The sequence below is a fragment of the Cervus canadensis genome, chromosome 23 (assembly GCF_019320065.1).
Source record: "Cervus canadensis isolate Bull #8, Minnesota chromosome 23, ASM1932006v1, whole genome shotgun sequence".
NCBI classification, from domain to species: Eukaryota; Metazoa; Chordata; class Mammalia; order Artiodactyla; family Cervidae; genus Cervus; species Cervus canadensis.
In genome coordinates, this window is record NC_057408.1 from 16,728,570 (window position 1) to 16,789,517 (window position 60,948).

At 43.8% G+C, this 60,948-nt stretch overlaps 2 protein-coding genes and 1 non-coding gene across 4 annotated transcripts in view; 1 reads left to right on the top strand and 2 right to left on the bottom strand.

The window, feature by feature from the left end:
- Window positions 1-8,351, bottom strand: part of KDSR (3-ketodihydrosphingosine reductase) — a 38,253-nt gene extending 29,902 nt beyond the window's left edge. Inside the window, exons 1-3 of one of the 2 annotated variants that reach the window (XM_043443914.1) lie at window positions 8,146-8,351; window positions 2,221-2,310; window positions 36-92 (exon numbers count right to left, since the gene is read on the bottom strand). In XM_043443914.1, coding sequence (XP_043299849.1) covers window positions 36-92; window positions 2,221-2,310; window positions 8,146-8,253 — 255 coding nt within the window. In that variant the 5' untranslated portion in view covers window positions 8,254-8,351. The remainder of the gene's footprint in view (window positions 1-35; window positions 93-2,220; window positions 2,311-8,145) is intronic. The other variant, XM_043443915.1, reaches the window with a different exon arrangement.
- Window positions 8,352-22,531: 14,180 nt separating this feature from the next.
- Window positions 22,532-22,746, top strand: LOC122425937. The gene has a single exon (XR_006265081.1). It is a non-coding gene; the product is annotated as a small nucleolar RNA U3 (small nucleolar RNA).
- Window positions 22,747-23,165: 419 nt separating this feature from the next.
- On the bottom strand, window positions 23,166-52,482 carry VPS4B (vacuolar protein sorting 4 homolog B). Its single transcript, XM_043444139.1, has 11 exons — window positions 52,203-52,482; window positions 42,104-42,215; window positions 40,734-40,890; window positions 38,087-38,154; window positions 33,387-33,506; window positions 30,881-31,037; window positions 30,206-30,354; window positions 29,743-29,824; window positions 29,158-29,377; window positions 26,639-26,779; window positions 23,166-24,685 (listed from the first exon to the last, which is right to left on the bottom strand). The coding sequence occupies exons 1-11, from the start codon at window positions 52,227-52,229 to the stop codon at window positions 24,584-24,586; spliced, it is 1,335 nt and encodes a 444-aa protein (XP_043300074.1). The 5' UTR covers window positions 52,230-52,482; the 3' UTR covers window positions 23,166-24,583.
- Between the last annotated feature and the right edge of the window lie 8,466 nt (window positions 52,483-60,948).

A 60,948-nucleotide genomic window follows, 5' to 3' on the forward strand; every position in this document is an offset into this window, starting at 1 on the left:
AGACAGAAAATGCATCATGAGCACAGGAACTTTACCTGTTTATCATTAATAGAGTGTTTTTCGATTTCTTTCTTTGCCTGTAACAGCTTGTCCTGAAAGCAACAGAGAACAATTAGTTCTGGTGGTGATCTATTTGTCCATTTGTTTGTTTAAAAGGAGAGAAAAAGCAGTTTTTGTACAAGGACTTATTAAATGCCAGAAAGCAGACGGGACAGCACCTGCATGTGCAGAGCTGTGGGGCACATCGCTGCGAGGTAGGCTAAGCTGTGACTAAGGGATCGTGAGGGTTTAACTTCACTGCAGAGAAAGATAATAAAAAAAACCAATGAAACTCAAAGTCCCAATCATCAGTATTAATTGCTAACAGTCTCCCACCAATTCTAATAAATGTTTTCATTTGACATTACGGAGTTATGAAACATCTTCCCAAACTGAAGAGTATGTGTGATTTCATGACATAATGATTTCCTACAAGATCATCTAAAGAGTCCCTCCTCCACCAAAAAAGCAAATAAAGTAAAAATCACTTGTGAGATGGACGAGGTAAACCTATGCTTGGCTACTTCCAAAAATACTCTGAGGACAAGCAAAACTATCCAGTAATTGAGTAATTCTCCCAAGATCTCAATTGTGCTTGTTTTAGTCACTTTCAAGAAGATGGAGATCAGTTTACAGTGCCTCAATTTGCTATAAATGCTAGAATTTAAATACAGCATGACAGCAGAAAAGAACAAAAGGACACGGGAGTCCTTCCAAAAGACGTGCAGGTTTTCTAAACAAGAATGTGCCCGTAATAAAATCATATTATTCTATTAATACAGAGGAACACCACCTGACTTTGCCAGAGCCAGAGTATAAAATCACACTAGACAGTAAAGGCCTTCTTGGTGCCAGAAGGCTCGTTCACCCCCAGCAGCGCCAGGAGCCACGGAAGCCACGGAGGACCCGACAGGCTACCCTGCCTCCTGTTTCCCGTGTCTCCTGTCAAACCTCGGCACTGGACAAACCTCACACGATGCCGTTTCACCACAGCCGGGTTTTCAGTCAGGAAGGTGGCTTCGATGCCAAAGCAGATGCGCTGGTAGAGGAGTCCGGGTACAAATAAAAGGGAGCTAGTTCTGCCTTTCTTCATGTTTTAAAGAGATGATGGCTGCCCGAGCCTAATTCTGTGTTACTATCTGCACGGTTCCCCCGGGGCCCCCGTGGTCTGCCATCCACCTGGGCACTTTCACTGCCCAGCTGTGCGCCTCGCCCCACCCCGCCCCAGGGCAGCCAGCACCCCGCCACCCTCCCTGTTCACCGGTGCATCAAACCCCATCAACAACGCTGCGCTGCATCTGCCCCTCGGTCCATCGCCCTCCCTTCACTTCTGCAGCCAACAGAGACGTCCCGAGCGAGTGCCCACTATGACCCGAGCTCCCTGCCAAGCCCAGAAGGCCCGCTGTGGTCCCTGCCCCTCCCCACGCCCCAGGGAGCAGGACGCGGGACCTGTCGGGCAGAACGGAGCGCAGCGCCCTGGGCTCGGGCAAGGAAAACAGACACTGAACAGAAAAGGGAAACAGATCTTGTGCTGACTTGGCACAGAAAAGCACGTGTTTTGTGGAACTGCTGGGGAGGAGGGAGATTTCCCCTGCAGTCTGGGTCTCTCCAGAGATGGAGATGACGTCAGAAGCAAATTACAGAGAAATGCCTACAGTAATCCTTCAGGACTCAGATTGGCCCTAGGATGCCACTGTCTGCGGCTCTGGGCAGGGGGCGGCCTCCCTGGCTGCCTGTGGCCAGGGGTGCACCTAAGTCTCTGCCTCTCCCAGGTCTGCAGTCTCTGCAGTGTGGCCTCAGAGTTCCTGGCCCTGAATAAAATATCTGTGGAGCTAACCTGACTTCAACCAGGAAGTTTTTGCCTGGAACACAAGAAATAACCAGTCAGATGGTAAAGAATCCGCCTGCAATGCGGGAGACCTGGGTTCGATCCCTGGGTCGGGAAGATCCCCTGGAGGAGGGCATGGCAACCCACTCCAGTATTCCTGCCTGGAGAATCCCACGGACAGAGGAGCCTGGCGGGCTACAGTCCACGGGATCGCAAGGAGTCGGACACGACTGAGCACAGCACAGGAGTCACAGCTCCAAGCAGAGACAGGCGTGAACACTGCGAGCCTCGCACGGCCTCTGGGACTCACATCATGCTGACTCAGTACCTAAGAACATAGCTGGAAGACTTACCTCATTCCGTGCAACCAGAGTTATAAAGGCTCCTTGTTTATAGCACTCGATAGCAATGCACTTTCCGATGCCACTAGAGCCTCCTGTAACCTAAAAGCAGAAATAAAGAAATCTTAGCACTTGAAATTTCCCTTCTGTGGGAAACTAAAAAAAAAATATGACAGGGGGCTTCCCTGGTGGTCCGGGGTGAAGAACCCGTCATGTGTGAAATAGATAGCCAATGGGAGTTTGCTGTCTGACGCAGGGAACTCAAGCTCTGGAACAACCGAGAGGGGGCGGGGACTTGGGTTCCCTAGCTGATTTACGCTGATGTTTGGCAGAAGCCAACACAATACTGTAAAGCAATTACCCTTCAGTTAAAAATAAATAAATAATAACAATAAAAAAAGAATCTGCCTTGCAAGGCAGGGTAGGCAGGGGAACTAAGATCCTAAACACCCCGGGATGACGAAGCCTGCGCCTCCCAACTAAGACCCAACGCGAATAAATTAAACAACTATGATGAGCTCCAAAATCCAACCTACAGGAACTAAATCTTCAACTACCGTAGCATCGTCATCCCAGACCCAATGAATGGAGTTTGAGAACAAACTGTCAGCAGGGCGTGTGGTTCTGACTGTTTCCAGTACTGAACCATCCACTGCACACCTATATTCTGAGTCCACTGGGGGGGCAAGAGCCCTCTACATCGAGCTAATAAATAATATACTAGTCTGATAATTCGAAAAGACACGTGCGCCCCTATGTTCACAGCAGCACTGTTCACAACAGCCAAGACACGCAAACCACCTCAAGGTCCACGAATGGATACAGAAGATGTGTGGACACACTGTACGGATGCGTGCACATATGGAATGGAGTGGGATAGCACTCGGCTTTAAGAAAGAAAGAAAGAATGCTGTTTGCAGCAACACAGATGGGCCCAGAGATTATCGTACTAAGTGAAGTAAGTGATACAGAGAAAGACAAATACTAGTATCACATGATATTGCTATATGCAGAATCTGATATATGACACAAATGAACCTATCTATGAAACAGACCCACAGACAAAGAGAACAGGCTTGCGGTTCCAGGGTGGGGGAGGAATGGACTCGGAGCTTGGGTTTAGCAGATGGAAACTATTATATACAAAATGAATAAACAAGAAGGCCCTACTCTACAGCACAGGGAATTACACTCAACCTGCAGTAAACCATTATGAAAAAGAATGTATATGTATATATTATATATAATACATAACTGAATCACTTTGCTATACTGCAGAAATTAACACATTGTAAATCAACCATACTTCAATGAATTAAAAAATAAATACATTAGTTTGGCTTTGAGTCCAAATCCAAATGAACATTGTTTTTCTATCTATCTTCTATGAATGACCAGTTCTACAGGAGATGAAAAGAATAATCACCAGCATATATCTTATGATCTTTTAAACAAGTGCTTATTATAAAGTGATACATGACCACGTGGAAACACTAAACAGCAAAGCTTTTCTTCTGGCACTGTTCCCATCTTCACTGTCCAAGGCTCAGCCATACCAGCTGGCTCCCAGGCATGACTTCTCCAGCCACGGGACCTTTGCACATTCTATTCTCCCTGCCAGAAATGCTCTCCTCCCCTTTTCATCTAATTGGCATCTATTCACCCAATAAAAAGCTCAAATGATCACGGCCTCAGGAAAGCCTCACAGGCTGCCCTCGGCCCCGCCTCAGCCCGCTTTTCAGCACTGCAGCCTTTTTCCCCTTGCGTTTACATCACTCCATAACCAAAGAGCCGTGCATTTACCTGTGTGACTATTTGATTTACAATCATCTCTCCCATTACCACTCCACAGACTCCCTAAAAACACCAATTCTATTTGGGCACCCCACTACATTCTGGACTTCCTGGTGGCTCAGATGGTAAAGACTGCCTGCAGTGCAGGAGACCTGGGGTTGATCCCTGGGTCAGGAAAATCCCCTGGAGAAGGAAATGGCTACCCACGCCAGTATTCTTGCCGGGAGAATCCCACGGACAGAGGAGCCTGGAGGGTTACAGTCCACCGGGTCGCAAAGGGTTGGACACGATTGAGCAACTAACACACACACTATATTCCCAGCCCTTCGTATAATGCCTGGCATATAGAAAGGGCTCAAAATGTATTTAACTTAATGATACAAACGTAACATTATCTTTCTATTCATTTTTCCTATGCACATTATATAACACAGGCCAGGGGAGCAGGTGAGGGAGGAAGACAAGAGTCAGAGAGGCATCTGCCCTTGCACACTTTTGTATTCTACCTTAAAAAAAAAAAAGTATAGTCGAAAAACTAAAAGGACACACAATATTGCGTTAGATAGCTATATCAAAACTTAGTTAACCATTCCCCTACAGTGAGCATCTAGACTGCTTTGAATATTTTATTGTTAGATATAAATCTTGCTGTAAAGAATATCTCTGATTCCATCTCATGACTTTTTTTTTTTTTTTTCCCCATCTCGTGACTTTAAAGATCAAGATTCCTTCCTACACAATGTACCTATCTCCATGGAACTCCTAGGTTTCTCCTGAACCTCAGCTTCTCACTAATGAAGGGATTTCTTTGGGATAATTAACCAATTATCTACCATTTACTATTAAGATACATCTGCTATCCCACCTAACAGTCACCTCTGAAGAGCTCTTTACTATTGAAATATTTTATGGGGGACTTCCCTAGTGGTCCAGTAGCTAAGACTCCCAATGCAGGGGGCCTGGGTTCTATCCCTGGTCAGAGAACTGGACCCTGCATGCTGCAACTAAGTGTTCACATGCCACAATGAAAGAATGGGGTTGCCACAATTAAGATCCAGGCTATCCATATAAATAAATGTTGTGGTTCGGTTGCTCAGTCATGTCCGACTTCTTTGTGATCCAATGGACTGCAGCACGCCAGGCTTCCCTGTCCTTCACCATCTCCCTGAGTTTGCTTAAACTCATGTCCACTGAGTCACTGTAGATAAATATTAAAAATATATATATTTCATAGGTGGTTTTGGCTTATTACTTTTTATCAGACATTTCAATTAGCAAGATCATTAAGAATGTCACTGGCTATTTCTGCTGCCTACAGGTCCCTTCACCCAACATCTCCCACACACCTGCATTTCCAAATCCCATGGAACCTGTAGAGGCCGGTCCCAACATCTCCTCCTCCAAGAAGCCTTCCCGGACTCTGTCCCTCTGTCCTGCCTGTCACTTTTGCACCTTCTGCAATTCCTTCTGTGCCTGCCTGAGCTTCCGGGTCAGACTCTAAGTTCGCTGAGGACGAGTATCAAGTCTGAGCTCCACGCTCATTCCTAGCACAGCACTCCGCATAAACAGTTGCTAAATAAATACTTGCCTACCATTAATTTGCAAAGTGGTGTACCATGCCATTTCCCTGGAAAAAAAAAAAAAGCCAAAAAAGCTTGTAAGTAAAAATCCTGTTATTCAAGGAATACATGGAAGTGGAAGTGATGAGGTGGTTGAGAAAATGTATATGCTCTCAGGTGCTCTGTGGATATTATGATTGTTACTGTCCTTTTTCTAGACTGAAACAGGTAAGCAAGCTGTGTCAAATTACTGCACAACAAAGAACAGGGTGTAATCTTATAAGATTTATCCATAAAAACAAGAGTAAGACTTCAACTTCTGAGTCACGGTTCATGGGAAACTGACCTTCCAGTCCAAGCCAGCTAATTCATAGAAGGTATCTAAGAACATACCTAAGCCAATTCAGGCTACGTTACCCTTGGGTGGTATAAGAAAACATAAGAGATTTTCCTAATGGCTGAGAAAACAGTAAACATGGACTGAGTTGCCTGACCATTGGTGACATGAGACCCCAAAGATAACAGTTTAATGCCTTTCTTTATCACTCGTTCTGACTGTTCTTTGCCACTACTGTTTTAAATGTTAATATGTCTTCAATTCTACCACACACCTCTTATCGAGGGCAAGAGAGGGCGCTTTGCTGTCAGAACAGCTTCTCCATCCATCTCCCCAAAAGGGCAGGCTTGATTTTCTAGCTTTCACCAAATCAGTTTAACAGCTTTGTTTAAAAAACAGCTGATTTAAATAAGTATATACTGTGTAAGAGGGCTTCCCTGGTGGCTCAGATGGTAAAGAATCTGCCTGCGATGCAGGACATATGGGCTCCATCTCTGGGTCGGGAAGATCACCTGGAGAAGGAAATGGCAACCCCCTCCAGTGTTCTTGCCTGGGAAATCCCATGGACAGAGGAGGTTGGTGGGCTACATACAGTCCATGGGGTCACAAAGAGTCGGACACAACTGAGTGACTAAGCGTGTGCACACGCGTGTGTACACACACACACACTGTGTAAGGCTTGCTGCACAGCTTTACCAGTGTAATTAGAGAGATAATACTCATCAATCAGAATTGTTTTAAAAACAAAAGAATAACTAGTTCTGACCTAAGCCTGCTCATGCTTCCCCATCAGCAAGACATTCTGAACACTGGCCCCCTTCCTGACACGACTGGGTCTAGTCCTAACAAATCTCAAGAAAAACAATTACACTTTTACTCTTTTTATGTCATTAAAAAAAGAAGACAGATGGTGACATCATGTGAATTATTCATGTCGTCCTCACGTCATTTACAGTGGCACAGCCAAATGAGATGGTGAAAGTAAGAAATTCTGTGGGATCTACCCCAGCAGATGTGTTCATTATCTTATCCAGGGCCTACAGAAGCATGATGGGGTTGGTAGGACCAGAGTCGCCGTTAAGTGAGAGTCCCTTATAAACACTACGAGGTGTGCTCTGCAAACATCACTGCTAAAAAACCCAAGTTTTAAAGCCACAGTTTTTGAGGCCTAAGTTCTCTTGCAGATGTGACCCTTTCAGAAGGCAACATGATTGTAAAATTTTGCTCCTCTCTCCCTAGCTAATGAACTAACAACTCACCTCCTTATCTATCTTCTGCATCAGGAATGGCTGGAGCTGGAAGTACACTATTGGTTTGACGAGAGAAATTAAACAAAATATATGTTCCCATTCAGAAACTCTCGGCGGGACGTCAGACACGCTAAAAGCAACGACCATCATCCCATCTCATCCCAGCGATGCTCGGATCTTAGCCAGGACACCCATATGTCACCTCCCACACCAGGAGGATTTGTGCTAACTGCTTAGTAACTAACTTTTCTTATTCATAACCTCCCGCCTCTACGTGCCTCGGGCTTGTAAAAAAAAATCAAGTAAGAAACGGCCCAGAAAGCCACAGCAAATGGTGGCATGCCGGGCGCAGAAAGCAGGCTTTCTGTTTAAGTGAGGTGGTCCACCTGCAGAGGAGGGATCGTCGCAGACAGGAGTTTCTGATAAGAAACACACCCACCAACCGACGTCCCCTTCATCACAAACGCACAAGCCAGGTCCTCTGGCTCAGCCGTCTGACTCTGCAAGGGGGCGGCACCGGCCGACCCCAGGCGGAGTCCAGCAGGGACAGGCCGTGCAGACGGGGCAGATGGCCCCAACGCTGCTCGCGAGGACTGCCGCTCCGCCGGAGAGACTCACTTCCCGGACCGCTCTGCCCGCTGTCACTCGCGCAAGGCGCCTTCCGGGGGCCGCCCCGGCCGAGCCCCGGACCCGGCCTGGGCCGCGCGCCGCGCCCGGGTCGCCAGCGACCGCGGGGTCCCGGCGGAGTCCCGCGGCCCCTCCGCCCGCTCGGCGGACTCATTGGGGAGCCGAAGCACAGAAACCCCTGCGCCCCGGAGACGCCCCGGGCGCGGACGCGCGCCCCCCGAGCCCGCGCCGGCCCCAGGGGAGCCGAGGCAGCGGAGAAGACGGCGCGGGGCGGCGGGGCGGCGGGGCGGCGGGCCTGCCCGCCGGGGAGCGGCCGGCCTGGGGCCCGCGCTCCGGGGACGGCGCCGCCGCGGCCTCGGGGGCCACTCACCACCACGTGCGCCCCGGGCAGGGCGAGGGGCTTGGGGCTGATGAGCGGGGACACCATGTAGAGCAGCAGCACGAAGGCCACGAGGGACGCGGCGGCCAGCAGCAGCATCGCGCGACCGGCGGCCCGGGCGCAGCTCGGCGCAGGCTCGGCGGTCAAGCGCGGCGGGGCGGGCAGGGCGGGCGGGGTGGGGCTCGGCGGCGCGCGGGGCGGGACTGGAGGCGGGGACGGAGGGCGTGGCCGGGGCGGTGCGTGGCCGGGGGGTTCGGCGACGCGCGGGCGGTGCGTGCGGGCGGTGCGTGCGGGCGGGGCGGGGACGGGGACCGGGCCGGGGCCGGGGTTCGGCGGCGCGCGGCGGGGGCGGGGCAGGGGCGGGGCCTGGGTGGGTCGGCGACGCGCGGGGCTGGGCGGGGCCGAGGCCTGGGGGCGGGGCCGGGGTCGGGGCCGGGGAGGGACCTAAGCCGGTGTTTGGCGCGGGGCGCGGCCAGCGGCGGAGAGGGGCGGGGGCGCGGGGCGCGGAGGCGGGGGCGCCCGGGGGCTGCCTCACGTCCCCAGCTCCAGGACGGGACCAGCACCTTACGCCGGGGAGGCGGGGGCTCCTTAGGGATGCGGGGCCGCGCGCCGAGCCTCCCCGGGTCGGAGGCGGCGGCCGGGGGCTGTCTACGCGCCGGTCCGAACCTCCGGGCCTCGCTCCAGCGCGGAAGGCCCAGCACCAGGCCCGCGAATCCCGGGCTCCATTTCGTATTTTCTTTCGTGCTTAAAAAATGGTCACAGCGCACTTTCGCTTGCCAAGGACCGGGAAGGCCTGGACAGGGAGTTCTAAAATCGCTCAGGTCATTCAGCTTCCTTGAGTTCAAAGTTCATCTTTTACCAAGGCAGGGTTTAAAAAGGTCAAACGCTTTGTTGAGATCTAATTCGCATACCATACAATGCACCTGTTTAAAGTACATTATATAGTCAGAGTTGTGCAAATATCACCACCGTCATTGAGCTGCACTCTGAAAACACACACAAATCCCTACCTGTTAACAGTCACTCCCCATTTCCTCCCACCCCCTCGGGCCCTAAGTAATCACTAATCTTTCTGTCTCCATGAATTTACCTATCCTGGATATTTCATATAAATGGAATTATAGAATAGGTAGCCTTTTGTAGCTGGCTTCTTTCAGTCAGCATACATTTTCAAGGTTCATCCATGTGGTACAGTGTATGAGTAATTCGTGTTTTTTATGACCAAATTCCATTGTGTGGACAAACCATATATCAGTTATCCATTCATCAATTGATGGACATTAGGTTGTTTCTACTTTTTGGCTATTATGAACAATGCCGCTGTTAAAATTCATGTAGAAGTTTTTCATTTCTCTTGGGTGTATACCTAAGAGTGGAATTGCTGGATCTTATAATAACTGTTTTAACCAGAACTGCCAGACCATTTTCCAAAGCAGTTGCCCAATTTTATAATCCCTACCAGCAGTGTATAAAGATATCAGTTTCTCCACATCCTCACCAACACTTGTTTTTATCTTTTCAATTACAGGCTCCACTGTGGCTGTGAAGTGACATTTTGTTAAGGTTTTAGTTTGCAAAAGGCAAATATTTTTTATTTGCTTATGTGCTTTACTTTTTTGAAGTTATTCTTAGAAATACTAGAGAGCTCAGAAACAAAGGAACTGATCTTGAGTTTTTCTTCTTAATTTATTGCCCAGAATTAGACGAATCACAAGATATGAGCCCCTAAGACTTCTGACACCAATTGAAAGTTTGGAGGAGGGGTTCCCAAGCCACCCTCAGGTTTGATTATTTGCTGGAAGGACTCAGAGAGTTCAGTGAGAGCTGTTACACTCATGATTATGGTTTATGAGGGTCAGCCAAGAGAAATTGTACATAGGGCAAAGTCTGGGCTTCCTGGTGTCTCAGTGGTAAAGAATATGCCTGCTAATGCAAGAGACGCTTAGCTGCAGGTTCAATCCCTGGGTCTGAAAGATTCTCTGGAGAAGTTTCCAGTATTTCTGCTGGGCAATTCCATGGACAGAGGAGCCTGGCGGGCCACAATCCATGGGGTCATAGAAGGAGTCAGACACGACTTAGAGACTAAACAACAAGGGCACAGTCTGGAATTCTCCAGACATGGACCTCCCAACACTGGGTGTGACAGTTCCCATGGAGACTTGCCAACTAGGGCAGGTCACCAAGGAAGTGCCTCTGGCATCCAGAGTTCATGCTGCAGCTTCATTCATAAGAGAATTGACTGATTGCCTTTGTGGCTGAAGGCAGTCTCCAGGTTAGCAGATAACACAACAGGGAACGTCCACCTAAATCACATGACTGGTCTTTCTGGAATGGGCAGGCCCCACCCTAAAGTCCAATGTCACCAGCCCTCATCTGAAGAAAGGCACTTCATCAGGTCTGAGGGAGAACACCTCCAAGAAGCCAAAGGAAATGGCAAGACCTTCTCTGGGGTCCAGGCCATCCATGCTCTTCTACAACAGAACAAACATATGCCTAGTATTTGGAGGAGGCAATGTGAAGTAGGAGGCTCTTAATTTCCCAACAGATTTAACCACCGGTATCCATACTGCAATCTTGCCACTAAGATGATGCCAGTGTTACATCATATCCAGGTGTGTTTCTTGTTGTTGTTTAGTTGCTAAGGCCTGTCCAACTCTTTGTGACCCCATGAACTGTAGCCTGCCAGGCTCCTCTGTCCTTGGGATTTTGCAGCAAGAATACTGGAGTGGGCTGCCATTTCCTTCTCCAGGGGATCTACCCAACCCAGGGAACGAACCTGTGTCTACTGCATTGGCAGGTGGATTCTTTACCGGTGAGTCACCTGGGAAACCCTATCTAGGTGTGAGTAGTAGACATAGCCTGAAAAAGAAGAATGAAATGGACTGAAGACCTAAGCAGACATTTCTCCAAGGAAAATGTACAGATGACCAAGAAGCACATGAAAAGATGCTCAACATCACTAATTATTAGAGAAATGCAAATCAAAACACAGGTCAGAATGGCCATCCTCAAAAAATCTACAAATAATAAATGCTGGAGAGGGTCTGGAGAGAAGGGAACCCTCTCTCCCTGCTGGTGGGAATGTAAACTGATACAGCGACTATGGAGAACAGTATGGAGGTTCTTTTAAAAACTAAAAATAGAACTACCATATGACCCAGAAACTCCACTATTGGGCATATACCCTGAGAAAACCACAATTCAGAAAAACACATGCACCCTGATGTTGATTGCAGCACTATTTATAATGGCTGGGACACAGAAGCAGCCTAGCGATCCACTGACATGTGAATGGATAAAGAAGAAGTGGTACATATATATACAGTGGAATAGTACTCAGCCATTAAAGGAGTGGAATTGAATCATTTGTAGAGATGTGGACAGACCTAGAGGCTGTCATACACAGTGAAGTGAGTCAGAAAGAGAAAAACAAATATTGTCTGTTAATGCATATATATGGATTCTAAAAGAGTGGTCCAGATGAACCTATTTGCAGACAGGAATAGATATGCAGATATAGAGAACAGACATGTGGACCTGGGAGGGGAAAGGAGAGTGAGATGAATTGAGAGACTGGGACCGACGTATATACACTAGCGTGTGTAAAGGAGACAGCTAGTGGGCACGCAGCCCCCTGTGTCAAACAAGGAGCCCGGCTCAGTGCTCTGTGGCAGCCTAGAGGGCTGGGATGGGGCTGGGGTAGGAAGGAGGTCCAAGAGCGAAAGGTTACCTGTATACACATCGCTGATTCATTTCATTGTACAAGAGAAACTAACAACACATTGTAAAGCATTAAGGTTATTACATTAGTCTGTCTGGGCAGCTCTAATAGAAGACCATAGACTGGGTGGCTTATAAACAATAGAAATCCATTTATCTCTATTGTAGAGGCTGAAAGTCCAAGACCATGGGCTGATAGGTTGGGTGTTGGGTAAGAGCTCACCTCCGGGTCCCCGGAGGCCAGCGTGTCTCTGTGGCCTCACTTGGAAAGGGCAGGGAGCTCTCCGAGGTCTCTAACGAGGCTGCTGATCCTGTTTGTGAGGCCAAAGCCACCTCTTGACCCCACCTTCCGATACCATTACCTTGGGCCTTAGGGTTTCACATGTGAGTTTGGGGGATGCAGACATTCAGTTTCTAGCAGAAACTTCAGCCAGTCACAAGATGACTGAGAAGAGTAGAGTGAAAGGACCGTCTTTTGAGAATTTGGCAAATGAAATAAGTTTAAGTGATTAAAACAAATTTAAAGTGATTTAAACAAATCAAATTTAAAGTGATTTAAAGTGATTAAAACAAAGATTAAAACAAATGTAGTGTCTAGGGTAAAGATGCTAGTGTTATATAAGTGTTATACCTTAATAAGGTAGAAATAATAGAACCTTTTGGGAGGGAAAGAAGGAAAACACTTGGAAGGTAGGATGACTTTATTAACTGCCTCTTTTGCACCTGATACTCAAAGATACTGGTTAAAGTTGACAAATCAAGTCACAGAAGTATAAATATTTACCACCGTAAAGGCAAACATTAAGGAATATATTACTGGGGCTTCCTTGGTGGCCAGTGCTTAAGCATCTGCCTTGCGGTGCAGGGGACACGCGTGCGATCTCTGGTTGCAGAACTAAGATCCATCCCCCAGACCTGGGGGAACTAAGCCAGCTCCACAGCTAGAGAGGCCGCAGGGAATTCACGCGCCACAGAGAAGCATCCCACATTCTGCAACTAAGCCCCGACACAGCGAAATAAATAAAAATAGAAATATATTATCGACTCAAAAGAAGTATGCAAATTTTATCATTGCTTATGGTAAAGACTCACAGATCTTATCAGAGGAAGTGGATCCAGGGCTAAGTAAGGTTTACACCTTATTTATACAGACAAACAGCACTACTACAAACTATGCTAATGGGAGGTTATAAAAAGAAGGCAGAGGGGCTTCCCTGGTGGCTCAGCAGTAAATAATCCACCTGCCCACGCAGGGAACACGGGTTCGATCCCTGATCAGGGAAGATTCCACGTGCCTTGGAGCAACTAAGCCCATCTGGCACAATGACTGAAACTGTGCTCGGGAGCCCGGCCCGGAGCTGCAGCTTCTGAAGCTCGAGTGCCTGGAGCCTGTGCCCCGCTGCAGGGAGGCACTGCAGAGAGACGCCCATGGACCGCAACTGGGGAAGAGCCCAAGCAGCAGGGCAGACCCAGCACAGCCAAGAATTAACAAAGAAGAGGAAGGCGGAGGGAAGGCAGCACTCCCACCCTTCACAGGGTCCGCCTGCCGCTGCCTCTCCCTGCTGCTTCCGGGTCCCCAGCATCCCCCACATTCTGCAGGACTCACGGGCGACCCCCAGGCAGCACTGCCCTCTTCACTCTTCAGCGAGACCAGTGCTTCTCAAATCGTGTTGTATGTCCAGTTTCCTTCTTGATTTCCTTTCTGTGGCCAACCAATTAGAAAAATGAAAGCAAACCAAAACAAAGACTTGCAAAATACAACCTTTAATGATTTACTATTAGAGTCCACAGACTTAAAAATGCATTTTAATAAATGTCATCTGAACAATCATAAAGAAGGAGAAGGACACAATTGTACAGGCTGTTCATGGAAAGTATGCATAAAAGTGTTGAATACAGAGAATTATTTTTGCAACAAACTATGTTTTCCAAGGATGGCGGCTACAATCTCTCCAGTCCCATATGTTCTTTGAATGTGACCACCACTGAGAGGTGGGGTCTATGATCGCGGGTGGACCCTTGTGATGGCCTTGACCAAACGACTGTGGCCGAAGTGACACGGCGGGCCTTGTGGTCACAACGTGGAAAAGGCCCCGCAGCTTCTCCCTGGTTTTCTTGAAGCACTCACCCTCGCAGTGATGCATTGTCCTCTGAGTGAGCTCAGCCTGTCCATGGAGAGGTCCATTCGAAGGAGAGCTGAGGCCTCCAGCCGCAGCCCCGCTGGGCTCCCAGTCAGTAGCTGACACCAGCTTGCCAGCTGTGTGAACAACCGTCTTCAAAGAGCAGCCTCTGCCGCAGTGGCAGAGCACGGAGCCCATGCATCCAGCAGTTTCATGAGCAAAGTAAACGGCCGTCCTTGTTTTCAGCCATTGCACTTTGCAGTTATTATGAAGCAACAGTTTGTAATAACTGTTGGCCACCTGATGGGAAGAGCCAACTCATTAAAAAAGACCCCGATGTTGGAAAAGATTGAGGGCAGGAGGAGAAGAGTTGGACACAGCTGAGTGACTGAACAACAGTTAATGAAACACGATTACACCGACAGCTTTCTGTTTTGTTTTCATAACAAAATTATGAGTGAACTGGCAATGACTCATATTGTTGTTTTCAGTCGCTCAGTCGTGTCCAACTCTTTGCGACCCCATGGACTGCAGCATGCCAGGCTTCCCTGTCCATGACCAACTCCCAGAGATTGCTCAAACCCATGTCCTCTGAGTTGGTGGTGCCATCCAACCACCTCATCCTCTGTTGTCCCCTTCTCCTCCTGCCTTCGATCTTTCATTACATGCCTATAATTACACTATGTAGCATTTTCATTGTGAGGCATGAGCTTGATCCTTTCTCCTTAATTTATCTAAATGTAGGTTGAGTTATCAACAATGTAACTCATAAGGGATAATCTTTACTGAAGCTATTTGAATGTTTTGTTTTAATACATGCTGCATTAATAAACCAGATACAAACGGGAAGATGCTATAGATTCCATTTATATGAAGTACCTAGAATAGGCAAATTCACAGAGAAAGAAAGTAGAACAGTGGTCCTCAAGGGCTAGAGGGAAGGGAGAATGAGGGGGTTATTATTTAAGGGGCTGAGAGTTTCTGTTTGGGTTGAGAGTTCTGGAAATAGTGTTTGTTGATGGTTCCACAACATTGTGAATGTACTTCATGCCACTGAATTGTGTTACACTCAAAAATATTAAAAAATGGTAAATTTTATATTATGCATATTTTACCTCAATAAAAAAATGCTCCCTTCATAAAACTTAGAAAACAAGAGCATAAAGAAAAAATGTTTACTCAGAAATTCTACAACTCAAAGAAAGCTGTTTTTAGCTCTAGACTTTCCTGGAGACGCCTTCCTGGGATGACCTAACCCTGTGTGGCAGGGTTATTATTTTTTCCAATTTTCTCCTCCCCTGTTGTCGGAAGATGGCAGGCTTCCCTCGCATCGAGTAAGCAGGCAGAAACAATCTCTTGTGCAATATTTTCCTTCCTTCTGGCTCCCCCACCAACAGACCCTAACCTCTCATGTCACTGAGGAGGTTAAGCTAAACACCCTCAGAGGAGATTTTGCAAGCTCCAGGCGGGAGAGGGGGGTTCCTCTGCCCAGAGATCCGAGGGCTGGCCCACCTGCTCCTCCAGGGCCGGACCTCACACCGGGCGGCGCGGGGTTCCCGCCTGACCAGGTTCTCGGCCTCCTTCTGCTGCGGAAACCAGAGCGGAGGGACATCAGCGAACCTGAAGAATGAAAACGGCCGCGGCGGTTCTGGACTAGAGATCTACCTCCTGCTCCAGAGGACTTCCGTGTGATCCTTGGAGGAAGAGGTCTAGCGAAGACCAACAGTGGTTTTCCAGCCCGCACAGCAGATTCGGGTTTGACTTACTGATAGTGTAGAAATATGACGCTTCTGTCGGGAGTCTGTGAACTGAAATTTAGACTTGCTGTTAGCGAGCTCCCATAATTTCAGCATCCCCTAAAGAAATAGAAAAAGTTGTCAAAGGGTTTTCTCTACTCTGTAGTCAAACCTGTAGCAAAAAGAATCTGTGAGAACACAGGTTCTACCTCTTACTGGAAAGGTGTGTGTGTACCTTTATTAAGATTCTAGACCTGTCGCCTTGGAGACCGACGCGTGCTGAGAGCTCGGCCATTCTGATTGGCTAGTGCTGTGCCCACCGTATTGCTGATGTCAAACACGTCTAACATCATCCTTCCCACTTTCCTGTGAAGTGAAGTGAAAGTCACTCAGTCATGTCCGACTCTGGGACCTCATGGTCTATATAGTCCATGGAATTCTCCAGGCCAGAAAGGAGTGGGTAGCCTTTCCCTTCTCCAGGGGATCTTCCCAACCCAGGGATCAAACCCAGGTCTCGGGCATGGCAGGCAGATTCTTTACTGTCTGAGCCGCCAGGGAAGCCCTCACTTACCTGTGGCTGCCACCAGTTTCTTCCATTTTCAAAGTTTTTATTTAATAACCTAGAACTCCTTTGATACTTTGTTACTACTTTTTAATATGGAATGTTTAAACGTTCCTATAAAATTGTCAGTGGATTCTTAGAGGAATTATTTATGGCCTAAGACATCATACCTTGCAATTAAATACAGGAAAGCCTTTTAATGTTGCAACACAGGAGGTCTTAGGCCACAAATCTTTCAAGAAGCCACTGGCAGTTTTATAAACATCTTTGGGAAAATAGGATATAAGTCTTAGAGTTTTGACAACATTCTAAGACACAACTATTTCCATATCAAGGAATACCTACACTCAAGTACCTTACCATTTCAACCAGGATCGTGCTCAGTTGTATGCAACAAGGACAGTTCCACGACTGTGTTCACAAATAAGTCCTGCGTCTGTGTTAAGTGCTTGGGAAATATGAAGATCAGTTGCTGATGATTTTCTAAAAACCACTACATGTTTTTAAAGTTGACTCTTCAATTTCATCTCCTCCAGAAATGACCCCTAGTCCTTCAGTCCTATTTATTTACTCAGTCACATTTGTTTATGTGGGGATGGAATGTGGGCAGGTACAACTTTAAAGTAGTTGCAGACATCATGGGCTTTCCTCCCCCATCTCTGTACATGCTGAATTCAGGGTGTATCATCTGAAAACAAGGGCCCCACAAACACCAACATAATCACATCACGATCACATCCAAGACAGTAACAATTCCAAAGTATCTGATACCTAGTTTGTAGTCAGATTTCTTCAATTACCTCCAGCGTCTTTTACAGCCATTTTCCCCTCAAACCGGGATGCAAATCAATGTTCTTACTGTACTCTCGATTCTGGGTTGTCATCAGTTTCTTTTAACCTAGGGCCCCCCTTGTGGCTCAGCTGGTAAAGAATCTGCCTGCAATGTGGGAGACCTGGGTTCCATCCCTGGGTTGGGAAGATCCCCTGGAGAAGGGAAACGCTGCCCACTACAGTATTCTGACCTAGAGGATACTTTTAACCTAGGAAATCCCCTAAACCTTCCATTTGGTAACGACACTTTTTGGAGACCAGGCAAGCTGTTCAGCAGACGTCCTGCATGCTCTTTGGCTTGACTGGTTCCCCATGATGTGATTTACTTCTCTTTCCCCTGAACTTCCTATAACCAGCAGTCAGGTCTATGGTTTGGCTGGATTCAGATTACACACTTCTGGTGGGAACAATTCCTGAGTGTATTTGGTGTTGCACCCCATCACTTGGAGGGAACCCGAGACTTGGAGAGAGATGTCCGCTGTCCCCAGATGTGCTTCCAGCTCCAGCCACTGACCCCAACTGTGCAAGAGGCTCCTGGCCAGAACTGCCCAGCCAAGCTCCCCTGAGCTCTTGACCCACCGACACCGAGAGAGAGAAAGTAGTGTTTTAAGCCATAAGGTTTTGGAATGCTTAATGCAGTAATAGAGAGCTGAAGTCATTTTGGGGGGTTATCACCATATCTGCTTATTGTATTATATCCTGATATGTTGACCTTAGACATCATTGTTTCCTGCTTTGATAGATGCGACCTTAGCTCACTTACATTAACCTTTCTTTTCTCCCTCCCAATTTTTCATAGTAAATATCACCATTTATAATTCTTGTTGGTTACATTTGAAACTCTCACCATTTTAAAATCTCTATTTCTTGTTCCATCAATTTTTGAAACCTGGCATTACTACCCATTTTGTAAGATTAAGCTTATATAATACCTGTATCCTTTTAAGGATTTTATTTTTATTTTTTGAATATTTTTATTATTTTGTGGGGGCCGCATCGCGTTGTGGGATCTTGGCTCCCTCATCAAGAATCGAACTTTGGTCCTCGGCATTGAAAGCACTGGATCTTAACCACTGGACCACCAGGGAACGAGCGTCTGTATTCTTTTTAACACACCTCTTTCAATTCTCAACCATCTCAGATACATCTTAATGACACGTTAGGCAAACAGAAGAACATGTAAGTAGGTAGGCCCTGATATTCTCTAAAACTCACTCCTTCTCTGCACTGTCCATCCTGAGGAGTTAAATGGGCCCCCAGTGGGTAATATCACACCAGCACGTTTCCTGTCCTGAATGGTGGCATGAAATTGTGGGATTTCTCCTAGGGCTGTAAATACTACTTCACTGTTTTCTCAGGAGGGTGGAGCTCCAGGGGCCCTTCTTTTTCCATTAACCTTCACTCCCTGGGCCAGTGAACGGCCAAGATGACCCTGACCATGGCTGACTTGTTCAGAGTTCCCCTGGGCCTGCTATGGTGCAGAGTCTGGTCAAAACTCCACCGCGCTTATCACTTCCTCCCCATAAATTCTCTCTTGAATGGTGGGCAAGGACTTCCTGATTCTCCAGTAGAGAATATTAGCTCAGAGTCAATGTCCAATAACCTGGGTATTCCTCTTTATTTCACAGCAGCCTGAAGCAGCCCCACACCCTTTGGGGAAGGCTGAAGGCAAAGCTCCCACTGAACCTGAGATGTTCTGGCAAAAGCCTTTCTCAACAATACACAGTCTCCACTTCTTTCAAGTGGTACAGATTCTATGACTTGATTCAGGTCTGGAAATCACGACTGCCGGACCTCTGCTCACCAGGCTAGGAGTTTTTTTGTGATACTATTGCCGCAGCGCCTTAGTGATGGTCTTAAGGACCCTGCCATCACTGAATCACTGGTCAAAATCTCTGCAGGAAAGACCACTGATTATCACTCCAGCCCCACTCCTTAATGTGGTGACCAAGTCCCCCTGGCTTGTGCTAATTGCTACTAGTTGACTTCTGCAACCAAAAGACCGCTCCAGCTCCAATGAAAGTAAAGACCCTGGAAAACACTCTGGAATGCACTCCTTTCACCTATCAGCGCCCTGCTTGAGGGGCTGGGTTCTGGGTCTCTTCCAGGAACATGTGGCTTTGTGAGTGATTCTCACGTGATAAATCCACTCTAGCACTCCTATTTCCTAGATATTGGGTTCTTTCTTTTACATCACCTTTTTTTTTTTTTTAAGTTGCTCAGTCGTGTCCGACTCTGTGACCCCATGGACTATATATAGTCCATGGAATTCTCTAGGCCAGAATACTGGAGTGGGTAGCCTTTTCCTTCTCCAGGGGATCTTCCCGACCCAGGGATCACCTTACTGGAGTTAAGAGCAGATGACGGTCAAGTTCATCTTCTTCAACCAGAGTCTAGCAAACAACTGAAATCACTCTCAGCTGCTCAAACCAAAATTCTAAATCCTGAATGTGGTAACTGAACCCATACTGATAAATTCAGTAATTAGCTACAAGCTTGGCTCACCAATGTCATCCATTCCCACACAGCCCTCCACATGTTGCCCGATACTCAGAATCTTCCAAATCCTCACAAATATAAGTATTTCAATAGTATGGCTCCTACTCAACTAAATTTCCTTACCGTCACATAAAAATATTGATGAAATTTGTGTAATGCACGATATAATTGGGCAACCTGCAGGACCAAATGCTGACTTTTGCTTTTGATTACTTTAGTACTGTGGCTACAACTGTTTCTTTCAGCAGTCATGAAGGATCCCTGGGTTTCCAGGTAGCAGTCTTCGAAGTTCTTGTGCCTTCATTTTGTTTAGTACTATTGTTGTTTAGACACTCAGTCATGTCTGACTCTTTGCGACCCCGCTGGGCTCCTCTGTCTGTGGGATTCTCCAGGCAAGAGGACTGGAGTGGGGAGCCATTGCCTCCTCCGGAGGGTCTTCTTGATCCAGGCATGGAACCCCCGTCTCCTGCAGTTGCTCAACGTCTTCCCCTCACTGGACACTTCATTCCATGAGGCCACAATTAGCTACCATAGTCCCATCCACTTACTTAGATGCTGTCGATGCTGCTATGGCCTTGTTTTAAAGTCCTGCCATCTTTGCGGTGCTCAAGACTGAAGGATGGGGCAGCAGTGCCTAAAAAACCAAAGCCGGTCAGGGCCCCGGACCTCCTCACTGTGCTTCCCGGATCTGGGGCTGGGGGTATTCCCGCAACCTTGGAGGCAATGGGGATGAACATTCATCCAAAGTACGTTTGTTTGGTGAATATCCTTCCTGTCCTTTTCCTCTTTTCCTTTTCTGTTATTTCATCAGGTTCCAGAGGAGACAAATTCTTATCCCTAGCTGACAAGTTGACAGCAATTCTTTCTTAAAGACTTTTAATTTTGGGAAATTAGCATATATAAAGATAAAAGCAAAGAAAAAATTAGTAAGTATCCATATTTCTATCACACAGATTTAGCCATTGTTCTTGATGTGGGCTTGCCTGGTGGCTCAGTTGGTAAAGAATCTGCCTGCAATGCAGGAGACCTGGGTTTGATCCCTGGGTTGGGAAGATCCCCTGAAGAAGGCAATGGCAACCCACTCCAGTATTCTTGCCTGGAGAATCCCATGGACAGAGGAGCCTGGCGGGCTACAGTCCATGGGGTCACAAGAGTTGGACACAATTTAGCAACTAAACCACCGAATTCTTGATGTGTTTTCATTCCTAATTTTCTTCTTTTACAAGTAAAAATTGTAAGGTTGGCAGGGAGAGAAAGAGGGGCAAAAATTATATACATTCTTTGTAAAGTATTCAGACCTAGAACAAAGATTCATTCACTCAATAAATATTAATTGAGCACCCATCAGGCGCTAGTACTATACCAGATACTGAAGGGACAGCAGAGGAAAAAACAGACAAGAAACCCCCAGCTTTCCTGGAACAAATGTGAGGAGAAATCCCAAATAAGAAAACCAGTAAATTACACAGTATGTTAGATGATGGTAAGAGCTACAGAGAAAAATAAAGCAGGGGTGGGGTATTGTTTTCATTTCAGTTTCTAATTGTGGCTACAATATAGAAATACAATTTTTACTTACTAACCTGTATCTTCTAATCTCGTTAAATTCGGATTCTAAGTTTGTTACTTTGGATTTTCTACATACAGAATCATGTCACCTGAGGATGACAATTGAGTTTCTTCCTTTTTAACCCCTAGACGTCTATTTTCCCTACAACTGGGTAGAATCTCCTGCACGGAACTGAAAATGAGCGGTGGCAACAGGCACCTGACGTCTTCTTCCTGACATCTGGGAGTCAAGTTTTCCATAGTTCACGATAAAGTATGGTATTCGTTAGCTTTTGTTTCTTTGTAGATGTTCTTTAGTAAATTAAGAGTTCTCTTCAACCCCTAGTTTATAAAGTTTAAAAGAAATCACAAACGGCGCTGGAATTTTATTAAATGCTTTTTGCGACTCTTCAAAGACATAACTTTTCTCTCTTATTTCTGTAAATATGTAAACACAAACTTTTCAATTTTAAACTGCGGTGCTTGTGCTCCACCCCATACACGGAAACTTGCTGGATTCTGCGGTGGAGACCACTGCCGCCGCGACAGGCTTCAAGCTGCCCAGGCAGTGACCACAGGCGGTCAGGAATAAGAAAACCTGGTTCTTGGGGCCAAGAGGAGCCAGCTCTGGCACACACCTCTCATTTCAGCTCCAAGAACCAAGACTGACATTCACCACCACGCAGGAGGCCAGCAGGGACAAAGCAACTTCAAATTCTCTTTTATGGAAAGGCTCACAGATAATCTAGGAAGTTGATAAATGTGCATATAACTCCCTTAATTTTTTCAAGCCTTTATTGAGTACATAATAAACAGTGTCAAGCACCATGCTACTGCAAAGGAAAGTCGGCTTTACTTGTTGGCTCAGAAGAAGACTCGAGAGTCCCTTGGATAGCAAGGAGACCCAACCAGTCCATCCTAAAGGAGACCAACCCTGAATGTTCATTGGAAGGACTGATGCTGAAGCTCCAATACTTGGCCACCTGATGGGAAGAGCCAACTCATTGAAAAAGACCCTGATGCTGGGAAAGACTGAGGCGGGAGGAAAAGGGGACGACAGAGGATAAGGTGGTTGGATGGCGTCACCGACTCAACGGACGTGAGTTTGAGCAAGCTCTGGGAGATGGCGAAGGACAAGGAAGCTGCACTCCATGGGTTGCGAAGAGTTGGACACGACCGAGCAACTCAACAAGAGCAGAAATCATAGAGGTCAACACCCAGGCCGAGAGCGCCTGGACATTCCGCTTCCTCCCGAGCACTTACCCGCCTGTGAAGAGCACATGGAAACAGTCTACACTCCACCCTTCTAGGATAAGTTTAAAACCACTAGATTCTAGAACAGTTTTAAAACCAGAAATGTGAAGACTATACTTTCAGGGATCATTTCTATAGTCCGTTACTAGAGAAGTTTCTCTGATCGTGTAGAGCACCCGAGACCACGAGGAAGAGACGCAGTGTTTTCTCCCGAGCGTGAAGCTGGCGTCTGGTGCTGCTTCTGCAGCTGCCACGGGTCGCTGGTGATCGTCTTCTCTCCTTTTTTGGGAGAGTGAGAGGGAGAAACCGCCGTCTGAGTGAAAAAAAAAACCAACAAAAACCAGAAATGTGGAAAATGGCTAAAAGTGCCATAGATACTGAGGCATGGTTTTCAGAGCGCACAGAGTTAAGTGGTAAAGATCCCCTGGTCATTATTGCTCTGCTTACACACTGCTTGGTGTATTGAAGTAAAACACTTCCTCAGAACAAATTTTGGACTCACAAAGAATTCTGGATTCAACTATTATATCGTTTATAATAATATAGTTATGTTAATTCTCTTAACGACAAGATTTTAATAGCAATACTGTATGATTCTGAGGCGGCTAAAGTAGAATTTTCATGGATACATCCTTAATGAATAATTTTTAATGATCTCTCTGTATCTAATCAATTTAGATAATATTTTCTCCTATACAGAAGATCCCGAAATAAAGAAGCGTACACAGAAAATAGCCAACAGTAGGTTATATCCATTTACTTCATGTAAGAACAGCGTATTTTGGGCCTATGATTTCCATTTAATATCAACAAAAACAATCTGTACAGAAAACCCCAAGGCAACCATATAGCATAATATGTAAAATGTGCAAAAAGACTTTAAAATGCAAGTTATTCTATAGCATTTGCAAGGCAGAACTTTATAGTAAATTAAGGAACACCACCTCATTCTAGCCGACTTAATAATACTCTGCAAGGAGAGGCCACTGCAAATGTACAAGGCACAACTTAGTGTTGGTGCTCAGGTGTGTAACACACCCCTCAGATTATTTACTTGAGGGCATTAAAACAACGTAAAATTATGTTTGCATTTTATTATTTAAGGAGACTACAAGCTCATTTCTAAAGCTTCATGAAACATTACACTGATAACATATGTGTGGTCAGGACAAGCTGTTCCCTGAACTTAAAAGGTCAAAGACAAGACTCTAGCTTTCCTATATTTAAAAAATTTATATATATATATACACACACACCCCGATATCACAGACAAGAAACTTTCCATAATCCAAAGGGAGGCCGTTTGTTCCTTTAAGTAAAGGTTCCCATACAGTATTTCATGACAGAATTATTTAAAAAGTACATATTTATTCACCACCTGTTTTGGTCAATCTTGCTACAAAAAGACATTGAAAGACACAATTTTCTTCTTCAAAATAAAGACAATGCCGAACTGAGAGAGTCATTCTCTAAAGATTGCACAGTGAAAGGTATTACTTAGGTAAATATAAAAAAGCCTGCGACTTTTATAGAAACTATTTAAATCTACATGGAGAGAAAAAGTCAACCTATCGAAAATCAATCAGACCCTTGGCTACAACACAGTTAAGAACCTTTGAAGCCTGATCACATGTTCTCTGCTGTTTTACTGCCCATCCCTGAGAGTAAAGCATTTAACATTTTTTTAGTAAAGCAAATAAATCTTACTTTGACAAGAATGATGCTTAAGATTTTTTTTTCCAAAATATGAAATAAGCCCCATTTCATTTTAGTTGGGAAAAAAAAAAGAATGCTCTTTGCAAAGACCACTCTTCCTAACAATTTAAAATATTTGTATGTCAATCAATTTTAATTTTCTTTTTACTGGGTAATTTCTATTTTTCTGCTATTTATATATCACTCATTTTGTTTTTTTCCCTGTTTTTGTATATCACTCATTTTCTTATGGCCCATTACTTTATAATTTTTGTTAACAGGAGGATTTAATTGGAAATGGAGCAAAAGTACAAATAAAACTTAAAGGAATGCTGAAGTGAGATCTCTATTCTCCTGTGGTAAAAGAGTTTTATCAGAAATAATCTGACTGCCATCCAGGAAAAGCAAAACTGCCTATGAAAGAGAGAACACACATGGTAAACGTCTTCCTTGCTGTCTTTGGTCTAGCCTTCTTGGCCAAAATCTTCTGTAAACTTCTTTAGCTTCAACAAGTCGTGTTCATTGACTGTGGGCTTTGTGCTGGACAGTGACCGTAACATGTCCGACTGTCAGGAAAAAGAACAGGGGAGGATTAGTCATTGATTTAATTGAATAAAAAACATTTCATTATCAGCATTATTATTACTGACTTTCACCTAAGGTTAAATCTGAAAATCTGCATTGTGTCACAGACTACTGATGATAAACTCTCTTTGTTTTCCTAAAAGACAACTTCGACTATGTTATTCTTTTGCTTATAAACTTTCAGTTGCTTGCCCCGTCCTGATCATAACCTTCAAAGGCTCCTCGGCACCCAAGAAGTACAGTCCTCTTTGCCCAAGGACCAAGGCCTCCAGAATTAAACCCCGATCCTTTCTCTGGCTGTATGTTTACTTTTTAAGAAAGCAGCTGTCCTAATGAGATGGATGAAACTGGAGCCCATTATACAGAGTGAAGTAAGCCAGAAAGATAAAGAACATTACAGCATACTAACACATATATATGGAATTTAGAAAGATGGTAATGATAACCCTATATGCAAAACAGAAAAAGAGACACAGAAATACAGAACAGACTTTTGAACTCTGTGGGAGAAGGTGAGGGTGGGATGTTTCAAAAGAACAGCATGTATACTATCTATGGTGAAACAGATCACCAGCCCAGGTGGGATGCATGAGACAAGTGCTCCGGCCTGGTGCACTGGGAAGACCCAGAGGAATCGGGTGGAGAGGGAGGTGGGAGGGGGGATCGGGATGGGGAATACGTGTAAATCTATGGCTGATTCATATCAATGTATGACAAAACCCACTGCAATGTTGTGAAGTAATTAGCCTCCAACTAATTAAAAAAAAAAAAATTAAAAAAAAAAAAAGCAGCTGTCAAAATGCAACTCAGAAGGGATATATTCATTCATGTATGTGAAACAGAATAATACCATTTAATCAAAACCAACTTATCAAAAAGCTTAACTATTAGCTAAAATCATAATCAAAATGGTAAGAAAATATACCAATATAAAACATTTATTAAAAGATTAACTTTTAGGCCACGTCTCCTGTAAAATAGTATGGAAAAATGATCAAAAGAACAAAAAAAAAAAAAGGATTTCTAAATAATTTCTCAAATAAGCAGTGGTTAATTAACACATAATTATTTCTATATGTTTACAGATATATTATATACCTATACATACAAGCTTATATACATATATGTCTATATATCTGGATCTACATATCATGTGAAAGTTACTGTTAATTTTGACATATAGATTTGAAAAATCTTTAGGTAAGAGAGGATTTTTAAAACTGAATGTTCATATTGGCTATACCCCAATACGAAATAAAAAGTTTAAAGTTTAGGGAAAAAACCTGAATGCTCATAATAAATACGTATCTTTTCTCTCTCTGTCGGCGGCCTGCTGTGAGGGATTTTAGTTTCCTCACCAGGGATCACACCTGTGCCCCCTGCAGTCTTACAGATTATTTTATTTCCTTAATAGCAACTACAGAAATGCAATATTTTAAGAATATTTTAATTCCTTCAATATAAACTATAGAAATGTAATTTCTTATAATAAAAATTTTGTTTTCAGAGCTTTCAAAAAAGTACTGCATTATTTAAACTTTCTATGATGCCTTGAGAAGTAAAACAGAAAAACACTGCTATGAATACTATGATTCATATAATAGTGTTTCTGGATATTTTACTAAATCAGAGATTCAGGGAAAAAAATTTTCACAATATTACTGTAAAACCTATGTCAGAAACCCGTATGTTTTAAAAAACAGCTTATTCACTTATAATTAAAATTTCCTTGAAGCTCAAGAAAACATTTAAAGATACTTATTTTTGATACTTTATATTCAATTAATCTCTATAACCTTAGAAGTATTACTATTAAACATGTCTGACCATACTAACATTTTTAAACTAAATTTTATAAAACTGAAAATTTTATCTGACAAATTACAAAATATAATGTTTTAAAAAATTTTTTAAAAGCAAACAAAATGTCAAACCATGCAAACAACTGGCTCCAAAAGTTTATCCCCAGGGACATCCATCCACGTCATCTCAATGGCACCAGGGTCGCCTGGAGAGCAGGGCGTTAGCAGGTCATCTACTATGTTGTTAGGATCAGCTCGTGAAGGTCCGCGAACCTGCAATAAACAGTCATTTGAGATATTTATTTGAAAAAATTGAATAAATATTAAGATTTAGACCATTATCAGGAAATCTGAACATGTATTATTATCATGTTTTATTAAAATGCTTAGTTCTGAAAATAAACAGAATATACAACAAAAAGTACAATTATCTCCAGGTGATGGGGTAGATTGTGTTTGATTTTAATGTTTTTCTTGATGATTTTCTATATTTGAAGTTTCCTACAACAAATTACTTACATGATCAAAGGGAGAAAATAAGTTAAAAATTCCCTGTGCCTAAAAATACCTTTTTTCTTTTCTAATGGCTATTAAGTGGTAATAATCCTAGACACCAAGAACAGACCTGCATTAACACACTGCTATATTTAAAACAGATAACAAACAAGGACCTGTCCTATAACACAGGGAACTCTGTTCAGTATTCTGTAGTAACCAAAATGGGAAAAGCATTTGAAAAAGAATGGATATATGTGTATGTATAACTGAATTACTTTGCTGTACTCTGAAACTAACACGACATTGTTAAGCAACTATACCCGAATGTATCAATAAAATAAAAATTAATAAAAAATAGACCTACTTAAAAATTCCTTTAAGTTACTCTATTTTCCATATTAAGAAATTTCTGTGATCTTTGGGAGGTTTATTATTGTGAAATTACTGTCTCTCCAACAAAAACTCCTTCAAATGTAAGTACAAAATTAAATGCTGAGTATAATTTCAGTGCTAGCTGAACTTGTAACTCATAACTGATTTAAAGAATTTTTGTAATATCCAGAAAAAGAACCTCTGTGACAGTTACATATAATTTTCAGCTTGCAACACACAGGTATCAAGTCAGGGGCTGCTTCATCTTTTGCACTTGTTTCAAATGACTGGTCTTAAATACAGTCTTAGGATTAGGGTGAGGGCAGAGAAATAAACATTTTCACTTTACTTGTTATATATTTTATTGTCTGTCTTCTCTCACAAAAATTTCAGTGGCAGGGATGTTTGTGTTTTTCGACCACTGTACTTTCTGACTTACCTCTGGGTCGAGATTAGTGCTGATACATTTAATAAATAGAATCACAGGCAAACTTGTTCTTACTAATCGAAAAGTGGAGGAGAAGATGGAGCCATAGAGATCTACTGGACTAGGGATACACAAGGCCTGATGTTGAGAGATCTGGCTGCCTCACCGTTATCCTCCTAACAAGGGCCTGGCTTTAGGGTTGTATAAGCTGCTCCCAACAGTAATACAGAAAACTGACTGGAAAGTTCTTAGCAGGGAAGGACTGAGCTCCTTCTAAATGGCAACGAGAATGTAAGGAGAAACAATGGCTGTGGCATAAAACTTGGTCCCGAGCTAACTGTGTTTCCCTCAGTAATGAAATGATGGAAGAAGAGATGAGTAACATCTACTGGATTGCTCAGGTACCATGACCGCTGCTTTATGAATCTTCCTCTTTTCATTCTCATACGAGTATTTCAGAGCAGTGTTACCATCCTTACTTAAGAGATGATAAAAAAAATGAGACTTGAAAAGTTAACATAATTTGGTCAAGTAGATAAAATAAGTAAATTGTGGAATCAGGCTTCAAATTCAGGTTTTAATTCAAGCTCCTCATTTTTAAAAAGAAATTATTTACCATGGTAACACATGGTATACAACAGACATACTACATGGTAATACAATAGACACACATGTTTATCAGAGTCGTGACATATTAGTTTGTCATATACTGATGGATTAGGTTTGCTGACAGTGTTTTGGGATTTTCACATCTACGTTCATGAACATATTGGCGATTGCTGTTCTCAGCAAGAGTGTACGTCCAAATCACCTAGTCTACAGTTACTTAAATTGTCTCCCAAGACTGCGCGGAGAAGGAAATGGCAGCCCACTCCAGTGTTCTTGCCTGGAGAATCCCAGGGATGGGGGAGCCTGGTGGGCTGCCGTCTATGGGGTCACACAGAGTTGGACACGACTGAAGTGACTTAGCAGCAGCAGCGGCAAGTCTGCACAAAATTCCCTCTAAAGCCATATATGCTTACGTCACTCATGAGGCCAAGCAGTGTGCGGAGGAGCAGGAGAGGAGACGGGTTAAGACTTCAGTGCCGAGCATGTGAATTAATGTAAACGATATTTAGCTGGCATTATTTTCCTTTGATAAGGAGGCGTAAATGTATGGGTAACATGCTTCCAAAGCACTGCACACAAAGTAGGGAGAATTTACTTCAGTGGAACGGACACACGTCTATTATGTAAATCCACTTATTTATTACACAAAACTGAAACCTCCCCTAAAATTCTTGAAAGACAAGTCAACGGTGGTCCCAAAACTTGATTTTAAAAATGTACGAAAAGACAGATAAACGTTCCTTACCTTTTTAAAATGAGTAGCTGACTGTACTTTCCTAACTGGCTGCATGAGTGCGTCCCGTACAATGATACTTATGTCCGCCCCTGAATAGCCCTCAGTTTTCTTTCCAAGGTCCCGGAAGTCTGCTTCTGTCAGACTGTTCTGAGTGGCCCCCAAGTGCAGTTTAAACATTGCTGCTCGGGCATGGGCCTCAGGCAAAGGAATGTAAATTCGTTTCTCAAACCTTAAAGTCAAAGAAAAATTACATCAAGAATATCACCATATGATAATATTTATTTTCTACTAAAAATTACTTTTCCAAGAACTAAGCAAGACATTTAGATATTCTCTTTTAACTAAGCTGAATACATTAAATGGGCCCATATCCACCATAATTAAACATATATATTTAGGGTAACAAAGGGAAAATACCCAGAACACATTAACAACAAATGCCCGCCTCTCCTGTCCAAGTCAGGGATCAGCAGGGTTCAAGCACACTGAAAAACATTCTAAAGTCATCAGATGCCTTCTCTCTAGACAGAATGGGAATTAATATTCACGTATTATACTGTAATTAGGAATAAGGTATTTCCTGTATTGTCATACCTTCGCCTAATGGCAGAATCCAGAACCCAGGGTATGTTTGTAGCTCCCAGAACCAAAATTCCATCATTGTCCACGCCAACCCCTACAGCAAAATAGACGCAGCTTCACATCATTTGTCATTTCAGTGTTCTTTAAGCCTCACCTGTATCTTCTCTTATGAATGTGGTATTTCTTTGTTAAAAATGCCTCCCCTTGAGAAGTCTCTCACTGAAAAAACTATATTTAACCATATTTCATACTACTAGAGTATGATGTAAATATTCCCATCAGTAGAATCTCCTAAACTGTGGGAAAATACTATGAATATTCTTTTCAAAATATTTCTCAAAAGATATGAATTTGAAGTCTACTTTTTCCTTCTGTTGATATCGTTTCTGGTATAACTGAATATATAAATAAGTCTCTTCACTACTTATACCGAGATGATTACAACTGAGCAGAAATTAAATCAACTGAGCACTACCTTGCATCTGAACTAGGAATTCTGTCTTAATTCTTCTTGCAGCTTCACTTTCATTTTCACTTCTTGAACCACACAGAGAATCGATTTCATCAATGAAGATAATCGAAGGTTTATTCTCTCTGGCAAGTTGGAATAAGTTCTTAACTAGCCTAAAAACAAATTAAAAGTTTCAATTTCTAAAAATTAGCCAATGACACATCACAATGAAAACATTAAAATAAAACAATGAATCAATAGGAACTCTAATAGATTAAAAAACCTATGATATTTTGATCTAGAAAATAAGACTACTACATCTGGATAACTCATTTTATGATTTACTAAACCATGCTGCTCAGGTGTTCAGTCGTGTCCGACTCTTTGTAACCCCATGGGCTGTAGCCCATCAGGCTCCTCTGTCCATGGGATTTTTCAGGCAAGAATATTGGAGGGGGTTGTCATTCCCTTCTCCATATATGTGTCACCTATGCTAAACCACACACGAGTCACATGTGCTATCTTTTCCCTGTGAAACAAATTCTGAACTAGGGACAGTCTGACAGAGAAACGAACACCGGCTGTGCTACGGCACTGTCTGGAATGCCTATTAATGACGTAAGAGGCCTACCACTTCATAGACTGATATAATGACTACCGGGTAAAGAAAACTTACAAAAAAATCAATTTACTACTTACTTTTCACTTTCACCCAGCCACTTAGAAACAAGGTCAGAGGAAGATATTGAGAAAAACGTTGAGTTGTTTGCTTCTGTGGCTACAGCTTTGGCCAAATAGGATTTTCCTGTTCCAGGTGGCCCAAATAACAGGATTCCCCTCCAAGGCGTTCTCTTGCCTAAAATGTACATTAAAAACCAACATGAGAACTTCAAGACTGTTAACTTCGTCACCGACAGTGAAGAATACCATGAAGAGGTTTCCACTCTAAAGCTGGCAGGAGGATGAAACACAATTTAAATAAAACAATCTAAGGTAAATATGTCTTAAGTGTACTTTATTTCCTTTTTAGAGACCACTTTGTCAAAACGGTATTTATACAGCTATAATCCTCCTAACAGGCAGGTCCTCCGCATGCTCACTCATTTGACCACTAGGCACTGAAACCACAGTGTGCAAACGGAGAATTACGGTACAAGGGTCTCTGACCTCCAAGGCCTTCCAGTCCATTAAAGGGGAAAGAATTCAGTTAAAAGGTACTTGCTGATCACCCACTATGTGCACTGCACAAATTCAGAATATGGTAGGAGAAACTATACCCACAGGGGAAAGGCAGCTGAAGTATTTCCTTTAATTTTGATAACATTTGGAGGGGTGAGACTAACACAGTCTGGATGACTCGTGAAGTTACACTCAATTCCTGATTCCGTAGGAAGCACAGGTTATTACTACAGGTGGCAGATTTCCATTCTGATGACTGAAGAACAATAAAGGCACTCCACCTTAGATTCTAGTTTTGCCAAAATATAATAACAAGTGAACAAAATCAGTTTTTTGAACCTCAATTCTACTGATGAGAAATTATAATATTGCCTTAAATAAACCAGGCTGGGTTACAACTGGCAATAAAATATCAAATACACATTTAAAACAAAACACAACAACTATTAGGTGTAAACTGTGGGTGGAAACAAGGTATCTGTAAAAGGATGATATGCAGATGACAGATGACATGATGTTTGTTGTTAGGAAAGCCTCAACTTTTACTTGAATTCTATTTGCCTAGTTTAAATGTCTGCAACTGTAAGTCAGTGTCCCCTTAAGTGTGGTCCATATACCACCGGTGGCAGATTAAATGCTTTTAGGTGGTATACAAACACTTTCCATTTAAATAATTTTTAAAATGTATTCTATGAAAACACTACTCATCCACAGAGACACAAAGACATCTTTTATTACTTTAAAAAACTTTTGTGGCCTCATGGCACAACGTATGGGCTCTCAACTCCCCAACCACTGACCAAACCTGCGGCCCCTGCACTGGAAGCGTGGCATCTTAGCCACTGGATCGCCAGGGAAGTACCCCCAAATAATTATTCTGTAGTAGAGTTAAGTAAAAACAAACGAAATGATGTGGGCAAAACAAGCTGTGACGTTAGAAGTCAGGAGAGAGATTCCCTCTCTCGAGGGAAGACACAGGGAGGGATTTCTAAGCTCCTCACATTGATTTCTCATCGGGGGGATGATTACAGCCGGTGATAATTTATGAAGCTGAACGCACATGGGTTCCTGCATGTCTTTGTATATTTATACTCCAGTTTAATAAGTTTCTCTAAAAGTGATTTAAAGAAGAAAATTTAAAAAATAATAGTACACTTATATGGAAAAATTCATGAAGATGACATATAGTACTCATGTTTGGGAAACACTGGTATAATAACATAAGTTCAGTTGCATTTTTGTACCCTTATAGGATTCTGATGACAACTTTTACAGTTAGTTTCATATTCCTGAAGTGAGGTTCTGAGTCGCAGCTCAAAGCTGGGTGGACAGCGGGCTCTTGCTCCTCACCACTGCTCTAAAGGACACTGCTGTCTGGACCTGCTCAGTTTGAGGCCGGTATCCCAGATTTGCTCTCTACATAAACCAGCTTGTTTTTAAAAGGAAAAACCTCTTGTTTCACTGTTAAGACTGTGGGTATAGCCGCATCACAAACACAGGCTATGGGTCACAAAAGGGACAACCTGAAGGATGGCTCAGCACAGAGAAACCACCCACTGCTGGAGCTGTAACTTCAACTCGACCCAGACGGTGGGCTGGCAGCATTGTCCCTGCGGTGATCATGGGCTGCCAGAGCACACGCGCTTCATCTGAAACTGTTACATAACTGGATACCTACTATGTAACTTGCTTTTTGATCTTTACAATGCAGGTGGACATTCTTTCACGTCAATTATAGTAAAGACGGTACATTACACTCTAGTGAGTGCACAGTACTCCACTGTATGTCCCTGGTTTACCTGACGCCCTGCTGCTTGACACTTAGGTTGTTCTGAAATATATATATATATTACAAATATGTATACGCATTTGAAGTAAGTATCTGTAGAAGTGTGTACCACTGCCTTATAACAGGATTTAAAGTAACAATTTATGATACAGTGACAAGAGATCACAATACTTTACCTCAGTCATCAGTGTGTTTTTTAAAAAATCATCAAAAAAAAGTATTTACAAGCCATCTCACCTGTAAAGAGATGAGGAAACTTGATAGGCAATATCACGGCCTCTTTCAGAGCTTCTTTAGCTCCTTCCAGACCAGCAACATCGCTCCACTTCACATTGGGTCGCTCCATAACAATGGCACCTACAGAAAATTAAATCGTCTTTCAGTCAAAGAGGGCTATTCCATCAAATTTAGATAGCAACATGAAACAATGAAATTAAATAAATGCCTTATAAATTTGTCTGGAAAAGTTCTATGTATTAAAGACAGTTCTAGAAGGGTGTGACAAGGAAGTGGTTGTTAGGGGGCAGTGAGGAGGAGTCGGGCCTGGGGTAGGTAGCTGGATAATCCAGCATAAAGTCATTTAACTGTTCTCTCTCCACTACCTCACTGTGAAACAGAAATAGCATCACTGGGCCAGACTACTAAAGACAGGTGAGTGTAAAGATCAAATGACGTAATAAATATCAGACTGCCTGGAAAAGCACCAAACATTACATAAAGTATTCATGATGTTTGACCACACTGTTCTGGAATATCTCCTATTTCTCCTTTTAACCAAAAGAATCAGTGATCTAATGCTCCCCTTAACCACAGAAATAAAACACATCTAACCACTTTACCTGAAGACAGACAGGCAGAGAAATGGACGGACAGAGAGAGGGGAAGCGGAGGGTGAGAAGGGGATGATGGAGAGAGGGGGTGTGCTCCTACAGACCTGCGGTATTTCCCAGGATTTGCCAGTTTCATTCGACTTCTAAATAGATCTATTTACAGTTTCCGTTCATTAACAAAGTTATTTAAATGATTTAGATTTTGAACACAACATATTCAAAAGTCATAGCAAACTGCCACAGTAAGAACAACTAAAAATCAGTAACAGTCCACGAACATTTCTTTTACTGTAGCTTACTGCTGGATCTTTCTACAAATCTTTTATCAAAAGCTTTCCCAATCTTCTAGTCTATAGAAACGGCTCAACTACCAACCACGAAGTAGCCTGTTCTAAGACGATGTGTAATTGTTTTAAGTGTAACATCACCACTTACACAGTCTACTCATTACCTATGATATTACTTTACAGGTATTTTTTTTTGCTTTGAAAAGTCATCTGTTATTTTAATAATGCTTATTCTTGGCAACTTCCCTAAATTATGGAACTCTTTAGCTATACATTAACATGAAATAAAACTATGAATTCTTTTTGCATTCTGAAAGTTCAGACTATGTATAAACTAAGGTAAAAATTTACCTGCCTCCTGAGAAATCTGTATGCAGGTTAAGAAACAACAGTTAGAACTGGACATGGAACAATAGACTGGTTCCAAATCGGGAACGGAGTACGTCAAGGCTGTATAATGTCACCCTGCTTGTTTAACTTATATGCAGAGTACATCATGCGAAACTCTGGGCTGGAAGAAGTACAAGCTGGAATCAAGATTGCTGGGAGAAATATCAATAACCTCAGATATGCAGATGACACCACCCTTATGGCAGAAAGTGAAGAAAAACTAAAAAGCCTCTTGATGAAAGTGAAAGAGGACAGTGAAAAAGTTGGCTTAAAGCTCAACATTTAGAAAACTAAGATCATGGCATCTAGTCCCATCACCTCATGGGAAGTAGATGGGGAGACAGTGGAAACAGTGTCAGACTTTATCTTTTTGGCTCCAAAATCACTGCAGATGGTGATTGCATCCATGAAATTAAAAGATGCTTGCTCCTTGGAAGAAAAGCTATGACCAACCTAGACAGCATATTAAAAAGCAGAGACATTACTTTGCCAAAAAAGGTCCGTCTAGTCAAGGCTATGGTTTTTCCAGGAGTCATGTATGGATGTGAGAGTTGGAATATAAAGAAAGCTGAGCACCAAAGAATTGATGCTTTTGAACTTGTTGGAGAAGACTCTTGAGAGTCCCTTGGACTGCAAAGAGATCCAACCAGTCCATCCTAAAGGAAATCAGTCCTGAATATTCATTGGAAGGACTGACGCTGAAGCTGAAACTCCAATACTCTGGCCACCTGATGCAAAGAACTGAGTCACTGGAAAAGACCCTGATGCTGGGAAAGATTGAAGGCGGGAGGAGAAGGGGATGACAGAGGATGCGATGGTCGGATGGCATCACTGACTCAATGGACATGAGTTTGAGTAAACTCTAGGAGTTGGTGATGAACAGGGAGGCCTGGCATGCTGGAGTCCATGGGGTCCCAAATAAGTCAGACATGACTGAGCGACTCGACTGAACTGAAGGGAAAACCCAATTCACTTTTTCTTTTCTATGTTCCATTCTGATTAGTAACCCTACATGAGAAAAACATTATGTCATCTGACAGGATTTTGTGTCTATTAAACAAAAGTAGATTTATACATAAGCATTATCTCGTCAACTAAAATGTTTTGTTATGAATTTTCTAAGTATGTCATAATTTATCTTCACATTTAACTAATACTTTTCTCCTTAAAGTTTAAACTAGGTGACTTTGGAATGTTCAGTGATAAAAGAACATCTAGATAAAAGTAATGTTAATTACTAGACATGGATTAATGATTTTTAAAATTAAAAGGGAAGGATTATTAGAAAATAAAAGCCAAACAATCTGACTGTTGCCAACTGAATGACTGTGCCCAGTCTTTGGTGTCGTCTATCACACTGACATGCCCTGTAAGCGTGTGCTCAGTCGTTCAGTCACGTCCAGCTGTCTGTAAGCTCCTGGACTGTAGCCCACCAGGCTCCTCTGTTCATGGAATTTTCCAGATAAGAATACTGGAGTGGGTTGCCATTTCCTCCTCCAGATATTAAGATGTATGTAACCTCAAAGTCACTGAATATCAAAATTAACAGAGGACTCAAATCATTAATTTTGATAATTAAATATTACACTTAATATCATAACCTAAAAAAGAAGTAAAAGATTTGGAAAACTATTTCAGGAAAAGTGAGAAAATATTAAAAAAAGGATTATATACAATGAAATCCATCAGCAAACCATGAAACTAAAAGATGGGGGAAAAACGACTCTCAAAGAAGAAAAGCTAGGACTCTCTTCATATTGTATTTCATCCTGAAATTCCAAATAAATTTTCTTGTTTAAATGTTTTAAGCATCTGTATTTTTATACATCCCTGGGCCTTATCATCACTGATAGGAAATGTAGAAAAAAATTCCTTATTAAAAACTGGGTTGTACCTTTTCCAAAATTAAAGATATTAAAAATTCCAATTTTTCCTTCAGTGGGGCAGAGCCAGAGAGACAGGGAACAAAACTGAAAGTGTGGAGAGAAAAAGGCTTTCTGCCTTACCAGGGAAACACAGCCGCTTGGCATGGCCTACTGTGTTGCCCTAAAAGGCTGACGAGGAGGAAGTGCCCACGTGCTCGAGGCAGTGGGGCTCCAGTTACGGCCCTTGGACTACACCCACCACTGACGTTCCTGGCACATGAAGACATCTTCGTTAACTGTCGGGTTTCCAAAATATTATCCTTATAGGATTCCCCTATCCATCCTGGTGGGGTCAGTGAGACGGAAATAGTAACAAAATGAAAAGACTAGAACAGCAAGGTTAATGGTCTGTCCAAGCTAGGAACGTCCACCAGTCACTGAGGCTGGCCCTGTGCGACGGCTATCCTTTCTAGATACAACGTGTTCTGCCTGGCAAGATTCAAATGAATAAAATCCAGGCTACCAGTGACTGAGCATAAAATTCAACTTGAAAGACCATTTGCTAATACATCAAAGAACAATCAAATCTCAGTAATTAAAGAAGTCAGTAATTAATGAGATGCCTTTTTAGATACACAGAGCTACTATTAACTCTGCCTGCTAAGTCGCTTCAGTCAAGTCCGACTCTTTGCAACCCCATGAACTGTAGCTCACTAGGCTCCTCTGTCCATGGGATTCTCTAGGCAAGCATACTGGAGCAGGCAGCCACTCCCTTCTCCAGGGACTACTTAGTGAATCCCTAGTATTTGTCAGGTGTAATGCTAGGTAGTTTTCACTGTCATTAACCTTTTCAGAGCCCTGAAAGCATTTTTAACTTGCATTTTAGAGTTGGGGGTCTCAGGCTCAGAGACATCAAGGACCTTGGCCCAAATCAGAAAGACTTCCGCCCAGCACAGCCTGCAGTGGAATCCAGACGTGAACGGAGCCACAGTCTACAACCTCTCCATCATCCCATTCCCTACAGCAGAGATAAAGGGCTTTTACAGTGTGGAAGGTGTGAAAATTAAAGGGGAAAGAGCAATGTAAATAGGAACACTGAAACAGGGTTAAAAAGTATGAGGAAGAGCAGGTAGGAAGATGAAATAAACAAAATCAGTGGACTAGTGACACCAACAGCAATAAAAGCCAAGTGTGAGTCTTAATTCATTCTGTTCCTCTGACAGGAAATTCCAATACCATCAGATTTCATAGTATGTTAACAGTGTAACTGCTACACTCTCTAAAACGGGGCAAATAAGACAAAATGAAAGAGTAAACTTTTTAAGGCAGATATAACATGAAACAATATTTTTACTGCCTAGGAAAAAAAATCAATCAATCTGAGAACCTATCGAGAAAATCTTATAAAAAACGGTCTCAAACAAAGCCAGCACGTGATCACTGGGAACCAAAGCCAGTTCTTGAGCCTCATTTAAGTACAGGTGGGAAAGAAAACTAATTCAAACAGACAGTTCACTATGAGGTTTCAAAAAATAAGTAAATTTAAAAATGAAATCTAAAGCAACCTTGAAGTTGATTCTGCAGTTTCTTTTTTTCGGGATCATCAGATTCTCCTTCCCCATCACTGTCATTCCTAATAAAAAGAATTTAATATATTCAAACGGTCACTCATTGCTATCAAAATAAGGCAAAAAAATATGAAGGAAAAGAAACATCTGTAATGAAAGTGGCAAAATAAGACATTCACTAAAAGTTTAGCTCATTTTATTACTTTTAAGAATATACTAGACAAAATAGGAAGCAGGCATTTGTTGTTGTTTAGTTGTGGTGTCATCTCTGACTCTTTGCAACCCCATGGACTGCAGCCCACCAGGCCCCTCTGTCCATGGGATTCACCAGGCAAGAACACTGCAGTGGGTGGCCATTCCCTTCTCCAGGGGATCTTCCCAACCCAGGGATGAACATGCAATGGCAGGAAGCCAGCCTATTACATGGAATCATGAACAGAAAATGGAGAAAAAGACCAGAATGAAGGCAGGAACTAGCTCCAAATTCCTGTGACATACCTATGCATGTATTAACCCATAAATGCATGACCCGTACCTCATTTCACAAAAGATTTAAGATGAATTACAAGAGTGTTGTAAACAACAACTAAAAAAATCAGGACCAGGCAAACAATATATTAGACCAAGAAGCCATAACTAGCAGGGAAAAAGCCCAGAATACTATTTAAGGTACAAAGATCGATACCCTTAGTCTGGGGGCTCCAAAGGATGGATGGAACTTCTGATGAAAATGAACCGACCCCAAAGAACACGGAGCTCAGTCAAGACATTTCATATCCAGGGATTTATTCTGAGGACATAATTTAAGAGTTCAGGGATTTGACTGCAAGGATAATCATGCCCATGTTATTGACAATAGGGAAAAAAATCAGCAATAATGTGCATTCAACTATAAGGATTAGCATATGATAGAACACACTGCAATCTTTAAAGCAAAAAACATGCCTTTAAGACACATTTTTACAATATTTAAAAAATGTCATTACATAAAAACTTGACAGGTTTCATCTCAAAATGGGATCACGTGATTCTCACAGGATGGTGGGGTTATTTATGGATGAGGGAGAGACTCCAAACTGACTCACCTTGACTTTAGAGTTGGGGGGTCTACCAACTCTCTAACCTCTTTCCGCCACGCTTTCTTGTACAAAAGACTGCACTTGCTTAAAGAAAACCTGCCATTCCTAGGCCCCTAGCCACATGGAATCCAAACTTGTCTCCCTGGCCCTCGGATTCTGTCAGGGAAGGCGCTGCAGGTCTCCCAAAGTCGGCTCTATGACACTGTGCTTCTACAAAAGACCTCCATCAGTACCTGTTTTCACTAACTGCAAGACAGCCAGAGAGGATTACTGCTTTTACGAGGAAAGGCGAACAGCAAAAGCAGCCTTCAGCGCGGGCTCTGCAGCGAGCTCCTCCAGAGGCAGCGCGACCCTGCGCAGTGAGCGCGCCCTCCGGACACGCACCAACCTCTCCGCCCCGAGCGCAGTGAGCGCGCCCTCCGGACACGCACCCACCTCTCCGCCCCGAGCGCAGTGAGCGCGCCCTCCGGACACGCACCAACCTCTCCGCCCAAGCGCCGCGGCGGGGACCGGGCCGTGCGCCTCTGTGCTCGCTCTCCGTGTATTCTGCACCTCTGTTACCAGGAAGTAATGGCTTCTCTGCCTTACCCCGTTTCAGTTTAAGGCGGGTCCTGCCGTCCGCTACAGAAGCAGGGCATCACCTCAGCAGGGCCACCACAGGCGTGACCAGGAGGGCCTCAGCCCGCAGGGGAGGGGGCGCTTCTGCTGCCAAGGGGGCCTCGGTGAGATCTGAGGGTCCACGGACCCGAGGTCAACTGATCCTTCCCAGCAGTTTCATTTCAACTTAAAGACATGCCCTGATTTTCACATAAGAAAACTAGTGAAGTTCAACTGATTCTGAAACTTGGTAAGCTATGAGGTCAGCGAGAGTCTCATTTTTGTCCTGCCAACGCTAGAGCCGTGAGAAGAGAAGTATTCTCAGGATGTCACAGGAGCTCCTGGTTTTCTGACCATGTCTTGAACAGAGAATATAAAAACCCCGAGCCTACTAAAAGTTTCTCCAAACTCTCCCACGCAGTCCAAAGGAGCCTGTCAACTCTTAGATCTTGAAGTTGCCTACGGGAGCAGCCACGGGCCCCCACGCACTGCCTCTGAGGGCCCTGTGCCTGGGGACCACAGGGATGATCTCAGAAGCCTGCACTCCACTCCTACAATTTTAAACCTCATCACACGACGGCCAGAGGGAAAGGACTAAGCAGCATTCCTGCCAAATGCTTTTTCCGCTACCAGCCAGTCAAGGAGGCGATTTGATGGGTATCAGCTCCTGAGCTTGGCAAACTAGGGGTTCAAAAACTTTTTTCTGTAAAGAATCAGACCGTCGGTATTTCAGGCTGTGGGCCACACAGTCCTTTGTCACAAACTCAGCTTTGGAGGTCTGGCACAAAAGGAGCCACATACTGGGAACTGAAGGGAGGAGGCTGTATCCCCATACGATGTTAGTTACAAAAGCAGGCGGTGGTTCAGATTTGGCCCAGGAGTCGTCCTGTTCTAATGCCTACAGTTTCAACAAAAGAAACCTCCTTCACAAACTCCTGCACTCTTGTGATTCGCTCTGAGGCGCATACCCCTTCTCGTCGGCGGGGGCCGGCTGCCCCTCCTTCACCGGCTTCTGGGGCTTCTTCTCTCTCTTCTTCAGGTACTCCTTCAGCTTCTCTGCTCTGTCAAGATACTCCGTACACTTCGCCCTGATACTTTGCTTGGCTTTATCACCTTGTGCTTCATCTAGTGAAGGGAAATGCAAGAGATTTTTTCCTTTAGTATTCTTTACAGATAGGTTTAAACTCTTAGACACAGCTTCAAACAAGACAATTTATTTTGGAGGAGAGAGAAAAGATCATCTCTGGTTCATCATAATCAGATGATGATCTTTCTGATCCTTCCTCCGGCAGGATTTAACAGTGAGTATGAGACAGAAAGAGTTCTGAGCAAGACACTAGTATACTTTAGGTTCACGTTAAAGAATAAGCAGAAATCCTGTAATATCCTGTGGGACTCATACTCTTCCCTTACATTCTTTGCAGATAGTTGAAAGCTGCTTATCTCACACAAAACCAATTATAAGACAAACAAAAGTAAAGCAATATTAACCATTCTTGCTAATGCCTACGTAAGCTTTATTTCAGAATAAAAAAAGTGACAGAAATCCCAGATATTATGTATACCACCAATACAGTAATTTTATCACATATAGGCCCCAGTGAGGGCTGTTTGAAAGGAGACTTCGGCAATACATGCAGTTCATGGGATTAGCCCTATCTATCTTATCAGGTTATGACTCATTCTTACTTTCACTTTAATTTGACTGAAAACCCTCAGAATTAAAGAGGGAAGCTCAGAAGAAAATCCTTAATTACCCAACTGCTAAAATTTTTATTTAAAACAGTAACAGACAGAAAGACACTTTTTTAACATCTTATTTCACATATGTTCAGCATTAGTTTTAAGAGGCTTTTCTTTATCCGTTTCTTCCTTACTGCTGTATCCCACTGTCTAGAACAGTGCAGGGGGGTGGGGTGGGGTGGTGTTAACATGGAACACAAATTTGAACACACACAAATAAAATGTCTCCCAACCTCTTTTTAAAACATTATTTTCAAAGAGACATTTAGAAAATGAGTAAGTCCAGATTACAGATCTGGGTACATTACCAGTAAAATAAAAAACCTTTTTTTCACTGGCTAGATGGCATTTTAACATGTTTAGGTGCACAAAGTAATAAGCACAACAGCTGCACACACGTGCTGGCTGAGACTTGGGAACTACTAAGGAGCTAGTGGGACCTTTTTGCAAATTGGTGTTTTATAATCTTCTAGGATTGTATTTCAATGTTTATAATGAAATAGGATAATCTTTTCTATTTCTTGGAATAGAAATGAATAGAATAATGTTTTCTCTTCTATTGTTTTTAAAGTAACAAAACAAACGATGACCTTACATTTAACCACATGGAGAAAATACTGGACAGCATGCTGGTAGAGCTGAAGGGCTTCCTCGTAGTTCCCGGCCTTATCCTCCTGGGCCGCTTTGCTGGCAAGATCTATGGCTTTCTGTTTGAAGGGAGACAAAAACCATACCATCAAAATCAAAGCACAGGATAACTCTGAAGTCAAAAATCATATTGAAAGCTTTCTTTAAAAATAAAAGCAACTTTAAAACAAATCTTTTTTTCTCTAAATCACAACTGCATTACATTATAAATGTAACTATTTATAAAATGCAAATTACATGTTACATAGGTAAACGCTATCTGAACACCACTTTAACCTAGTACCAATCACTGAGTCTCACATAATTTTTCACTCAACAAAAGTCAAGCTCAGGGCTAGTAAGGAAAAATTGAGTAAGATGAAAATTCAACTTAAAAACACTAACAGAAATTCTCAAAAATCAAATGCTCTTATGTCTAAAGCATATGACAGTAGTAAAATTTAAATGGGGGTAGAAGCCCTTCAGAACCAACAGAGCAATGAAATAACAAGAGTCTGAAAAATACCCAAATCTTTTAACTCCGTAATTAACTAAAAGGTTCACTGAGCAAAGAGTAACCAGAGAAGTCTTAAAAAATAAAATAAGACCTGGAAACTTCAAAAATTCTATAATGAAACGTGCAACCTTGTGTAGAATTAAAAAAAAACAAAAACAAAAAACAAAAAAACAACTACCGGAATTAGATCCACACAAATACGTCTAACTGAACTTTGACAAGGACACAGAAAGGCAGGCTAAGGGCAGAGACAGGCCTCAGAACTGGCTCCAGAGCAACTGAACACCCATGAGCCAAAATAAAAAAAGAGAAGGAGAAATCGCAAACCAAACCCTGCATTTTGTACAAAAACTAACTCAAAATGGATCATGGACTTAAACCATAAAATCTTTAAACAAAACAAAGCATATTTTCACCATCGAGGGCTAGGTAAAGGGTTCTTAGACTTGACACCAAAACACAATATATGAAAAGAAAAAAATAAAAACAGCATGATACTGGCATAAAAACAGACACACAGATCAATGGACCAGAAGAAAGAGACAGGGAATAAACCAAAAATTAATTTACCATAAAGGAGCAAAACATGTATGGGAGGGAAAGAATAGCCTCTCCAATAAATGGTGCTGGGAAAACTGGATAGTCATATGCAAAAAAATGAAAATAAGGATTATCTTACACCATATACAGATATTAACTCAAAATGGATTAAAGATCTGAACATGAGATCTAAAACCTTAAAACTCCCAGAAGAAAACACAAGTGAGAAGCTCCCTGACACTGGTCTTGGTGACAATATTTTGGATTTGACACCATAAAGGCAACAAAAGCAAAAATAAGTAAGTGTGACTACATCAAACAAAGTAAACTCTGCACAGCAGAGGAGATGATCAACAGAACAGAAAGGTAAGCAACGCAAAGGGAGAAAATGCTTACAAACCACCCGTATCTGGTAAGGGGTTAACGCCAAGAAAACAAATCCATAGCAAAAATCAAAACAACCTGCTCAAAAAAACAGGCAGAGGATCTGAACAAACATTCTTCCAAAGAAGACACACAGATGGCCAACAGGTAGATGAAAAGGGGCTCAAGAGCACCGTCAGGGAAATGCAGATCAAAACAATGAAATGTCACCTCACACCCATCCAAATGGTTATTACCATATAACTCTTACCACAAGGAAAAAATTCTGCAACTCTGCGTGCTGACAGATGTTAACTAAGCTTACTGTGGGCATCGTCTCACAGCGTATACAAATAGTGAACCACGCTGCACACCCAACACTAATATATCATGGATCAATTACACCTCAAAGTGGGGGAGAAATGATAAACTGCGCCTCGTCAAAAACCCTTGGTTTCCAAAATATCCTACTAAAAGGATGAAAAGACTAGTTACAGACTGGGAGATGTTTGCAAACCACATATTAGGGAAAGGACTAGTACTTAGAATACAGAAAGAACTCTCAGAAACCAACAGTTTAAAAACAACTGAAGTAGAAAATAAGCTAAAGACATAAATAGACATTTCACCAAAGAGGATACACAGATGGCAAGTAAGCATGAAAAGACGCTCAACACCACTAGCCGTTAGGGAAATGCAAAGTAAACGCCACAGGGAGACATCACAGAACACGGGTCAGCGTGGCTAGAATAAAAAACGGTGACACCACCCGATGGTAATGAGGATGCAGAGAGCTGAATCACTAATACTGCTGGGACGTAAAATGGTAGTTATTCTGGGAAACAGGGTTTTTGTTTGTTTTTTTTTAACAAATCTAAATAGGTAACTACCATATGAACCAGAAACTGCACTTTTGGGTGTTTATCCCAGAGAAGAGACTATGTTAACACAAAAAACTGTACTTGAACATTCTGATGTCCTTTAAAGGCTGCATGGCTAAACTCTGGTACGCCCACAGCAGGGAATACTATTCAGTAAAAAAGGAATGAACTACTGATATACACAGCTTGGATGAACCTCAGAAGTATGCTAAGTGAAAAGAACCAATCCTGAAAGGTTACCTACTGCACAATTCCATTCATATAACCTCAAATGACAAAAGCCAGAGGTAAAGAACAGGTAAGCATCATCAGGAGATAGGGGTGCAGGGGGAGGGAAACAGAAGGGACTGTGGTTATAAAAGGGCAGCAAGAGAGACCCCTGTGGACAGAACTCTTCTGTGTCACGACTGTGGGGGGCATTCAAGAATTAACTTGTGTGACAGAACTCTGACAGACAGACAGACAAAGGAAAACTGGGGAAATCTGAGTAACACAGGGCATGTACCAAGATCAACATCCGGGTCGTGACACTCCTCCACACGAGGTGCTGCCACTGGGAGCGACAGGGGGACGGCTGCACAGGCTCTATTACTCCTCACAACTGCATGTGGGTCTATGATCATCTCAGAGTAAGATTTTCACTAAGAAAGCGATCTTTAATATTCTAAAATATGCACACACATACAAATAAAGAACAAGCATGGTCACTGAAACATTCTGCCTGGATTAATTTAGGTAGTAAAACTGTATTCAACAGAAATAAGAGCCAGCAGGAAAAAGTAATCATGGTCATGCTATACCAAAAATAAGCACACAATTAAGAAATTATTCATATAATACAAAAACGAATCATATGCTATAAATAGTATATTTGGAAGCAGTTGCTCATGGACTGCATATAAATGGGATAAATGGGAGGAATAGGCCTTCCAGCTGCTGTAGCAGGAGGGAAGAAAAATAAATGGTGTGTTTTAGAGTTGATCAAACATAGCACTACATGCTTCAAAGTTCAAATTGTTGAACTCAAAGCTTAATTTGCAAGTGGTCAGCCCAGCAGGATATAAAGTGTGGACGCATCAGTCAGCCCTCTTTTAGGAACCAAAATGACACCAGTTTAAACCTGTATAGTCCGTACTTAATAAACTAGTTCCATACATGGTAACTTTTTCTGATGAGGGACACCTCTGTATTTGCACCGTCCAGTACAGGAGCACATAGCTCTTGAAACTTTTGGCTAGTGTGACTGAAAAGTGAGTTTTACATTTTATTTAAATGACATGTAGATTGCCACAGGTAGCTGCCACACTGGCCGGCAAGCATTTCACCTCTAATCAAAGATGAGGGTTTGAGGCCACGCCTTTGTTTCTCACCTGCGCTTTGCGTTACATTATGCGTTACGATCGCCGCCACCCTAGGTCTCCTCTAGCTGTTGTCAAACTTCCTGCCTAGCCTCCTCCTGGCGGTCAGCCTCTCAAGTCCACACAGCAGCAGGGTGGGGCACCCTTTGACGGTTCCCCCTGCAGACAGTCATTCCCCAGTGCCCGGGTGTGATCTAAGCGGGCCTGGCTCTGTCTGGGTCTCAACTGAAACCCTGTGGTCCCCGGGCACCCAGGTCCATCTGCTAAGGATGCTCTTCTCTCCGATCATAGTTCAAATATCAGTTCTCAGAGAAAGTGCAAGTCGCTCAATTGTGTCTGACTCTTTGAGACCCCATGGACTATACAGGCCATGGAATTCTCCAGGCCAGAATACTGGAGTGGGCAGCCTGTCCCTTCTCTAGGGGATCTTCCCAACCCAGGGATCAAACCCAGGTCTCCCGCATCGCAGGCGGACTCTTTACCAGCTGAGCCACCAGGGAAGCCCATCCTCAGGGAGGCTCCATTCAAAGGCTGATTCCCTGTTTAAAAGGCTGCGCCCCATCCTCGCCCTTAGCTCTCCACCTGCTCTGGACTTATTCCATCACACCCGGCACACTCACTCACTGACCACCTCCTTCCATACAGAGAACCTGCACCAGGACGGGGGCTTCCACCTCTGTCATCTGTGACAACTTCTCTCCACCAGATATTTCTGTGTGCCTGCAATCAACCCTCCATGGCAACCCACTCCAGTATTCTTGCCTGGAAAATTCATGGATGGAGCAGCCTGGTGGGCTACAGTCCATGAGGTAGCAAAGAGTCGGACACGACTGAGCGACTTCACTTTCAGAGAGCCCTGATGCTAACACCTGCTTCAGCCTGGTTGTCTCTCTGCTACTGTTTAGAACCCAAACTTCACCAAAGCAGCCTCTACTCTCTGCAGTCCCTCTTTTCTACGTACCCGTCAGCTATCGGCCTTGGCTCCTGCCCCTTATCTTATTGCTAAAACTGCTCATGTCAAGGTTCTCTGTGATGCCAGATCCAAAGGCCCGCCCTGTCTTCACCGTGATCCCTCGAAGATGTTTTACAAAAGAATATTACACCATCCTCCCACCTCTCTGACAGATCCTGCTCAGTTTCCTTTGCAGATTCTTCTTCTTGTAACCGACACTGAAAGATATTCAGGTTCCTCTGGGCTTGGGTGGAGCTTCTGCTTACTACCTCCCTAGGTGAGCTGTTCTTAATGATTAAAACTGATTATCTTTAGGCTGATGATTCCCAAATTAATTCAATTTGAAAATACATCACTCTTCTGTTAAAAATGCTTCTAGCTGCTGTTTCTGTGCAGGTGGGTTTGGTTTTAGCCTGTCCTGTCCTACCAGAATATAAGATTCATGAGTCTGTCGTAATGGCTCTTTTATATTCTGGAGTCTAGCACAGAGGCTGGCACGAAGCTGACTGGACGCTGGGAGGCCAGGAACTCCTGGGACTGTCCTTCTCAGGTTAGGAGCCCACAGGACACGGGCATGCGAGGAAACCCTGGGGCACTGGGCAAATTCCAGAACCACCCGTCTCAAGAGGAAGGACGGCCCAGCACCCGTCTTTCAAGACTAATTTTTCCCCAGTGGTCTGGAACCTGCCCCGCTTCATCCTCTGACAGTTACTCCCCTCAATTATATCAGCGCAACTGTTCTTCTCAACCTAACTTTTCCCTTTTTGAGGGAGCAATCCTTAGCATAAAAATGTATGGAAGTCCTACCTTAGACCCGCAGCTACAAAACACCAACAAAACACACCACCTCTTCCTAATTCTAAGGTTTCCATGTAACTAACAACTTACCTGTCTCTTCACCTCCACAGCCACGTCCCAAGGAGAACCTGCATCCCTCTCGGTTTCCCGATTCCTCCCCCAGTCGTCTTCCTGCTCCCACTCTGCGGGTTCCGGTGACCAGGTGAGCACCAGCCCTCAGCAGACAGACCCGTGGCTCGGCCTCCTCTGTCCTCCCCAGGTGTTACTCTCGGCCACGTCACCACTCTTTCCCGGGCTCCCTCTTCTCTCTCCTAAAGCTGCTATTCCACTCAGTTTGTGCCTTGGTCCCTGTTCCCCTCATTCCACAAACTCCAAGATGCCCCCACCTCTGCTACCATCTGTGTGCTAGGAACCCCCAAATCCTTATCCCCACCCAGTCTAAGTTCTATATACACGAACCCTACTGCTCAATGGACATTTCCACCCAACTGTCCCCTCAAGCATTTCAAGCCCCAAAAGTTCAGGACCCCTCCGGCCCCAAAGCTGCCCCTCTCTTCCTGTAATCCCAGAACCAACCAACTCAGACACCCAACAAGGAATCTGGGAGAAAGCTCACTTTTTAAATGGAGATCCTCGCCCAACTCCCCTTCCTTGTCCGTCTGTCTCTCACGAACCCTGCCTCTATCCTCACAGCTACTGCACCACCCTGACCTCCGCCACCGCCCATCGCAGAGACAGAACCTGCCTCCTAACTGTTTCGGGGCTTCCAGGCCTGCCTCCCATCAAGCTGCCCCTGTGCACACACAATGGTTTTGTTCTAGAACAAAGACTGGAGCTTCCTGCCTTCTCTGACTCCCCATGTGGAGCAGGATGGGGCCAATCACCTGTGCGTGCGCACTGCTGCTGGGGATGTGGCCTCCTAGGCTCGACCTCTCCCCGGCACACTCCATTCCCATCACGCCAAACTACTGGGACAACCCAGACGGCTCAGACTCCGCACCTGCATGTTCAGCCTGCGGTCCACCTGGAATCCTGGGCCCCAGTGTCTCCCTGTAAAACTCCAGCTTCTCCAGGACTCAGCACAGTCCCTGTGCTCCTCCTGCTGTAAGCCCTCCCCAGCAAGCCCAAGAGATCTAGCCACGTGTCCTCTAAATTCCCACTGCCCCCTGCACATCCTTCCAAAGGTCACAAAATAACCCAACGGTCACTTTATATGTCTGTTTTCACATCAGAATATAAGCCCTTGGAAATCAAGGATGATATATTTCTTTTATGATACCCCAACATATAGACACTCTTAAAAACAAACAAACATTCCAGACTGAGGAAATGTTGAGTTCTATGCACAATGAACTTGCAGTTTCTCCCGACTCTCTCCAAGGTCTATTACACTTCTAGACTGAAGCATAAGTTGCTTTTCTCTACCTGGAATGCATCCTACCCTCCTGTTCAAGAAGGCATGATTTTATCGTGAAAACGCACCAACATATAAGCAGATAGGCCTGAATTCAAAACTACCTTCAACAAATTAACTGTATGTCTGGGTAAATCACACCCTTAATAAGCTTTGGATTCTTATATTTGAGAAACTGAAGTAATACTCTCCTTGAAGAGCTGTTCTGAGGACTAAATGAGATCACACCAAACACCAGGCATACAATCAGTGTCAGTATTTCACTTTATCTAAGCTCACCATCACCTCCTCTGTGGAACAATTCTCATTTATCCTTGAAGAGTTACACAAGCCCTTCCTTTCTGCCCTCCCTCACTAGAGCATCATTACATTATTTTATTTTGATTTTTAGTTATCTGCATTCCTCCATTTGATTATAAGCATCTGGCTATGGGGATTTTGGCCTTGTTTGGTTGGAAAGTTATCTGTTAGTTGAATATTCTTCACCCAAATTTCCTACATTAGCAGGTTGAAAAGGTTGAATGAGAAAGTGCACCTGACCCAACCACTGATAAAAATATAACTCATTCTCTCTTCCTGTTTACTAGCAACTATGCCTTTAAGACAGGTCAATCTCAAACCGATTCACTGAAGAACATTCACAGTCCAACTCCAATATAATGCAAACAATTATAGAATGAAACTGCAATCTTGCAGAAGAAAAAACATGGATAAGTAGATGAAAATTACATTGTAGAAAGCCCAAATCACATGCAGATTCTTGGCAAATGAAAAGCTGGTGGACTATGCATAAGGAGGATGAGCAACAAGGAAACAGATGGGCACAGGAAATCATGGTCATCATCTTGTAAATACTTTTAGTGGTGTATAATCTGTAGAAAAACGGAATCACTATGCTGTACAACTGAAACTAGTATAAACTGTAAATCAATGAAACTTCAATAAAAAACACTTTTTACAGATGGTGGAATAAAACTATGCAGTTAACTGACAAACCAAGGATGAAGACAAGATGGGCACTTCAAAAGAAACCACCTTTGATACTCAAGGGAACAATACTTTTATCAAATGACCAATACTTTTTCCAAGTACATTTACCAAAAAGACTCCTTCTGAATGGGGTTATATTATTGTTGCATCTTAGTTTAAGGAAATCTTTTTGAAAAAAATACACATATAAGAATCAACACATGACATTCTCTAAGAAGTAAGTCACAGTTGCAATTATATTTTGTGAAACAAAACATCTACTTTCATAATCTTTTTGGTTGATTTTCAATATAAAAGTCCCAAGCAAGCACTTCACCCTCTTTCAGGTGAAAATTTGATTTCGATTTAAATTGGTCTACTTTCAGTGATCTTTCTTCAGGATCAACTATTCTGGGCTAAGTAGATCCTCTGCTAATTATCCTAGGTGCCTGTACTCAATAGATGCCTTTTCAATTGTTAAACCAAGAGGAGGATTCAATATAGGTATTCATACCACTCTTTTGTCCTAAACTTACCTAGTGGACTGCCACCCTCCAGGTTAAGTCACATTCTAAACTCCACTTAGAACTGGACAGGGAACAATGGACTGGTTCCAAATTGGGAAAGGAGTATGTCAGGGCTGTATATTATCGCCCCGCTTATTTAACTTACAATCAGAGTACATCATGCAAAATGCCAGGCTGGGTGAAGCACAAGCTGGAATTAAGATTGCTGGGAGAAATATCAATAACCTCAGATATGCAGATGACACCACACTTATGGCAGAAAGTGAAGAGGAACTAAGGAGCCTCTTGATGAAAGTCAAAGAGGAGAGTGAAAAATTTGGCTTAAAGCTCAACATTCAGAAAACTAAGATCATGGCATCCAGTCCCATCACTACATGGCAACTAGATTGGGAAACAATGGAAACAGTGAGAGACTTTTTTGGGGGCTCCAAATCACTGCAGATGGTGACTGCATCCATAAAATTATGGGTCCTTGAAAAGATGCTTGAAAAAGATGCTTGATCCTTGGAATAAAAGTTATGACCAACCTAGACAGCATATTAAAAAGCAGAGACATTACTTTGCCAACAAAGGTCTGTCTAGTCAAAGCTATGGTTTTTCCAGTAGTCATGTATGGATGTGATAGTTGGACTATAAAGAAAGCTGAGCATGGAAATGTTGATGCTTGTCAATTGTGGTGTTGGAGAAGACTCTTTAGAGTCCCTTAGACTGCAAGGAGATCCAACCGGTCCATCCTAAGGCAGTCAGTCCTGAATATTCATTGGAAGGACTGATGTTGAAGATGAAACTTCAGTACTTTGACCACCTGATGTGAAGAGCCAACTCACTGGAAAAGACCCTAATGCTGGGAAAGATCAAAGGAGAGAGGGGAAGGGGACGACAAAGGATGACATGGTTGGATGGTATCACCAACTCAATGGACACGAGTTTGACTAAACTCTGATAGTTGGTGATGGACAAGGAGGCCTGGCGTGCTGCAGTCCATGGGGTCACACAGAGTCGGATACAACTGAGCAACTGAACTGAAACCCCACTTAAGTCCTAGATCCGTTTGAAGGATGGGAGGCACTGTTTAAAAAATGTCTCATCTCAAAGAATTCCATTCCACAGAAGTTGAACAACTGTCTAAAATATTAGGATCATTTGCTTTATGAATAAAACACGGAACTCACTGCGGTAGGGGTGGAAAGGTGAATTAACAAAGGAGCTGAAGCCTACTCCATGATCTTATTTACATGCCACACTTGGGGAGCCATCAGGGCGCACTTGAACGCAGAACTCCAGGAATTCACGGATTCCTCAGATTCTGAGCTCACGATTCTACTCATCTGACAGCTCGAAAGAAAGGTTTTGCTACAGCAGCTTGAGGAACCAGGAGAGGACTCCAATCTTCCTATTTTCATCTGATCCAGAGCAGTGCTTTGCATGCATTCCGTTCTTTCCTCTCTCCCTTACACCGATTGGGGTCTATGCCTCTCCTTCAAGCTTCAACCAGTTCGGTTCAAACTCGGCTGGTTTGAAAAGGGAAAAACACCACACATATACACGGCAGAAAAGCCTCAACAAAAATCAGGAGTCCTACCGCGCAGGGGGCTCCAGCGAGCACGGGAGCAGGCGGAAAGCCGGCCTCTCCCCCCAGGCTCGGGGCGCGGGCACCGCCCTCTCCGCCCCGCGAGGGGCGCGGCCGCGGCCGCCCTCCCCGCTCCCCACCCTCCCGCGCCGCGCTCCGGGGCGGGAGCCGGGGATACCTGCAGGTTGGTCGGGGTGGACGCCATGGCGGAGACCCGAGGCGGCTCCCCGGGGAGGGCCGGGGGCGGAGGCAGGCCACAGGGCGACGTCGACTCACACCTGGAGCGGCCCGAACGCACGCAGGCCGGCGGCTTGGAACCTCGCGGCTGCCTCCCTCGGGAACCTGTTCGGAAACCACCCGGCACTCAGACTGCGCCCGACCCTCCCCACGGAGCTTCCGCGATCCCAGCCCCCAGCGCCGGCCTAGCGTCCTGCGTCTGCCACAGGACTTCCGCTTTCGTCATCAGCACGCGCCCCACCCCGTCCCCGCCTGTCGCGGTCTCGCCTTAGCCCTGGGCCTCGCGAGGCCGGGACGTGGATCCCTGAACCCCGCTGAGGCCTGGCGGAAGTCAGCTTGCGCACAGGCGCACTACAGCTCCGCCGCGCCAGTGGGACTGCTGGGGATGGACGACTGTTCCTGCTTCTTCATTTTGCGGCTGTCATGGTCTTTGAGATGACCTACTGGTTCTGGCGCCTCTCACGCGACTGAGCGTGGGTCGTGCCCTGTCGCTCTATCATCCGAGCTCCAAGACCCACTGGTTGGGGCTTTGGGCCGCTTACCAGTTCAGTTAAGTCGCTCAGTTGTGTCCAACTCTTTGCGACCCCATGAACCGCAGCACGCCAGGCCTCCCTGTCTATCACCAAGTCCTGGAGTTTACTTAAACTCGTGTCCATCGAGTCGTTGATGCCATCCAATCATCTCATCCTCTGTCATCCCCTTCTCCCACCTTCAATCTTTCCCAGCATCAGGGCCTTTTCCAATGAGCCAGTTCTTAGCATCAGGTGGTCAAAGTATTGGAGTTTCAGCTTCAGCATCAGTCCTTCAATGAACAGTCAGGACTGATTTCCTTTAGGATGGACTGGTTGGATCTCCTTGCTGTCCAAGGGACTCTCGAGAGTCTCTCCAACAGCACAGTTGAGAAGCATCAATTCTTTGGTGCTCAGCTTTCTTTATAGTCCAACTCTCACCCATGGATGACTACTGGCAAAACCATAGCTTTGACTAGATGGACCTTTGTTGGCAAGGTAATGTCTCTGCTTTTTAATATGCTGTCTAGCTTGGTCATAGCTTTTCTTCCAAAGAGCAAGCGTCTTTTAAGTACATGGCTGTTGTCACCATCTGTAGTGATTTTGGAGCCTCCCCAAATAAAGTCTGTCATTGTTTCCACTGTTTCCCCATTTAGTTGCCATGAAGTGATGGGACCAGATCCCATGATTTAGTTTTGTGAATGTTGAGTTTAAAGTCAGCTTTTTCACTCTAATTTAACTTTGATCAAGAGGCACTTTAGTTCCTTTTTGCTTTCTGTTATAAGGTGGTGTCATGGTTACCATTTGCTCCTCTGTAAAATGGGATAATTATGGTACCTATCTCAGGATTGTGGACAATGCTAGTGCTGCGTGACTAGGCACATTGCACAGTAATGAGTGAACAGGAAGATCTCAGGATGTGTTAGCGCTTATTATTGCTCACACTTTACATTTCATCCAACAGGCATTTTCCCAAATGGTTGCTGTCATGGCTCGACAAAGCCCTGAGAATTTTAATGAAAATTATGTCAGGCCCTCCTTTCAAGGAGTTTCCAGTAGATTGGTGGGGATGTGGCATCTGAACAAATCCTGTGAAACTGCTGCTGCTGAGTTGCTTCAGTCGTGTCTGACTCTTTGTGATCTTATGAACTGTAGCCCACCGGGCTCCTCTGTCCATGGGATTCTCCAGGCAAGAACACTGGAGTGGGTTGCCGTGCCCTCCTCCAGGGGCTCTTCCTAACCCAGGGATTGAACCCACGTCTCTTATGTCTCCTGCATTGGGAGTCATGCTCTTTACCTCTAGTGCCACCTGGGAAGCCCTGAAACGGTCAGATCAGATATTATTTATTCCAGTTATTGTGACAGGGAAGGTTAATGGCTTGAGCCGCTAAGTGCTTTATGTGGGACGATGAAAGTCAGAGATTAGTGGCAGAACTAAAATAGGACCTTTCCCCAGCATTCTGTTGTTTGCAGTCACGGTTCTTTCTTTTTTTACCCTTCCTTTTCTAGTTTCTCAAAGGAAAGCGAAAGATGTTTAATCACTCCAATGTTTTCTTTCCCACTCATTCCCTAATTCTTTGTGAACATCTGGCGTCTCCTAAATAAAGAACTTCCCTCCTGCGTCGTATTTAGTATTGGCAACTACCCAGTTCTTGAAATCTCTTCTGGGTAGCGTCCTGATGTCCTTTATCCTCTCTACTTCCTCCCCTCCTCACTCTTACGGGCGGAGTTCCCTCAGAGTCTGACACCCTCTTCTCTTTCACTCCTCAAGCTTTGCGCATCTTATCTCCTTGCTGGGTTCTAGATGCAATAGAATGAAAATGGCTTCAAATTTAAATCTCTAGGCCTGCCCTGTCCTCTGTCCATCACTGACAGCTACCTCCCAGAGAGCTCCAAAAGCCATGGGATTTTCCCACAGGAAAAATCCAACACAGTAAAAGTCAAATTAATTATCGTATACTCCAAACTTCTATTTCTGTTTGTGCTTCAGAATAAATGTCACCAGCTCTCCATCATCCAGGCTCAAAGCTGAAGACCTCTCTCTGCCTGCATCTACCAGTTCTTCCCACCTTTCTGTCCCCTTCCAGTTCCTGATAAAGTACTATAGCGAATCCAGTCCTTAGAATGACAGCACATGCTAGACATTTAGTAAATATTAAACTATTTAACTGAGCTGCTTAGGACAATCTCTGGTTCCTTAATGACTTTCAAGCTTGGTTTTGCCTGAAGATACAACCAAACTCCAATTTACCTTTCAATTCAATCCCTAAATGTTTACCAAACTCCCACTAGAGACAAGTCTACTACGCTTTAGGAACCTATGAATATGAATAAGATGTGGTTTTTGCCATTTAGGATCTTACATCTTACAATTTAGTGGAAGGCACAGACATGTAATAATTAAAAGAGAATTTATTAGAGTACCACAATTGAGCACCACTATGTCCCAGGCTGTTTTAAGTGCTGGATATGAACCAAAGAGTCAGTAATTTCTCTTTTATAACCTATACAGTAATAAATCATGTTGATACCATGTACTCCCTAATGTGCAATGAGAAGTGTCACCTATGATATTTTAAAAATTCAGTCTCATCATGAGAAAGTACCATAAAAACACAAATTAAAGTTTTGGTTTTTTTTTTTTTTTAAAACTACAAAATACCTGACTGTGTGATTCAAAAATGTGAAAGTCTTAAAAAATAAGGAAAGACTGAGAAACTCATCACAGATTTTAGGATTGTGTCTGTGTGTGCATGCTCAGCCGTTCAGTCATGTCTGAATCTTTGCAACCTCAAGGACAGTAGTCCACCAGGCTCCTCTGTCCATGGGATTTTCCAGGCAAGAATGCTGGAGTGGGTTTCCATTTCCTCCTCCAGGGGATCTCCCCAACCCAAGGATCAAATCTAAGTCTCCTGTGGCTCCTGCATTGGTAGATGGGTGCTTTAGCTCTGAACCACCTGGGAAGTGAGACTCAGGAGACTGGCAACTAAATGCAATATGGGGTTCTGGATTGAATTCTGAAATCGAAAAAGACAGTGGGAAAACTGATAAAAATCTGTTTTTTAGCTAATAGTATTATAATAATGCTAATTTCTTAGTTTTGATAAATATACCATGGTTGTTTAAGATGTTAACAGTAGGAGCTATAGAGTGCAGCATATATGGGAATTCTCTTTATTTTTTACAACTCTCTTGTAAATATTATTTTAAGATAAAGTGTTTCCTTAAAAAGTCCTGCTCTTTGGAGCTTACCTTCTAGTGGAATAGAAACTTTTCCCCTTTTACGTGTGTGAGATAAATAGAAAATACATACTGAACTGTGCCCTTGGCTCCTGACTCAGAGCTCCTGAACCTCTGGGGTTTCCTGGGTGATTGAAATGTCTTTTGTTCCAATGAGGTGACCCTGGGTAGGCTCCTGGATGAAGATTGGTCACCAGGAAGTACAAGCCATGATTTGACACTTGGGATTTTTCAACCCCACCTGCCATTCTCTTAAGAAGGCAGAAGGGCTGAAGGTGGAGTTAATGATTGCCCGTACCCATGTGATATGGTGAATCATCCGTAAAAATCCCCTAAGTATGGGCTTCAGAGAGCTTCTGGGTTGGTGAGCACGTGGAGGTGCTGGGAGGGTGGTGGGCTACGGCGGGGCACGGGACCTCCACGCCCGTTCCCACACACCCTACCCTTTATTCCCACACACCCTGCCCTGTGCACTTTGTCTGTTCGGATGTTCAGCTGTATCCTTTATCCAAACCTGTTACAGTAAACTGATGGAAATGAATTAAATGTTTTTCTGAGTCCTGTGAGCTGCTTTGCAAATTAATTGAACCTTGGAGGGGGTAGTCATTGTAAACTCTGATCTATAGCCAGAAGCACAGGTAACATCCCAGGCTTGTGACTGGCATCTGAGGAGGGTGTGTGTGGGGGTGGGCAGGAAGGCAGTCTTGTGGGACTGAGCCCCTAATTTGTGGGATCTGATGCTGTCTCCAGTGTCAGAATTGAATTTTAAGACATTCAGCTCATGTTGAAAGTTGCTGGGTATGAGGAAAATTCTTCACATATTTGATGACCAGAAGTACATAAGAAATGTCTTAAAACTCTACATTCAGAAAACAAAGATCATGGCATCTGGTCTTATCACTTCATGGCAAATAGATGGGGAAACAATGGAAACAGTGAGAGACTTTATTTTGGGGGGCTCTAAAATCACTGCAGATGGTGACTGCAGCCATGAAATTAAAAGACGCTTGCTCTTTGGAAGAAAAGCTATGACCAACCTAGACAGCATATTAAAAAGCAGAGACATTACTTTGCCAACAAAGGTCCATCTAGTCAAGGCTATGGTTTTTCCAGTGGTCGTGTATGGATGTGAGAGCTGGACTATAAAGAAAGGTGAGCGCTGAAGAATTGATGCTTTTGAACTATGGTATTGGAGAAGACTCTTGAGAGTCCCTTGGACTGCAAGGAGATTCAACCAATCCATCCTAAAGGAGATCAGTCCTGGGTGTTCATTGGAAGGTCTGATGCTGAAGCTGAAACTCCAGTACTTTGGCCACCTGATGCGAAGAGCTGACTCATTTGAAAAGACCCTGATGCTGGGAAAGATTGAGGGCAGGACAAGAAAGGGACAACAGAGGATGAGATGGTTGGATGGCATCACCGACTCAATGGACAGGGGTTTGGGTAAACTCCGGGAGTTGGTGGTGGACAGGGAGGCGTGTTGCAGTCCATGGGGTCGCAGAGTCGGACACGCCTGAGTGCGCATAGCAGCACAGCACATGCCGTATTTCTCTATGTACTCAGTTCAGTTCAGTCGCTCAGTCGTGTCCGACTCTTTGCGACCCCGTGGGCTGTAGCCCGCCAGGCTTCTTGTCCATGGCATTCTCCAGGCAAGAATACTGGAGTGGGTTGCCATGCCCTTCTCCATGGGGATCTTCCCGACACAAGGATTGAACCCTGGGTCTCCTGCATGGAGGCAGATTCTTTACCATTTGAGCCACAAGGGAAGCCTGCTTACCTCTACAATTCACTGCAAAACAAACTGTAAACAGTATTGTTTCTCCCTGATCTTTTTTTCATAAAAGTAAAACTCCTTTTCAGATTTCTTTCAAAAACAGGTACCGATGCAGATCTTTTATGAAAGCAAAGTGGTGCAGAGCAACTTTTCAAAAAGCAAGGGAGACCTGTATTGGTTTTATGAAAATGTATTTGTAGGCGGGACCAGGGAGAGAGAGGAGATAGGAAGGTACTGCGACTGCCTGACATCTCAGGAAGCAGGATCTGCTGAGCACACGGCGACCTCCACGTTCCTGAAGCACAGCTTCTGATTTGGACTTTGACTAGTACACCCTCTGTCCCTCGATTGCTTTCACCTATTCATCCTGTTGAAATTGTACCTATTCAAAGGACCTGTTTCAATGGCTCTTGCTCAGGACACCTTCAAAAACTCTTTAAACTCTCATAACTTTTGGACCTTGAATTGTCCTGAGGTAATGAGGCTAAGTGCCGAATACAGTGTCTGAAGCATAACAGATACTCAGAAATTGTTGTCCATGAGACGACTTCATAGCATTCCTCCTTCTAGACTGTGAGGTCAGTGAGGGCTAAGACGTCACCTTGTCCATTTCATAACCTCCTCCTCTGACAGAGTCGGACACAACTGAGCGACAACTGAACTGGCCTTGTGCCCTTGTTCCCCACATACACACACACAGTATCTGCTCAAATTGCTGTGCATGCATGCTAAGTCATTTTAGTCATGTCCGACTCTTTGTGACCCACGGGCTGTAGCCTCCAGGATCCTCCATCCACGGGATTCTCTGGGCAAGGATTCTGGAGGGGGTTGCCATGCCCTCCTCCAGGGGATCTTCCTCACCCAGGGACGGAATGCCTGTCTTTACGTTTCCTTCACTGGCAGGTGGGTTCTTTATCACTAGCACCACCTGGGAAGCCCATAGCCAGGGTTTGTTGAACGAAGTGAAGTCTCCTTGTGAATGATCTTTTGTGATTTGGGAAGTTGCTTGGTTGGCAGATGGCATCTGTGGACTCACGCTTCTGCAGGGTCTCACCATCAGCCTGTCCAGGAACGATCTGTCTCCCTCAGGCTCCCTAAAGGAAGCGCACTCTCTGAAGCCCCTGCAGCATGAGCAGGGCCACTCTTCATGTCCACCCAGGAGGCACGTTTCTGCTTGTTGAGTCACCCGCCCCCTCCCTGACCCGGGACACAGCAGTAAGGCAGACAAAGCACCGACAGCTGATCACATGAAGGAAGTGACTCATCAGGGTTCTCGGGCTGGAAACCTCTCCGTATCAGGCAGCATACCTTTCTGGATGTGCTGGTCACCTGGAGGCCCAACCCTTGCCCACTTACTGTTGTTCATTTTATTCATACGAAGCTACAGAGAGTTCTGGACTGTTAGTGGGTTTAGGAACCAGCCATCACTGTCAGAGTTCTGGACTGTTAGTGGGTTTAGGAACCAGCCATCACTGTCAGTCGTCCTCTGAGGATGGGCGAGTGGATGAAGGCATCCATTCTTCACTGTGACTTACCTACGGTGAACGCGCTCTAAGGCATCCGCTCAGGAGGAAAGGTGAGGCGCCTGCCTTCAAGAATTTTGCAAGCTGGGTGATCATTCCCCAGACAGTGGGCACTTAATGGGCTTCCCAGGTGGCGTTTGTGGTAAAGAACCCAGCTGCCAATGTAGGAGACATAGAGATGTGGGTTCAGTCCCTGGGTCAGGAAGAGCCCCTGGAGGAGGGCATGGCATGTCCTTGCCTGGAGAATCCCATGGACAGAGGAGCCTGGTGGGCTACAGTCCATGGGGTCGCAAAGAATCAGACATGGCTGAGCAACTAAGCATGCATGCATGCTACTTTTAAGCTCCCTGAAGTTGTTGGCCAAATTCATGGTAGCTTACTTTATCAAAGCCAAGAAAACACACACACACACACACACACACACACACACACACACACGATCTTGGCTGCTTCAAGTCTCTGGCTTCAAGGAAGGCTCAGACTCTCTCTTAAAGGGTTTTCCTGATTAGGTCAGACCCACTCAGGATATCCTTGACTAACTCCAGGTCAACTTATTAGGGACCTTCATCACATCTGCAAAATCCCTTCACCTTTGCCATATTCTGTTGGTTTGAACGAAGTCACAGGTTGTTTCTGTACTTAAGGGAAGGTATTACACAAGGTTATGACTCATTGGGGGGGGCACTTAGAGTATGACCACAGTAATATTTTACAGGACATCTCTGTAAGGGAGACGGAAACAAATTAATATTTTAACGTAAGAGATATGTGTAAGATTTCATATTATAAATACTATATAGAATCTTTGTTGGTCCTCTAATTTATGTTTCACAGGGCTCTGACAAGTGTTATGTTCATCAAGATAATTAGGAAAATGGAGTGACTGACAGAGAAAGAAGAATGCAGTGATTTATCACTTATATATGGAATCTAAAAAATAGAGCCAACAAGTGAATATAACAAAACAGAAGCAGAATAACAGACACAGAGAACAAATCAGTGGTTCCCAAAGTACAAATTGCTTTGCATAAAATAAACTGCAAGGATATATTGCCCAGCACACGGGGTATGGCCAATGTTTTATTATGACTTTAAATGGAGTATAATCTACAAAAACTTTGAATCACCATGTTGTACATCTGAAACTAGTATAATATTGTAAATAAACTATACCTCACTAAAAAGAAAAAAAAAGTGGAATGAATAAAGACAGATGCTTAGAAAGACTTCATGAAATATCACTGCCTTGGAAAATTGTGGGGTGGAAGCATTTGGTTTAGAAAGAGGAACAACTTCTGTGTATCTTAGAAATATGCAGACTGATACATAGTCTAGCAGCAAAATTAATTTATACATAGAAGCCTTTGCTGTACACTGAGCGCTCCTTCTCCAGAATGACTCATCCCTGTTGTCTTTTGAGCAGGTAAAATCGCTCAAGTTTGCTATCGCCAAACTAACACCCAGATCTGGGGTGAGATTTGTTGGGGGTAGAATCATTTTTAGTTCAAAAATCAACTTTCATTTATTTCTCATAGACTAGTTTTAGGGGAAGAATTTAGGTACTATCTTGACTAACACCCAGCACAGGATAGCACCAACTTCCACATAGCAAGAATGCCATCAAGTAATGACTGTCTAGAT

Bases quoted from the DNA above. Each gene is read 5' to 3' on its own strand.
- VPS4B (XM_043444139.1), bottom strand. From the start codon at position 52,229: ATGGCGTCCACCCCGACCAACCTGCAG. The intron at 33,507-38,086 runs GTTGCTTTAGAT...AATTTTCTGTAG, and splicing joins ACTGCAGAATCAACTTCAAG to GTGCCATTGTTATGGAGCGA. The intron at 31,038-33,386 runs GTGAGATGGCTT...TGTACATTTTAG, and splicing joins GTTTCCTCATCTCTTTACAG to GCAAGAGAACGCCTTGGAGG.